This window comes from Archocentrus centrarchus, chromosome 18 (assembly GCF_007364275.1).
Source record: "Archocentrus centrarchus isolate MPI-CPG fArcCen1 chromosome 18, fArcCen1, whole genome shotgun sequence".
NCBI lineage: Eukaryota > Metazoa > Chordata > Actinopteri > Cichliformes > Cichlidae > Archocentrus > Archocentrus centrarchus.
The window spans coordinates 11141911-11213661 of NC_044363.1; the positions used below are offsets into that span (position 1 = coordinate 11141911).

A 71751-nucleotide genomic window follows, 5' to 3' on the forward strand; every position below is an offset into this window, starting at 1 on the left:
CTGGAAAATAAAAAGGCAATTAAAACTTTGGACAATTTTCATGTAAATCAGTGTCTCTGAATTATATTCATATTGTTATTCTGTTATTATTATAATTTTTTTATTCCTCCAATTTTATTTCCTATCATGTGATGTCCTGTATGTACCTGTAAACTGTTAATAAAGTTTGTTTAAAAAAAAAAAGCTTCCTTGTCTGCAGGAATTTGAGGCTGTATCCTTCAATGGGTCAACCAAAATGGTGGTGGGTCAGTCAAAGATTTGTTGCACACCCTCTTAAAAAGATAAAGAATATTTTTGAGATGGCAACTAAGTTCACTTGGTGTTTCAGCAAAGTTTCTACTTTCTAAGCATTTATAAGGAAAGAGAGCCAAACTAAAAGAAACTAGCTAGCTAACTACAATACATAATGCTAATAATGATGGTGCAAATGGAGGATCAGTCTCTGCAGCTGGAAAATATGGAAGCAAAAATAGTTAAAAAAAACAAAAAATTAAGGAGATTCACTCCTATGGTTGTCAGGCAGAAGATGGTGAAGAATGAATCTTTCCCCTTAACACACCAGTGAAACAACCAATGAAAAAGGCATGAGGCAACTCCAAAACTAAAATATGACACAGCAAATCTCTGTTTAAGGAGCCAACACTGACACAACTACAAAACACCACAATCACTGCAGTCACACCAAAAACTGCAGAAACAATGCTCACTTCTTGAAAAAAGTTAATAAGCTGGAGCTTAAAGTTAGTGACAGAGACCACAACAGAGACCACAACAGCCAATGATTCAACCTCAGACTCTATGGTTTTTCCAAAAAGGGAAAGACAAGGACATCATACCAGACACAGAGGCTGGGATGGTTGTTCTGGGAATAGACATTATCCGCCGCACAGAAGAGGATCCAGCCAACCAGTGTGCAATAATCAGATTCCTGTCCAGAACAGCACAGGATATGGAGAGGATCAAAAAGTGCTGCTACTTGAAGAACAACTGGCTCAACTTTAAGGAGGACCTGACAGCAGCAGATTGAGAAGCCAGCTTTGGAGGAAGCAAGCAAAACAGGACACAAGGCCTATTATGTCAGGAATAGAAAGAGATCAAAAATGTGATGAAGAGATACTGTATTATAAATAATCCAGCATCTGCCCTATCACAAACATGGAGACGTCTACTGGCAGCAAAGCCACCGATTTTACAAAGGAAGATGAAACCAAAAAATTGTAAAAAATATGAAGAGGTAACACAGACAGACAAAGCAGCAGCATGTTAGTGTGTCAGAGGAAAAGTATAGTATTAAAATCTCTGTATGAATGTATGTGAGCTTTAAGCTCTTTGCTCAGTAAGACTGGAAAAATGCTACTATATTAATAAAGTTTAGCCTGTTTAAAGCCAGGAAAGAAATGCGGCAAAAATACAGACTGAGTAAGTTAACAGACTTCTCATTATCACAACTCTGTCATTAAGACAAATGAGGATCTGATGGATTACAGTTGTTAACCACTGAATTCATGTTTAATGGACAGTTTTTGTTTTCATTCTCGCTGCTGCAACCTCAGATGGGTTTAATGGTTTAAGAATAAAGATTTATTATAAAAATAGAGTTCAAACACAGGCTAATTTAATATGCAAATGTGATAGACAGGGCCAGTAATGTAATGTATAACTATGGATGAGTATGGATTTGACTCCTGGCTTTCTTGATCCTTTTAGTTGGATGAGGTGGTAGAGATGAGGGAAAAAGTTGTGAGCTGAGCATAAAGTCTTTACTTTTGTGGAATAGTAACATCTGTCCTGCTGCATTTCTCTCTTTTGGACCATATTTACCCATTACCTCTGTTCTCTTCACCTAGATATCCATGTTGAAGTCTCAACTTCCTCTGCCCTGGGGACACTCTGTATCACATCATCCAGCTGGTGTTTGAAATGAGGAAACATACAGAGGGAAACGTGCAGCAAACATGTGACACAATTATACACTGGAATAAGCTCATTATAAAAGGCCCAAAAAGCTTCATCTTACAAACAACGAGTTGACCAGAACGTCCTGAAACTGACAAACTGGACTTCAGTCGAGCATCAGAGGACTCTCTACCTGTGCTCAGAAGGCCAACCAGCCACCAGTTTGAAGAACAGCAGAATTTGGGAGCTCTGCAGGATGCCCACAGTTTTAATTCCAAATCTACTTGCTTTATGTCAGACAAATATTGTTCTTTTAAAGTGAATAAATGAATTATATTATATATGAAGGAGACAAATATCCTTCTTTTAATGTATTGCAGCTCTACATTTGTCTGAAAGCTTAAGCTACTTGTATAGTTAGTATATGGAAAGCAAAATAATCAAATCACAAGCTGTGACCATTTTGGATGCTTGTGATAAAAATGAAGGGTAAACTGATGTAAATCTTCTTTTATTGGTGAAGAAAATCATGCCATATCAAAATTCTGACTAAGATCTCAGAGCTGTAAACAGGTTATTTTTAGATAAGTGGGTCTAACAGGACAGAAATCCTACAAACACACTTACAAAATATTACCATCTTTTGATTGGCCTTTATACTTTTGATTCAAAGGACCTGAGTGCTTTTGCTACCACTGAAAACAGCCACCATCCCACTTTGATGACTAAATAACTAGTTATTTTAAACTTTTACACCAGTCCCTCAAAAAGAGAGAGAGCAGCCTGTCTGTTCTCCCCCTGGTTCTCATCTACATCTCTCAAGCCCCTTTTATCCTAGATACATTATTTTAAAATCAAGAGGAATGGGAGTTTTGAAACTGAGTTGCATTGCTCTATTAACCTCCTTCCAGTAATTCAAAACCTTAGGATAAACCTAAAAAAACGTGATAATGACTGCTGGAGAAAATGTGGCTGCCAGAATGCCAATCAGCAGTGCCTCCTGAATAATGTGCACTTTGAGAGGGGGTGTAATGTAACATAAGATAAATTTCCAGCAATATTATTTCAAGGTGTGAGATTTTGTACTCATCCACTGTGATATACAAATCTGCTCCCATTCCTCATCTGTTATGACTAAAGTTCCCTCTCTCCCATTCATCTTTAAAGTATTTTGTTGACCAGCTATTCAGATTACAAATACTTTTATACAGTTGTGAAATTAAAACCCTGGTAAGTTCTGATTTATATCCCTTTATAAGAAGTTGAATTAGGGGGTTCTATTCATCTCCATCACTTCCTTTAAATTCATGGTTATAATTTCTTAATTTTAAGTATCCATCAAAATCTTGCTTGCAAAGTGATTTGCAAGCACAATTTTCATGTAAAATACTGTGGAATAAAACTACTTAAAATCATCAGTGCATTTAAAGCTCTTCAGTAAAATACTTTGAGTACAAAAATATACTAAGTTAGTTCTCCCACTGTTCCTATCCATACTCTGATTCAGTAGTGCTGATTGATAGCACTGAAGCACAGTGACACTGAATAGGGGCTAATCATACTTTTTTTTTTTTTAAATACGTTATATGAGATGAAAAACAAAGAATTTTGTGCTTTTAAACATTTATTTTTTTCCATTTAATCCTAGAAGGTATTATTTAAGTCCATGATATCCAACAGTTCTGTCATGAGTTGGCTGTGTGGCAGGCAGAGTGAGGACATAAAGGTGGAACTCCCAGCTGACATAGGGCGAGAGGCAGGGTACGCCCTGTACAAGTCTCCAGCCTGCCACAGAAAGATAGACAACATCCACACTCATGCTCTCATTCACATCTATGGCCAATTAACCTAACCCCAGTAAGTGCATGTCTTTGGAATGTGGGAGGAAACCGGAGTACCCAGAGAAAAACCACGCAGACACGGGGAGAACATGCCAAGGAATCAAAATCGAACCCAGGCCTTCCAGATGATATTCTAACTGTAAGGCAGCGGTGCTAACCACTGGGCCACCGTACTGCTAAAGAGACATTAAATATAATAAGAAAAACTCCCCAAAACATCAGTTACTGTGAGAAACCACCACAGTGGTTAGCACTGCTGCCTCACACTGAGAAGGTCCTGGTTTGAATCCAGGCTGGGACCTTTCTCTTGCTACTTTTCCACTCCACGGGTGCCGGTGCTTGTGCCAGTGCTGGTGTTGGTGTCAATGAACTGGCGAAATGCTTAAGAATGGGCCTGCATTTCCACCGCGTTTCTTTTACGTATGAATGTGGGCGAGTCCTTGACACGGAAGCCGAAAAGCACAAATGTGGGAGAACACGCTCCCCTTTCTTGTTCTGCAAACTCATTTTACGGACCAAGCAAAACTACTGCAGCTATGTGTAGCCCGGAGTTAAACACAGACAGCGATTACGAGCAAGACGACAAGTACGCACTTTGCGTCATTTTATCCGTGATATGAACTGTTACAAAGCAGCAAATTCAGCCTGAGGGTCCAACCTAATTCACATCCGTGAAAATCGCATCGCTTTTCTCCTGTAATACACACCATGCGGTAAAATAGCGGTAGAAAACTTCACGTTCAGATGGCAAAGTCACGCCCTTCTGCCGCTTTTGTCATCTGTTCTTGGTTTGAGACCAGCTAGCTTGGGGGGCCCGAGTTGAATCTGTTTTTTGTCCGAGCACCGATTGCGTTCACGGTGGGAAAACCACTGAACAGTTCAAATACTGGCACTGGCACCAGAACCCCGTGGGTGGAAAAGCGGCCTCTGTGGAATTTAGTGATGTCAGTGGGTCACAGACTTGATGCAGTTATTGTAAGCAAAGGTTTTTCAACTAAATACTAAGTCTTATACACTTTAATTTATTTTATCTATCTAATACTTTTTCCTCAAAAGAAAAATGGGTGGGTTCCGACAAAAGGCTATCTGGCGAACCTTGTATCAGATCCAGATGTAAAAAAAAGCATCTGGAAAACGTGGAAATAAAAGCTGAGATATTGTTCAGTTTACAGCAAAAATAAAAGGACTGGCCTCACTGTTCCAATACTTTGGGAATGGAGCATAATGGTTATTTTTGTGCTGGACAAAATTAAAATATACTCTGAAAATTCTCAGCCCACCACAGTACCAGACATATAAACTGCTGGCTGAAACACTGAATGCTGGAAGTTCTTTACTGCTCTAGACAGAAAAAACTCTGACTTGAATATGGGTCATCTTTTCACTCTCGTGTTGCTCAGTGTGAGCTCTACCACCAATACAATACTACGACTCACAGTGGTGCCATATTTTCTAAACATTACACTTTAAACCAGTATGAATTTTCATGTGTGTCTTTAAATTTGTCCTCTGAATGAATCTTTTCCCACAGATACTACAAGAATGTGGTTTCTCATCTGTGTGAATTTTTATATGAGCTTTCAATATAGAATGTTGACTGAATCTTCTTCCACATATTCCACAAGAATGCGGCTTCTCACCTGTGTGAATTCTTACATGGGTTTTCAATATAGACTTCTGACTGAAGTTTTTCCCACATGTGCTACAAGAATATGGTTTCTCCCTTGTGTGAATTCTCACATGCCTCTGTAAGTGTGTGTTCTGACTGAATCTTTTCCCACATGTACTACAAGGATATGGTTTCTCACCTGTGTGAATTCTCAGGTGAGTCTTTAATGCTGACAAGATACTAAATTTTTTCCCACAGCTGCTACAAGAATACGGTTTCTCCCCAGTGTGCACTCTCAGATGCCTGGTCAGGTTGGATTTTTTGTGAAAAGTTTTTCCACAGGTGTCACATAGTAAAGACTTTTTCCTTTTGTCAGTGTGACTCTGACGCTCTGACACAGGAGTGTTGTCTACTCTCTGACTGTAACTTCTCTTCCTGTAAGGTTTCCTCTTTTTCTGCTCTGCATTTTTATTTGACACAGAGTCCACATGCTGGCTTTCTTCCTCATCTTGGCTCTCTGTTTCAGGAGAGCTGTGAGAATGGAGCTTCCCGCTGTTTGGTTCTGCTTCACTGTGGTCACTTTGTTCATGAGTAGGAGTCGCCATGAAGGCATCAGCCTCCTGCTTCAGTCCAAGCTGCTCTACCTCCTGAATGCTGTAGAGTTCCTCCTGTTCCTCTTTAATCTGTGGCGGTTCTGAGTCCTTCTGGTCCCGACTGGAGTTCCTCTCCTGGTTACATACCTGCTGTTCTGTGGGAACCTCCTCCTCCTCACAGACATGTCGTTGCTGGAGGTCTAAAGAGACAAATGGAGACAAAAAATATAGAAAAACTAGGTTTGAGCAAATATATTCAAATCTGAACCATTAGCAGGTCTCTACATAGTGAATATGTGTCTCCTTTCACTTCCTGGTCAGTCTGTGAAAGTCATTAAATGGTGCTGGAGAATGGCTTCATGTAGCAGCATCAGTGTGTATGGGTATGTGAGCAGTAGTTATGGGCACAGCTGATTTTTAACATGATTTTTAACTTATTTTTTTATCATGACTTTAAATTTTAATGTGTGGGAATTTTTTTTTGAGTCAGTATGGCTCATTTTAGGCCGATAGCCCTCCTTCTCATCTTGACGATGACCTGTCACTTTTTAGAGGTCTCTGTGGACATTCTTAGTTTCTCCAGTGTAGTCGAGAGTGCCTTTTGTTTTTTTGGAACCCCAATTTTGGAGATGTTAAGCTCATGGCAGCCTTACCTGCCGAAATTCTTCGCATTGATTTCACCACGGTGAACAAGAATTGGAGAATTTAACCAACGTGGTGAAGAAAAGGGGCAGGCGCGGAGGAGTTCGACAGAGACTGAGAAATCAAGGCCATCGGAGGATTTCTGCTCCTACAATCATCCTTGCCAACATGCAGTCTCTGCAAAATAAAGTTGACATTCTTCAACGTAACATCAACTTCTAACATCAGAATACAAGAATGCTTGTCTCATTGCTCTGACGGAGACGTGGCTCAAGCAGCGGGACTTACAATTGGAGCTGGAAATCAGTGGATTTGGAGAACCTCTGAAGCTTAACACAGACCTGACTGTGACTGGTAAGGCCCTGGGCGGGGGTCTCTGTCTTTATGTTAATAAGAACTGGTGTCGTAACACAGTGGTGAGGGAATCAGTGTGTTTTCTTAATGTTGAACTTTTATCTGTCTCCCTGCGGCCCTTTGATTTACCAAAAGAATTCCCACAGATATTTGTTACTCTTGTTTACATTCACCTGAGAGCTAATGTGGAAGTCACCACTAGGAACATAGTGGAGACGGTACACAGACTGCAGTCCATCACACCAGATGCCTCCAATTTTGTAATGGGTGGCTTTAATCAATATAAAATTGGGAGGCCACTCACTAACCCGCATCACTATCTAAATTGCTCCACAAGGAATATGAAGACTCTGGATCTTTGTTATGGCCCCATTAAGGGAGCTTATAAATCTTTTAGCAGAGCTGCTCTTGGCATGTCTGACCACAATGTTGTTTATTTGGTTCCCACCTATAAATCTGTCCTGAAGGGAACAAAACCCCAGCATCGTTTGATTCCAGTGTGGTCACTGGAGTCCATCCAGACTCTTGAAGACTGTTTCTCTTGTACCGATTGGGACTTATTCAAAAGAACTTGCTATGACCAAGATTAAATTACAGAGACTGTCACAACATACATTAATTTTTGTGAAGACTTGATAATCCCAAAGAAGGAAATTTGAATATTTCCAAACAAACCATGGGTATCCAAAGCTTTGAAAAGTATTATTAAGAGGAACATTGCATTAAAACGTGGTGATGTTGTTCATAGCAGAGAGTTGCAATAGCAAGTGAAACAAGAACTGAAGCTTGCCAAAAGATAAACTGCAGTTACTGCTGGGCATTGGATCCTTACGCTCTGCTTGGAATGGGGTTAAGGGCGAGTCCTATGGCTTTTGGAGGTATTTCTGATTTAGACCTGGCAAGTGATTTGAATATTTTTTTACAATCATTTTAACATTCACAATGTTAAAATATCACTGTGTATGGGATGTTTCACCAAAACAGTCAGTTATTAATATTGAGAGATTATTAGTGCTCAAAATATTTAAGGGGGTAAAAGAGCGGAAAAGTCCAGGCCCAGATAAAATAAACAGGTGTCTCCTTAAAAAATGTGCAGAGCAATTGGCTGGAATTTTTTTCAATTCTTTTCTCAAAACTCTCTTGAGTTTCATAAAGGTCCACATATTTGGAAGAACTCTATTATTGTACTGGTGTCGAAGGTTAAAGCACCTAAATCCTTAAATGATTAGCATCCTGTAGCTTTAACTTAACTTGTAATGAAAATATTTGAGAAACTTGTGAGAAATGGAATTTTTTGTGCCACTGAGACAAAAATTAGACCCCCTACAATTTGCCTATAGAACAGGTAAGGGTGTGGAGGATGCTGTGTGCATCTGGATGGTGCACAAAATTTTTCCCGTTTTTTTTTTCTATAGATTTTTCATCTGCTTTTAATTGCATTCAGCCCCATATCTTAGCAAGACATCTTATTAATACATACAATCTTGATTCTGGTCTGGTTTCTTGGCTCATGGATTTTTTTAACAGATAGACCACAAAGAGTGCGAGTCAACAGCATTTTATCAGATTTGTTTTCATCCTCCACTGGTTTCCCTCAGGGATGTGTCCTTTCTCCACTTTTATTTGTTCTCTACACAAATGAGTGTCAGAGCAACTATCAGAACTTTATACATAATTAAATATGCAGACAACTCAGTGATTATTTCTCTGCTCCATGATGCAGATCCTGACCATGGCCAAGTTGTAGATGATTTTGTAACATGGTGTGGGAATTCCTTCCTGGACATAAATGCATCAAAAAACAAAGGAAATGATCATAGACTTTCATCGGAAAACCTCATCATTCCCTGCTGTTCATATTCATGGCCAGGAAATAGAGGTAGTGGAGAAATACAAATATTTGGGAACTATACTGTTTAACAAGCTGTCATTTGATGCAAATACAGATGCCATTTGTGCAAAGGCTCATCAGCGTATGTATTTGTAACGGAAACTTAAGGGTTTTAACATGAATATTCTTATGAAAATGTTTTATTGTTGTTTTATTGAGTCTGTTAATTTTTTCTTTAATCTGTTGGTTCGGTTCTAAGCCTCAAGAACAAAAGAAGGTTAGAGAATGTTGTGAAACTGTGTAGCAAAGTGGCAGGTATAAGGCTTAATGATCTTGCCTTCCAGTACAGGGTTAGAGCCACCCAAAAGGCAGAAAGGATTCGAGGTGATAGCAGTCACCTCCAGTTATTGCCTTCAGGAAGGAGGTACTCTCTGCCACATTGCAGAACAAACATATTTAAAATTCTCATTTATGCCCAATACTATTAACTTTTTGAATAATTTTAGATGATTGTGTCCCAGGTTGCATGTGTTGTATGTTTGATTGTTTTATAGATTTATTTATTCTTGCTGTTGGATGAAAAACAAATTGCCCCTCTGGGATAATAAAATATTTGATTGATTGATTGATTGACATATATCAGTGAAATTTAAAGTGTTCAAATGTGACAAATTATTTGGGCTCTGATGCAAATGACAGTTTAGTTCTGACACTCTTATTAGCAAATTAGCAAAATGTACATGTATGAAATGTAAAGATTTGGTATGTTTTCTGTTAAATGAATGCAGACGTCTGGATTGGGTACAGTTGCAAGTAGGACTGGGCGATATGGACTAAAAATAATATTTTTTAGCTGGATGGCAATATACGATATATATCTTGATGCTTATCTTCCTAATGATATAGACAAAAAGGCACTTCTGAGTCAAAGCTACATGTCCCAAATGTCAGATTGAGACTTTTATTTACATCCAACTGTAGATGTACGTGAGAAATTGCAGTTATAAAGCATGATATTTCTGCACGTTCCAAAAACGTTTCTCTCTCTTTTCAATGACTTTTAGGAACATTGTACATCTTAACTCACAGTTTTACATACCTATTCCTTCTAACTTTATCTCAGGTTTCCAGATGGTCTCCAGTAGTCTGAGCTGCTCCTCATCAGTCCAGATACATTCAGCCTCCTGCTTCATTCCAAGCTGCTTTCCCTCCTGACTGCTGCAGACTTCCTCCTGTTCCTCTTTAATCTGTGGAGGCTCTGGGTCCTCCTGGTCCAGACTGGATTTCTTGTCCTGGTTACAGACCTGCTGCTCATCCAGAACCTCCTCTTCTTTACAGTCATGTTGTGGGAGGTCTTGAGAAACAATGAAACACAAAAACAAGGTTATTAATGTGATGCACATAGAACCACCAGGTTATCTGATAATGTCTCTGATCAGAGTAGGCATTCCTCAGTTGCTCCATGATGGGAGAAAGAAGGCATCAATAACCACGTCACAACAGAGCTCAATAGTCAGGCTCACAAAGTCAAAATCCCATTTAGGGATTCTGATTATGAGCCATAATGTTGTGACCATCTAAACTAGAATTACTACGAGCTATGTCACTGTGAAATGATAGCATGTGCTCCTGTAGAAACCACAAATCTGTGTGAACAAAAACACCCTTTATTAATGATGTTTGTGAAAAGAACTACTCTACTCACAATCCTATACTGAAACACCAACATTTCTGATGGGTGGTGGTAAATTTGGGAATGTGAGCCTGCAAACTAGAGATGCCTTATTTGACTGGCTGGGGTCCAGAATCAACCTGTCATGTGAACTATTATAAGCTGGTCGATTTCACACATGCGCAGCACACACTTATCTTAATGGAGGTGGCACAGCTCATGACTGAGCTGATCAGCATTACTAACAGGTGACATTCAAACCTTTTTCTCTCTCTGATAATGTCTCTGCTTCTACCCAGGACCTAACCTAGCAGTAACCATGGACCTGCATCAGTCCAGCATAGTCCATCACTGGAAACTTAACCACAGCACTGCTAAATACCCAGTTTAGCATCTTCTATTAAGAAATAGAAATATGAACAAAGTATATGTTTGTATATCTTTTGAGAGTGTTCAGCTGTGATCATGTGTGTTATGTTAATAAAAATAAACAACTGTTGCCAGGCACAACAAGCCCCAACCTCGGCAGACATTTTAGTTGATTTGAATGTTACCAAAATTATCTTAATGGGGTGTATATGAGCTTTAGTCACTTAGAAATGGCTAAATAAGAACCAGAAATATGGTTATGGTATTTTCTGGTTTTTAAGTGGGCCACAGCACTGTTGATTTTGGGAATGGCTGATCTATGGCATGAATTTGAACATCCTACCTATGTAGTTATCATGTTCACAAGATTTTCAGAAAACTATGAGCTCTGACATTGACCCAAGTATGGGAAAAATTTAAACAGGTAATCAAGGAGTCACTGGCTATCTTGCGTGCAAATTTGGTATGAATCAAACTGGTAATTTTTGCTGTAATATTGTTAATTAAACAGACAAACAATACCCCCTTTCCCCCTCCAGAGGTGGGGTAAACATAACTCACTGGTAAACTTAAGTTAGTATGTATGACCAAAATTTTATTCTCCATCCTTTATATTCCCAGGAACATGGCAGTGGTTTGTGATGCATCTCTGGACACATGCGGAGTGGCTGAGCCAGAAGAGGAACCCACTGACAGTTACAGAAAATGTTTTTAATGAACGTTTGCTATGATGGTATCATATTGCATTAACATTTTGGCATTTAAAAATAATTGTCCTTTATTTTCTCTGGAATATTGCAGTGTTTTGAGCTAAAACTTTGCTGACATATAGAGTAGCTGAGACAGAAGAGCAAGCCACAGAGAATTTCGTGTCAACTATCATGGCAGATTTTTATTTATGAATATTTGATATATCGTCATATTGGATTGACTTTATTCAGTAGGATCAGAACGGTCATTTATTTTTACAATTGTATAGTCCAAGAAATCATGCTTGATTTTTTTTCTCCCATTTTTTTCCTGCATGAATGTCATCCAGTGAAAAATCACCAGGAACGCAGTGCAGGTCATAGTGAAGAACTGAATACATTTTAATCCATGTGACTCAAGAATGAAGAAGTAGATTACCAGCAAAATTCAGAAGAATAAAGAAACACACCTTGATTGAAAAAAAAATATATTACTAGAGCTTTATCTCCACCCACCCGCAAGCGTGCACACATACGCCCACGCACGCACACACACTAACCTTGTCTTAAAAAGGACAAAAATAATAAATATAAATGTGATGTGTCGTAGTGCTTTACATAACTATAACATATATGAAAATAAAATTATTACAGGCTCTTTTTAACGTTAATCTGCGACAAAGGAGAAGCACTACCATAAAACTTTGGGTAGAAGCGCAAGAAAATTTAAGCGGCTGCTTGACCGCTGTAGCAGCACCGAGTGATTCACACTGGCTTCCATACCTGTGATGTGTGAGTTTGTGTCGGGTGTCCGGCTAATATCCAGCAGTCTGCGCTGACGGCTGATCTCCTCCTCATACTGGACGATGGTTTTCTGAACCTCTGAGAAGATTTCTTCACAAACAGCAGTGAGTCTCTCCTTGATGAACTCTCTCAGATACTGAACTGAACACATCGCTGCTCCAGCTGGGGCTGAGCGCATCGATCCAAACAGCGATAGAAGTGATACCGACGTTGGTATTGATATCTTATTGACACTAACGTGAGAGGATCAACGCTTCAGTTTGCGTCTCTCCTCTAAGTTTTGTCTGCTGCTCCAGCTTCATCACACAGCAGCCATGTCTGCACTCCTCTCAAGCTACACTTTGCTCTCTCCCCCCGCCCCCCTCTGCTCTGCTGTGGTTTGCTGTCGCTGTCACATGACTCAGATAAACATTTTTTCCCCTCAACTTTATTTCTCAAGGTGGATCGTTCAAAGAACATAAATAGCATATAACATCATCACATATCAATATATAATAATTCTGCATTTCGTTAGCCTAATAGCATAATTGCCTAAGTCATATTTTGGCCAAAATTGAGATACCTATCTAAATGAATCTACACTGTTAGCAGAGTAGAATTAGGTAGGTATCTCAAAATATGCCAAAATATGACCTAGGCAATTATGCTATTAGGCTAACGATATAATAGTTATACTATACAGTGTGAATAAATAGCTGCTTTGGGTAAAGAAAAGAAAAGAAAATGCGGGTGGGGTGATAGGAATACATTCAAAGCCATACATTTCTCAATAGTTTTAAGTGCCTTTTGTTTATCAGAGTCTTTAATTGTCCTAAGGCATTGTTCGACCTCATTATGAAAAGCAGTAAAGCATGGTTTCCTTCCAGAGTATTTAAAACAATGAATATAACATTTTGTTATTAACAATAGAAAGTGTATCACGTAGCCAGTTGAAGATGCTAAACTGGGTATTTAGCTGTGCTGTGTTTTGCAAAAAAGTGATTTCCAGTGTTTGTGTGTGTGTGTGTGTGTGTGTGTGTGTGTGTGTGTACAGGTTTTAAAGAGGCCAAACAACACATTCTTCCATGATAAGATAAAGTGTTTTTCAATGTCATTGTGAATAAAGTCACACAGTTCCTGCCAAAATACATTAACAAATGGACAATACCAAAAACAGGCGAATAACAGTTTCAGGACATATGTCACAAAAGCTACAGTTAATATCTATATCTTTCTTGAATTTGCTTTTAATTTAGATCTTAGTTTGATAGATTTCATGTTATTTTTTGTTTTTTATTTATTTATTTATTTTTTATTTTCATTATTTATTATTTACATCAGTATCTCATTTTTTCCTCACTTGTCTATAAGCTGCCAGTTGGTAATGTCTGAATGTTTGTAAATTCTTTGCATTGATAGAAAATGAATAAAGATTACAAAAAAAACCACATAAACAAAAATCCAGCTCTGAACTGCCGGTGATGGCACAACTCTTGCAGTTAATGAATCGGCATGTGTTTCTCAGTCACGTGAACGCAGACTTGCTTCTAGAGCAGGGGTCTCAAACCTGCAGATCCTTTGCCCACCTCCACTGGCTCCATAAGATAAGATAAGATAAGATAGTGTTTATTTGTCACATGCACAGTTATACACAGTACAATGCACAGTGAAATGTATTTTGTACCTGCAACCATATATACACACACATATAAATAAGAAGAATAAAAATAAAAAAAAGTAATTCACACTATACACTATACTCTATATACTATACACTATACACACTTTTATAAATTATAATATTTACATTGTGCAATAATGGTCCAGTTAGGGCTCAGAGTTGAGCAGACGGATGGCTTGTGGGTAAAAACTCTTCTTCAACCTTTCAGTCTTAGCCCTCAGGCAGCGGTAACGCCGGCCTGATGGGAGCAGGGAGAAGAGAGAGTGTCCGGGGTGGCTGGGCTGTTTTAGGATCTTCATGGCCCTCAGCCTGCACTGCTTGGTGTAAATGTCCTGCAGGTTGGGGAGGGTGGTTCTGATGGTCAGTTCAGCTGAACGAACCACCCTTTTTAGGGCCATGAAGTCCTGCTTGGTGCAGTTTCCTATCCAGGTGGTGATGCTCCCACGCATGATGCTCTCGATGGTGCAGGTGTAAAAGTTCCTGAGCACCTTGAGTGGGAGCTTGAAGTCTCTCAGCCGCCTGAGGAGATAGAGACGCTGTCTGGCCTTCTTCACAGTGATGTTTATGTGATGAGTCCAGGACAGGTCCTGTGAGATGGTCACTCCCAGGTATTTGAAAGTGTCCACTCTTTCCACCTCAGCACCACTGATGACAAGTGGATGGTAGTCCCTCTGCTGCTTCCTGCTGAAGTCCACGATCAGTTCCTTCGTTTTGCTGACGTTGAGCAGGAGGTGGTTCTCCTGGCACCAGTTCTCCAGGCGGGAGACCTCTCTCCTGTAGGCTGTCTCCTCATTGTGAGAGATTAGTCCCACAACAGCAGTGTCGTCAGCAAACTTGATGATGACGTTGGACTCTGACGTGGCCTCGCAGTCATGGGTGTACAGTGAGTACAGCAGAGGGCTGAGCACACAGCCTTGGGGGGATCCAGTGTTGAGGGTGAGGGAGGATGAGGTGAGGTGACCCACTCGTACCACCTGTGGTCTGCTGGTCAGGAAGCTGTGAACCCACCTGCACAGGGATGGGCCCAGGCCCAGGTCCAGCAGCTTAGAGACCAGCCTGGAGGGAACTATGGTGTTGAATGCTGAGCTGTAATCTACAAACAGCACTCTCACATAGTTCCCCTTACCAGTGTCTATGTGTGAAAGGGTCTTGTGGAGGAGGAAGGATATGGCGTCATCTGTGGATCTGTCTGGCCGGTATGCAAACTGTAGTGGGTCGAGGGTGGTGGGCAGTGAGGAGGTGATGAATGTCTTGATGAGTCTCTCAAAACACTTCATCACCACAGAGGTGAGTGCTATGGGCCTGAAGTCATTGGGGCTGCTGGGGTGTGTTTTCTTTGGGACAGGGACTATGATGGACTTTTTAAAGCAGGTGGGAATCACACACAGTTTCAGTGAGAGGTTGAATATCAGTGTAAACACAGGTGCCAGCTGGTCAGCGCAGGTCTTAAGGACACGTCCACTAATACCGTCTGGTCCAGCCGCTTTCCTGGTGTGACTCTGACAAAAAAATTAGATCATTACGAAAGCTCTCCTGTTAATCTCTCTGAGCCTCGGTGGCCAGCATGGATGTGTACACATAAATTTGTCATCAGCTGTTCTCTTAGCCTCCCTAAGCACCGCATCAAGAAACCTCTCGCACCTCTCTGCTCTCCCTGGATCTGTCCTTTTCTCTCTATTCTAGTCTTTTATGGTGCAATGGTTGGTTTCTCATTCTCTCACACACACAAACCTACTGTATTCTCTGCATCACTACTAAGATAAAATGAAAGAATAGCAAGTAACCATGCCATCGTTTCACAGTGTTGTATCTCACAGCAAGTTTACTTTAGATGGCCACAACATTAGAGCTCAGAAAGTCAAAATCCCTTCCAGGAATTCTGACTTTGTAAGCCTCACTGTTGAGCTCCGTTATGACGGTGTTATTAACTTTCCCTGTTCAGCCAGTCTTTCTGCTTCAGGCTCTGTGTGCGCTCACATAAAATGGACTGTTTGATGCCTTCTTTCTCTCTTCTTCATCACAAAATGGACCAGCTGAGTGACACCTACTCTGATCAGCGATATTATCAGATGACCTGCCGAAGAAGCCCTGCAGGGAACATAAAAATATAACACCAAAATGCAACACTGTTGCTGCACATGTGACAAGAGAACACTGCTGGCAGAAAATGATCAATCTTGTAAATTCACAAATTAATATTCCGCTGCTCAGTGCTGCCTTTATTTCTAATCTGACAGTTGCACATTGGAGCTCTGCTTTAAACTTGATCATTTTAAACATGGAAAACATTCATTCATTTTCTGCATCACCAATACCTGTAAATTCCACCTCAAACATCTGCAGTACCTCATGGAATCTGAGGGTACCACCAGGGGGCGCCTCAGCTGATGAAAACTTTGTTCATATTCATAGATTTTATTAAACCTGATCAAAAGCTCACTGTGGCACCAGTCATGCCTCTCTAAGCATTTGTGTGCAAATGATCACCATTTATTCAGGTAAAATGGACCTGAATTAAAAAAATAATATCTAAAATAAATGCTTTTGTAAAGCAGTTTTATGTGTGTTTTTTGTATCATCAAATTAGTGACCTTTGATCTTGTGGTTCTTTGTTCATCAAGGCAGGTCTGTAACCAGGGGGACCCAGAGCCTCCACAGATTACAGAGGAACAGGAGGAACTTGAAGAAACCTGCTGCCAGCTTATTCCTTCCAGGTTTCGGCATGTTCGTTTATCGGACAGGAATTACACAACACAATGGAATAAGGAGTCAATTATTAAATTTAATTATCCGTTTTCACACAGTTCACAGATTAATCCAGGTCAGAACTGCATACATGTCCAGTGTATTGGACATGAAATAACCATTTTATTTTATATCTGAACAGACATCTTAAACACAGAAATGTAAGAGCAAAGATTTTAACACATATATATGTTGCTGTTTTCATAAAATGACCTCCAACAAACGCTACAGCAGTCAGGAGGCAGAGCAGCTTGGAGTGAAGCAGGAGGCTGATACCTTTATGGTGACTTCTACTTATGAGGAATTGACCACAGTGAAGAAGAACCAAATAGTGAGCAACTACTTTGTCACAGCTCTCTGGAAGCCAGCATGTGGACTCAGGATCAACTAGAAATGCAGAGCTGGCGAGGAGGAGGCATTACAGAAATTGAAGCAACATTCAGAGAATAGAAAACACGCCTGTCAGAGAGTCAGAGTAAAACTGACAGAAGGAAAAAGTCTCTACAATGTGACACCTGTGGGAAAAATTTTCAAAGTGAAAGTAAATCCCACCTGGTTAGACATCTGAGGATTCATTCAGGTGAGAAGATGCAATGAGAAGTGGGCTTTGGAGAAGCCATATTCTTCTGGAAGCTGTGGGAAAGGATTCAGTTGGCAAACAGGATTCAAAATTCATTTAAGAAGTCACACTCGGTGAGAAGACACTTTCTTGTAATACCTGTGTGAAATATCTAGGGACTTATCAGCATTCAAAGCAGACAAGAGGATGCACACAGGTGAGAAGCCATATCTTTGTAGCACCTGTGACAAAAAAAAAATCACTGGGAAGATACAGTTAAAGAGATACATGAGAATTCATGCTGATTAAAAATTTCATGCTCAGAAAACATTCAACAGCTGTAAGTCGCAGCAGTTTGTTGGTGGTAGAGCTCACACTGGGCAGATGTCAAATCACTGCAACGCCTGAGTGAAAAGATGACCCATATTCAAGTCAGTATTGTCAGTGCAGAGTAGTAAAGCTGATGAGCAAGCTGCGTGACACCAAAGGGAAAGTGTGAAGAGCAGGGAGACACATGGTTAGTACCAACTTCTTCTCCATTCTAATGCTAAGTTTGAACTTCAGCAAGTTGTCCTGACCATGTCTGCATGCCTAAATGCACTTAGCTGGTACCATGTGATTGTCTGATCAGACATTTGTGTTAACAAGCAGCTGAACAGCTATACATGCATATGAACATAGAAAAAAATGTATTGACTATGGATAAACATGCTTCAGTCTTTATTATACACTTTATTGCTAAAAGTATTTGCTTGGGTCTCTCCACCATTTGGTTGAGAACTGAAGAAGCCTTTCGGATGAGAGGTGAAACGTCTTCAAGAAACAAAAAGAAGTCCAGTCGCCTTTTTTCAAGCTCCAGAGACTACTATGACCTGGATAACTGAGAATCTACACAGACATATTGCCTTGCACTTTGGGAGGAACACCCTTCAATTGGTGCGGGAGTATGAAAGGGACTCAAGAAAGCTAGCGGACTACAGGAACCACCTTCGTTTCAACTTGAGATGCAGACAGTCCAGACTGGTTCCCAAGAGTTTGCACCTTGGGTCCACAGTAAAAGGACATAGAGCTGACCAAATTCTATGGAGAGCACAGAACCACCTTTTAAGTGAAAGGATAAGACAGGTCCATTTCACCATAGATGCACTCCAGAACAAAATCCACCAGACTCAGCAGAAACTCTCATCACTCTTACCTCACACCATCGCAGAAGAAGTTTCTACATTTGTGGACAAAGCCCAGCTCGCACAACACATCAAAGGCAAGGAAAGACAACTACGTAAATTTCAAACTCTGCAAACCAAGGCATACCATTCATCTGTTAACAAACAGGACGACACGATAAGCAATGGAAACCAAGGAAAGTGGGTGAAGAACCTACCAAACCAGAAGAAAATGTGCTAGCCAAAGGACCCAACTTTGCCATAGCCCCACAACAGCTTCCTATAGTAGACCTCATCACAGCAACAGAAACCGCTATAAGAAATAACAAACTTTCTCATCCTGTAGCAGAACAGATCAGGATGAAAGTTTCAGCCACTCTCGCCAGTGCAAGACTTCCTCCATCCAACCTCACCATTCAGGAGAAGAAGGCCATCACAGCCCTAAGCAAGGATCAAAACATCACCATACTGCCAGCCGACAAGGGGAGGTGCACGGTTGTGCTGAATTCATCGGATTACCACAACAAAATTACTACACTCCTCAGTGACAACAATACTTATGAGGTCTTGAGACGTGATCCCACAAGCAACTACAAGAAAAAAGTTGTTTGCTGCCTGCAACAACTTGAAAAGGAAAAAGCCATTGACCGCCCCACTTACTACCGCCTGTACCCTGGAGAAGCCACTCCATGCATTTATGGACTCCCAAAGATCCACAAAGAAGGAGTCCCACTTCGACCCATTATCAGCAGTATAAACTCGGTCACCTACAACATTTCCAAACACCTCGCCACCATCTTATCACCGCTTGTTGGCATCACACCCCACCACATTGAAAACTCTACAGATTTTACTAACAAGGTCCAGAATCTTGTACTGGATCCAGATGAAACCACGGTGTCCTTTGATGTGGTTTCACTTTTCACTTGCATACCTACAACTGAGGCAGTGGAGACCGTCAGAAGACGACTACAGGAAGACGATTCCTTACTGAACAGAACCAGCTTCACCCCAGATCAGATTTGTGCACTTTTAGATCTCTGCCTTACCACAACATATTTTAAATACAATGATGGATTCTACAGACAGAAGCATGGATGTGCCATGGGCTCCCCAGTGTCTCCCATTGTAGCCAACCTTTACATGGAGGAAGTGGAAAGTAAAGCTCTTGGTTCTTTCAAAGGGACGGCACCTAGCCACTGGTACAGATATGTAGATGACACCTGGGTCAAAATCAAAACCCGAGAAGTAGAAGCCTTCACTCGTCACATTAACTCAGTGGATAAATACATACGTTTTACCAGGGAGGACACCAGAGATAACAAGTTACCATTCCTGGACTGTGCGGTGCTTATCGAGGAAGATGGAAGCCTCAACATTGAAGTTTACCGGAAGCCCACACACACAGACCAGTATCTCCTCTTTGACTCCCACCACCCTCTGGAACACAAACTTGGGGTGATCAGGACCCTACAACACCGTGCGGAAAGTGTTCCCTCTAAGGCAGAAGGGAAGCATAAGGAACACACACACATTAAGAAAGCCCTCAAAACATGCGGTTACCCCAACTGGGCCTTCATCAAATCAGCTAAGATGCACAGGAATGAAGGCCAAACACAAACTACAGAGAATGGGAAGGACAAGAGGAACAACATTGTCATCCCATATGTGTCAGGCTTGTCAGAGAAACTCAGAAGAATTTTCTCCAAGCATGACATCTCAGTATACTTCAAACCAAGTCACACCCTAAGACAAAAACTGGTTCATCCCAAGGACAAACCCGCCAAACACAAGATCAGCGATGTAGTGTATGCTGTTCAGTGCAGTGAAGAGTGCTCGGACCTCTACATTGGTGAAACCAAACAGCCTCTTCACAAACGAATGGCACAACATAGAAGAGCCACCTCGACAGGACAAGATTCAGCAGTACATCTGCATCTGAAGGAAAAAGGGCACTCTTTTGAGGATGCCAATGTCCACATTTTGGACAGGGAAAACAGATGGTTTGAAAGAGGAGTGAAAGAAGCCATCTATGTCCACTGTGAACAACCATCATTGAACAGAGGAGGTGGATTACGTCACCAACTTTCCCCCGCTTACAGTGCTGTCCTGAGCTCCCTTCCCAGACGTCTCAACCCCCATTCACACCTTTGTTCCAGTGACCTCAATAGGCCACAGGAAACAATGGAGCGGAATCCTAAGTTGGTTTCAACTGAAACCACTGATTAAATATGACCCACGCCCCCTTCACACCTGGGCACATGTGTTCAAGCACATGATCAATAGAGGGTCATAACCACCTCCAGGGGACTACGCCCACAGGGGTTTAAATACCTGGGTCTCTCCACCATTTGGTTGAGAACTGAAGAAGCCTTTCGGATGAGAGGTGAAACGTCTTCAAGAAACAAAAAGAAGTCCAGTCGCCTTTTTTCAAGCTCCAGAGACTACTATGACCTGGATAACTGAGAATCTACACAGACATATTTGCTTGTCTGCCTTCACATGCATATAAACTTGAGTGACAACCCATTCCTAATCCATAGGGTTTAGTATGACGTTGGCCCACTCTTTGCAGTTATAACAGCTTCTAGAAGCTTTTATGAAAGTGCATTTGTAAAGTCAGACAGTGATGTTGGTTGAGGAGGTCTGGGTCAAAGTCAGACGTGTCCTCTCGGGTTGAGGTCAGGACTCTGTGCAGGTCAGTCAAATTCTTCCACACCAAACTTGGTCATCCATGTTTTTATTGTACTTGCCTTAAGCACTGGTGTCAAGAGTAATTTCTACTCTTGGCTTATAGCAGGTGATGCTGTTGTTGATCAGCCTGTCCAACACCTCATTCACCACGTCAAACTTGTCACTTGTCAGTCGGTAGCACTTTTTCTCTTATCTGTCAAATTGCAGGTAGCACATTATTTCTCTGTATCTGTTTTGTGGCACAATGGTGCTGAAAAGGGGGAGTCCCCATTCTTTTGAGCACAGGACCTCCACAACAATGTTCCTTCCAATATGCCCTCAATTGGATAAAATAAATACCTGGAAGTCTGTAAGGTTCAGCTCCCACCCCTCTGCTCCAAATCAGTCTTCCTCTTCTATAGTACACTAACATATGTCCTGTAGAGTCACACAATTGACCAGGCACATGAACACACTCAGAGGATCTTCAGTGTTTCGCCATGCATGTGCAGTAGGGTCAGCTGTTTCAGGATGTTTTGTCACTGCACTCTTGGCTCTCATCATTTGTGGAGGTGTTAATGTGGATCAAATGCAGACTTGAAAAGCAGAGTGGAATAAATGAAAACTGATCTTTATTTCGGTGTTTGCAGAAGTCCAACGGAAAATAGCAGTCCATAAATCCAAACTGGGGATTTGCAGGAAAACTCACGAGCAGACCAGCAGAACAAACAGAGGAAGATTCACAGACCTTGCGACAACGAACACACATAAACAAAACACTGTCATGGGTGGTTTGTGTGACCCTGTGTGTTTTGGCTTTATTTTGTCTGTTTTTCTTTTGTTGTGGGGTTTTGGTTATGTTTTGATTTTCTAGTTCCTTGCGTTTCCCAGTGTTTAGTGTCAGGTCTGCGTCTCTGTTCCCTTGAGTCACTTCCTGTTTTATTTTGACAGTCTCGTGTTCCCTGTGCTTTGTGTTTAGTTTTGCTTCCCCTATGTTATTAGTTTCATTTGTTTCAACTGTTGCTCCCTGTTGTTTCCACGCTCCCCGACTTCCTTGTGTGTATTTAAGCCCTTAGTTTTTCTCTGTTCCTTGTTGTGGTGTCGCTGTGTGTTCCCTGTCCAGTGTTTTGTCCCTTTTAGTATGTCTCCCAGGCTTTGTTTCTAATCCTGATTTGTTTGAGATTTCGGGTTTTGTATTTTGTGTTTGTTCTATTATCTAATTCTCCTGCAAATAAAGTAGTTTTTAGTTTAAGTCTGTCTCCCACGTCCTGCTTTTTTGGTCCACCCCTTCCTACACACAGCCCCAACTGTGACAAACACAATACCATGAAATAGCAAAACAACCAGAGGTCACATAGAAAATACATTCAATAATGATAACTTGGAAGTCTGTAACTTAAAACTCTGGGTCCAAGACCCAGGACTATGACATGGGCTGTGTAACTCTCTGTGTAGTTCCACCTTACCCAGCTGAACCTCACAGACTGAGGCTGAGCCAACGCTAAAGAGAATATATATTTGTAATTAGTTTAGGTTTACTTCTGTAACCTAAATATTAAGTAACCATTTTTAACTGTGGTTAGTTTTTGACTAGAAACCACCAAATTTTACAAATCTAAAACTGGCTAAAATAATAACCTTCACTCAGCACCTATCACAGCGTCTGAAGGTGGCTGTGATGATGTAGGTGAGGCGGGTGGTCCATCTCCAGTGACCACTAGCCTGGCTCCTCAGATGTAGCTTCCTTGCCAGGGAAAAATGATGGGTTGCTGACCAGTCCACCATCTGATTCTCCCTCACTCTCCTCCTGACTCATGTCAGACATTACCTCTCCTCAATGGGAGTCTTGCTCAATTGTGGACTACACCATTGCCATAGCTTCTTGGACATTCATCAGTGTTCATGGCTCTCCACCATAGGCTGGGCTTTCTACAGGATTTCTCAATTAGTCTCTCTTTCCTGCCCACTAATATATCTTCATCTGTCTATCTTTGTCCTTCTATCTTTCTGTCAAAAGACAGAGTGACACACATCTCTTGCACAAGACAGGTGAGAGCAATACTCAGAAAAATACTCACCCCAACCTCCTCCAGCTCATTCCCAGACCAGCCAAGAGATATAATTTCCCCACCATGTCCTGGGTCTGCCCCGGGATCTCCTCCTGGTAGGACATGCCCGGAACATCTCATCCAAGAGGCACCCAGGAGGCATTCTTGTCAGATGCCCGAGCCGCCTCATCTGGCTCCTTTCGATGTGGAGGAGCAGCAGCTCTACTTTGAGCCCCTTCCCAAATGGCTGCACTCCTCACCCTATCTCTAAGGCAGAGACCAGCCACCCTTTAGAGGAAGCTCATTTCTGCTGCTTGTATTCGTGATCTTGTTCTTCTCGACACTACAGAAAGCTCGTGACCATTGGTGAGGGTAGGAGCATAGTTCGATCAGTAAATTGACAGTTTCCATTTCACTCTTAGTTTCCTCTTTACCAAGACAGACCAGTGCAGCATCCACATCACTGCAGACACAGCCCCAATCTGCCTGTCAATTTCCCGCTCCCTTTTCCCGTCACTCTTCAACAATTCAGTTCAATTCAATTCAATTTTATTTTACATAGCACCAAATCACAACAAATAGTTGCTTCAAGACTCTAAGATACTTTAACTCCTCCACCTGGGGCAGCATCTCATCCCTTAGCTGGAGTGGGCACTCCACTCTTTTCTGGCTGATGACCATGGCCTCAGACTTAGAGGCGCTAATTCTCAATCCTGCCACTTCACACTTGGCTGTGAACCATTCCACTGCAAGTTGGAGGCCACCACCAGATGAAGCCAGCAGGACTGCATCATCCACAAAGAGCAGAGATGAAATTCTTAAGCCACCAAGGCATTTAATCAAAAAAGAGAGAAAAAAAAGGCCTAAACTGTCATACACACATATAAACAGGAATTTAATGGAATAACAAATATAATCCATCAGATCCTTCCGTGCCTTAATGACAGAGTGGTGATACTGAGAAATAGCCATTGGGTTATTCAGTCTGTATTTTTGCCACCTTCCTTTCCTGGCTTCAAACAGGCTAAACTTTATTAATATAGTAGCATCTTCCCAACAAAGAGCTGAAAGCTCACAGACATTCATACAGTGTTTAATACTTGCTGCTTGTCTCGTGCACACTCACACTCTGCTTTGTCTGCAGCTGCCAAGTTGCTTTAAGTCTCTATTCTGTGTTTAACCTCTTCATATTTTTCTAATATTGTAGTTTTAACTTCCTGTGTAGAAATAGTCGCTCTGCTGCCGGGAAACTTCTCCATTCTCATGACTGTTTTCTGCAACATTTCTATAGTGAAGGTTATTTATATAAAAGAAAGGATTAACAAGCTTAAAAGTCAAAGTGAACCATAAATAAAAATAGTTAAACACAGTATCGCTCTCAAACCGCTCCCCTTCCTGGAATGAAGCACAGCTTGATAATCCTCCCTCTTCTTCCTGCTCTTAAACACAGCACCTCCTCTCTCTCCACGTTTCCTCGTTCCCTCCCCATTCAGATCTGCAGTTTGAAGATGAGTGTAACCAACATGTGGTGATATGTAAGAGCTGACAGGCTTCATTCACTGCAGAAACACGTATTGTTGAGATCAGAGCTCAGACTAGTTTCAGTTATACGGCAGAAAAACACAGTCACTGACACTGAGAGGAGAAATGGCGCAGAAAGGAGTTCAGCTGGACCGAGAAACCTTCTCTTGTTCCATCTGTTTGGATCTACTGAAGGATCCGGTGGCTATTCCCTGTGGACACAGCTACTGCATGAACTGTATTAAAGGTTTCTGGGATGAAGAAGACAGGAAGAAAATCAACAGCTGCCCTCAGTGCAAGAAGACTTTCATACCGAGGCCTGTCCTGGAGAAAAACGCTATATTAGCAGTTTTGGTGGAGCAGCTGAAGAAGACTGGACTCCAAGCTGCTCCAGCTGATCACTGCTATGCTGGACCTGAAGATGTGGCCTGTGATGTCTGCACTGGGAGGAAGCTGAAAGCCACCAAGTCCTGTCTGTTCTGTTTAGTTTCTTTCTGTGAGAAACACCTCCAATCTCACTATGATGTACCTCAATTAAAGAAACACAGGCTGGTGGCCCCCTCCAAGAAGCTCCAGGAGAACATCTGCCCTTATCATGATGAGGTGATGAAGATTTTCTGTCGTACTGATCAGCAGAGTATCTGTTATCTCTGTGCAATGGATGAACATAAAGGCCATGAAACAGTCCCAGCTGCAGCAGAAAGGACTGAGAAGCAGAAGGAGCTCGAGGTGAGACGACTAAACATCCAGCAGAGAATCCAGGACCGAGAGAAAGATGTGAAGCTGCTTCAACAGGAGGTGGAGGCCATCAATGGCTCTGCTGATAAAGCAGTGGAGGACAGTGAGAAGATGCTGACTGAGCTGATCCGTCTGATCCAGAAAAGAAGCTCTGATGTGAAGCAGCAGGTCAGATCCCAGCAGGAAACTGAAGTGAGTCGAGTCAAAGAGCTTCAGGAGAAGCTGGAACAGGAGATCGCTGAGCTGAAGAGGAAAGACGCCGAGCTGGAGCAGCTCTCACACACAGAGGATCACAACCAGTTTCTACACAACTACCCCTCACTGTCAGCACTCAGTGAGTCTACACACTCATCCAGCATCAATATTGGTCCTCTGAGGTACTTTGAGGATGTGACAGCAGCTGTGTCAGAGACCAGAGATAAACTACAGGACATCCTGAGAGAGGAATGGACAAACATCTCACTGACAGTCACTGAAGTGGATGTTTTACTGTCACCATCAGAGCCAAAGACCAGAGCTGAATTCTTAAAATATTCACTTGAAATCACACTGGATCCAAACACAGCACACAGAAAGCTGTTATTATCTGAGGGAAACAGAGAAGTAACATTTATGAAACAACAACAGTCTTATTCTGATCATCCAGACAGATTCACTGGATGTTATCAGGTGCTTAGCAGAGAGAGTCTGACTGGGCGTTGTTACTGGGAGGTGGAGTGGAGAGGGAGAGGAGTTAATGTAGCAGTCACATACAAGGATATCAGCAGAGCAGGGAAGGGTAATGAATGTGTACTTGGATGGAATGACAAATCTTGGGCGTTGTATTGTGATGCAAACAGTTATATATTTCGGTACAAGAAGGTTAGAACTGACCTCTCAGGTCCTCAGTGCTCCAGAGTAGGAGTGTACCTGGATCACAGAGCAGGTATTCTGTCTTTCTACAGCATCTCTGAAACCATGATTCAGCTTCACAGAGTCCAGACCACATTCAACCAGCCGCTCTATGCTGGACTTCGGCTCTTGGATGATGGAGACACTGCAGAGTTGATTAAAGTCAAATCGACAGAGAAGGTAGGTTCATGTTGATCCTGACCATTATATGTACTTATGTAGTTTCTAAATGAGGCTTTACATTTTAGAAGCTGAGAAGTTCAGTGGTCCATTGATGTCTGAAAATAATATTGCACTGATTCAAACTGTACTTACATTTATATACCTTACATCAATATAAATCAGGATCTGTTCTTATGGCTGATAATCATGTGAGTTTAAATTATACTACTCTTCATATTCAGCATGTTTTCAATCTTGAATCAGTCTGGTTAGTGGTTTTATTCTGTAGTTGCTGTAGTGGGTTGTCAAATGCAAAGAATCCATTGGAGCTGCAGTGATTCATCAGTTAGTCAATGATGAGATAATTGATTGTTTTATAATTATGTTAGCGATATTTAAAGCTGCTTCCATGTTCTGAAATGTGAAGAATGTTGATTTTCTTGATCATATATGACCATAAACTTAATGTCTTTGAGGTTTCTTGCACCCCTTTTTGTGTATTCTTACTTAGGTTTCCCAGTATTTTTAAAGCTTAGTTTTCTTTAGTCTCTCCTTGTGGTGTCAAGTCTGCACTCAGTTGTTTCCTGTTTTCCCTAGTCAGTCATTGTTGCTTGTGCTCTGTTTAGTTTTACTTCCTTGTCTTTTATGTTGTAATTACTTGGAGCTGTGCTCCCCACCTGTTCCCTTATTATCCCTCTCTGTGTATATTGTCTCAATATTCCTCTTGTCATTTGTCAGTTTCATTGTTGTATGTGGCAGTATTAGATAGTGGACTTAATCATCTTCTCACTATATTTCTCTCTTTGGAGCTGCTATCCGAGAATACTCACCTTCCTCACCAATCAGCTGTTACATGGTTGCTGCTGATCAGCTGACTGTCTGCCAAATAGCTGGTAGCCTAGCCAAGCTAGCTGTGGATTTTATGCGTTCAGTATTGGCAGCACAGTGTTTAGCACCACTGCCTAACAGCATGAATGACACCTAGAAGGCCTTTGTTTGATTCCACCTTGGCCTAAACCTCTTGCTGTGTGGAGGTTGCATGTTCTCCCAGTTCTGTTAAGGGGGCCTCTACCTCAAGTTTTTTTTACCCACTCTCCTAAACATCTTCTAACGTGTTCATGTGTTCTTTTTTTTCAGTTAAAAACTTTTAACACAAGGGGACTTAAAGACTCACTTAAAAGAAAAGCTGCTTTTCTGTTTTGTAAAGGACAACAAGCACACTGCACCTTTTCACAAGAAAGCCATACTGAGGCATCTGATGTAAAGCTCTGGTCACAACAATGGGGAGAAAAAAGTCTCTTCAGTCATGATACAAATCATTTGGCTGGAGTTGCCATCTATTTTTACAGATGTCCAGGTAAAAATTTGAGTATAAAAGCAGATGAGAACGGACATTGGGTGGCTTGTGTTTTGGACATTGATAATGTTCCAATAACTTAGATAAACATTTATGGGTATATAAACAATCTATACAATAGAAATCTATTACGTAGGATTACAATAGTTATCACAGAGTTCCCTGCTAATTTCCCTATGGATTATATTATAGTTGTAGGGGATTTCAATGGATGAATGGATGGCCTTCACAGCTGCGTAAACTCAGTGGCTCTGCTGCCAGTAGGCTTATCCATGCTTGTGAATATAATGAAGGATTCACCTGGTACAGGTGTGAATGACTTAAAGAAAGTGAAAGGTTTATGGACTTTGTGGTTATATTTAAGATACTCAGAAGAAGTTTGAAAATATCTTTATTTACACCTCGAAAACATATAACCAACACTAACAAACAGCAGAACTAAACAATGAACCTACAAAACAGAACCCTATTCCATGTTCAAGAAAGTTTAAAAACAAACTCTGATCAACTCTGAGTTTCCTGCTCCAGAACTGCTGTCAGTTCAATCAACTGTAAGTATGTTCACCCTGAGTTAAATGCCTGAGTGAGTAGAGAAAGAAAGCCATCATCAATGGAGATCTGATACCATGGTTCACCATGGCAACAGGTAAATAAATTAAAAACAAAGCCTCCATTTTAATCCAGTGGACTGAGGAATATGCACATGTCAGTGCTGAACCATGATATTTATCTTAAAAAGACGTGATTTTAGAAAAGAAAATTTCAATAAGTTTGGTCCATTCTGTCATCATCACAGACAGAATAAAAGTTTGATAGAAAATATAATTTTGTATATTGTCTTCATTATCATTTGCCCAACTTGAATTTTGATTAAGCTGGAATCCTAATTTTATGTTTGACAAGGATAACAAGTCAGTGACAGAGTTTACTAATGGACCTGTGAGATTAGACAGCAACAGACCCCGGGGGCAGATCTGCCCCAAATCCATAAACAATAGTTTACTACAGCATATGGCCATTTCATATTTTCAATAATTCTCCAGTAAACTTTTAATGTATATCTTTAATATACATCTTATACTGGTCGGCAATATTTTAGATGTTTCTAAATAATTTTGAAATGATGAGACATTTTACATAAAGAATACAGATCGTGTTGGTCCAAAATAAGATGCTATGAATGGATCAAAAGTGGATCCAGACAGGATGAACTGCAAAGTGACCTGAGCCAAATGGAATCCAGGTCTGAATCTGTGATCCTTATCCATTAACTGTCCAGTAACTGACTCAGAGTTGAAGTTAACTCTTTTTCTGAAACAGAAAACGTGGAGTTTCTTTTATCCTATGGTTAACAAACTCAGAGTTATTTGCTAAACCTGTTTCCTGGAATAGGGCCCAGGAGCATACTGAACTTTGACCTTTATAAAATGTAAGATCAGAGTTCCCTTGATACAATTATACGAATAAGGCAATAAACTGAATAAACAATGCTGAGAGGTGTTTACTGCTCTGCGCAGAAAATACTGACTTGAATATGGGTCATCTTTTCACTCAGGTGTTGCAGTGATTTGACTTCTGCTCAGTGTGAGCTCTACCACTAACTCACTGCTACAACTCACAGCTGTCCCTCATTTTCTAAGCATGACACTTTGAACCAGCATGAATTCTCATGTGTTTCTTTAAGTGTGTGCTCTGACTGAATCTTTTCCCACAAGTGCTACAAAGATATGGCTTCTCATCTGTGTGAATTCTTACATGAGTTTTCAATACAGACCTCTGCTTGAATCTTTTCCCACAGATTTTACAAGAAAGCGGCCTCTCCATGGTGTGAGTTCTTATATGACGCTCCAAATCTGAATTCCAACTGAATCTTTTCCCACAGGTGGTACAAGAATATGGCTTCTCACCAGTGTGAACTCTCATGTGTTTTATGACTCCTGATGAGTCAGCAAATCTTTTTCCACAGGTGCTACAAAAGTATGGCTTCTCGCCTGTGTGAATTCTCAGATGTCTGGTCAGGTTAAATCGATTATGTAAAATTTTCCCACAGATGTTACATTGTAGAGAGTTTTTCTTTGTGTCAGTTTCACTCTCTGACAAAGGACTGTTGTCTACTCTCTGACTGTGACTTCTCTTCAGCTCTGCATTTCTAGTTGATCCTGACTCCACATGCTGGCTTTCTTCCTGATCTTGGCTCTCTGCTTCAGTAGAGCTGTGAGAAAGGAGCTGCTCACTGTTTGGATTTTGTTCACTGTGGTTACTTTCCTCATAAATAGTAGTCACCAAGAAGGTATCAACCTCCTGCTTCAGTCCAACTTGCTCTCCCTCCTGACTGCTGCAGAGTTCCACCTGTTTCTCTTTAATCTGTGGCGGCTCTGGGTCCTCCTTACAGATGTGTTTTTGTTGGCGGTCTGAAAAGACAAATCGAGAATAAAGCATAGAAAACAAATATTTGAGCAATTTGTAATCCGAGCCATTAGCAGGTCTCTACAGAGCGAGCATGTGGCTCACATATACCAGTGAAATTTAATGCACATAACTGTTCAGTTCTGACACTCTTGTTAGCAAAGTTCAGCTTCATATGTGGATGTCTGTAATGCTGTATATGTATGAAATGTAAAGACGGTGTGTTTTCTCTTAAATGAATGTGTATGTCTGGATTGTGTACAGTTATAAGGCATATTTTTCTAATTTAGTATCCCTGCTAAGCCAACACATGCTCCTCTTTGTTTCTGTGACGTCAGGTGACTTTTGCCTCATGAAACTTAAGCATGAGTTCACATGAGAGTACTCTTGTGTTGGTTCAAATCCCGGAGAGTTGTTTCAAGAAAGGGCATCTCTGCTGAATCAGACATGCATCAAGATCATCAAGAATGTGATTTCCATACCGGGGGTGGGGTGGGGTGGGGGGTTAGGAGGCACAGAGAGAGAAGAAAAGGCAGGAACGTGGAGGTGACTGGTAAAGAGAAAGAGCTGGCTAATATGACGAGAAGGAAGACAGATATATAATGTATGTTGAGGAGACAAGTGGAAGTGAAGCAAGGCCAGAAGTACTGAAGATTCTACCATGGTCTAGGTAGGAATGAAAATGGAGTAGGGGTAATCTTGAAGTAAGAGTGTGTGAATAGTGTTGTGGAGGTGAAGACAGTGTCAGACAGGATCATAAGCTTGAAGCTGGAAATCGAAGGTGTGATGCTGAATATTGTTACTGTATATGCTCCACAGCTTGAATGTCAGAAGAGAAAGAGGAATTTTGGAGTAAACTGGAAGAAGTGATTCCCAGGGGGGAAAGGGTGGTGATTAGAACAGACTTCATTGGGTATGTAGGTGAAGGGAACAGCAGCGATGAGGTGGTGTTGGGTAGGTGTGGTGTTAAGAAGAGAAAGGCAGAAGGACAGAAGGTGGTGGATTTTGCAAAAAGGGTGGAAATGACTGTGTTGAAAAAGTATTTCAAGAAGAGGGAGGAACACAGAGTGAGGTATAAGAATGGAAGAAGATGCACACAGTTGGGACTACATTATATGCAGATAGAGATAGGAGACTGCAAGGTGGTGTCAGGGGAAAATTGTAGCTAGACAGCATTGGATGATAGTCTGTGTCTTCAAGAAGACAAAGGGAATGAAGGTTGAACCAAAGATTAAACGATGGAAGTTGCAGAATGAGGAATGTTGGACAGAATTCAAGGAGGAGTTGAGACAGCCTCTGAGTGGTAGGGAAGAGTTAGCAGATGATTGGTAGAGTACAGCTGCAGTTCTCAGAGAAACTGCCAAGAAGATGTTTGGTCTAATCCTCTGGAAGAGGAAAGAAGACACGGAGACTTTTGAGGAATAAGGAAGTACAGGGAAGTACTCAAAGGAAGAGGGAGTACTTCCAGGAAGAATTGCTGATGTGATGTGGAAATGTGAAGTTGGACCTTCAATTTTTCCTATGCCTCTAAAAATAAATCTAACTTTGAGCTCTGATTAGGATCCTACATGAGTCATATTCCTATTTATTAAAACCATAAGAGTTTTGCATACCTATTCTGTCTAACTTTTTCTCAGGTTTCCAGATGGTCTCCAGCAGTCTGAGCTGCCCTTCATCAGTCCAGATGATAAGGCCTTCAGCCTCCTGCTTCAGTCCAAGCTGCTCTCCCTCCTGACTGCTGCAGACTTCCTCCTGTTCCTCTTTAATCTGTGGAGGCTCTGGGTCCTCCTGGTCCAGACTGGAGTTCCTCTCCTGGTTACAGACCTGCTGCTCATCCAGACCCTCCTCTTCCTCACAGTCATGTTGTTTTGGAAGGTCTTGAGGAAGAAAGACATGAACAAGGTCACTAATGTGATGATACAAAAACACATATAGCTATGTATCAAAACCTGAATAAATAATGATAATTTACACACAAATGTTTAGAGAGACAGTGAGCTCAGATTGTGGTGTGACTGGTACCACAATCAGGTTTAATAAATTATAAGAATATACAATGTTTTCATCAGCTGAGGCGCCCTCTGGTGGCACCCTCAGATGGCATGAGGTACTGCAGCTGTTTGAGGTGGAATTTACAGGTACTGGTGATGCAGAAAATGAATGAATGTTTTCCATGTTTGAATCAATCAAGTTTAAAGTTTCAGAGCTCAAATGTGCAACTTTCAGGTTAGAAATAAAGGCAGCACAGAGCAGAGAAATAAATTCATTTCTGAATTTACAAGATTAATCATTTTCTGCCAGCAATGCTCTCTTGTCACATTTTGCAGCAACAGTGTTGCATTGTGGTGTTATATTTTTATGTTCCCTGTAGATCTTCATCCGCCGGTCATCTGATAAATCAAACAGTCCATTTTATGTGAGCGCACACAGAGCCTGAAGCAGAAAGACTGCTACAACACTGTGAAACAATGGTATGTGCTCCTGTAGAAACCACGTCTGTGTGATATCGAGCTTGTCTGAACAAAGTGGAGTAGTGATATACACGTGATATCGTGGAAAAGAACTACTCCACCCACAATCCTACACTGAAACAGCGACATCTCTAATTGGTGGAGGTCACGATTACAATGGAAGTGTTTGAACCCGCAAACTAGAGATGCACTGATTGGCCGGTCAGGGACCAGAATTGGCTGGCCATCCTTTTATGTGACCGATTATGAGCCAGTCAGTTTCATGCATGCACAGCACGCATACACACATATCTTATCTTGTTTGGAGGTGGCACAGCCTGCCCGGCTGCCTCCTTAAACACCTGCAGAGCAGTGAAAGAGGCAAAACATCACTATGGCTGTAGACGAAAACAACAGTTGCAAAAGTCTGACTCCAGGGACTGTGGCAGGAATTACACGCTGTCACAGACTACAAAGCACCACACACAGCCCTGGTGAATATGCTGCTCTTGCTGATGAACTGAACAACTTCTTTGCACTCTTTGAGTCAAGAAGCTGACAGCCCGCTGCACTCCGAGCCAGGGGGAAGGTGACACTCTCTGTGACAGACTACGATGTGAGGAGGGTGTTCAAAAGTGTAAACTATGACCTCAATGCTCTGCTGTACACTCATGACTTCAAGACCACGTCATGGTCCAATTTCATCATAAAGTTTGTTGACGACACCACTGTTGTTGGACTAATCTCCCACAATAAAGAAACAGCCTATAGGAGGGAGGTCTCCCACCTGGAGAACTGGTGGCAAGCGCCTCAAGCCAAGCACCTTGAGGCAACTGTTTGTTGTGATTTGGCACTATACAAATAAAATTGAACTGAATTGAATTGGTGCTGGGAGAACCACCTTCTGCTTAATGTAAGCAAAACAAAGGAACTGATTAAGGACTTCAGCAGGAAGCACCAGAGGGACTCAGGACCTGTCCTGGACTCATCACATCAACAACAGTGTGATGAAGACTTGAAAGCATCTCTACCTCCTCAGGTGGCCGAGAGACTTTAAGTTCCCTCTCAAGGTGCTCAGGAACTTTTACACCTGCACCACTGAGAGCATCTTGCACGGGAGCATCACCACCTAGACGGGAAACTGCACCACCCTTTTAAGGACCATGAAGTCCTGTTTGGTGCAGTTTCCCATCCAGGTGGTGATGCTCCCACGCATGATGCTCTCGATGGTGCAGGTGTAAAAGTTCCCTCTCAAGGTGCTCAGGAACTTTTACACCTGCACCACTGAGAGCATCTTGCACGGGAGCATCACCACCTAGACGGGAAACTGCACCAAACAGGACTTCATGGTCCTTAAAAGGGTGGTGCATCCACATATTTGGACCAGAACCACCATCCACAACGTAGTAAATACCAACAACTAGAATTTTATATATTTACCTTAGATATTTAAATATTTTTATCTTGTGTGCCATGGCGTGTGAATCCCTTATTTTAATATTTTTACTACCAGTCATGTTTTAATTGAAACTATTGGAATTTGCTTAGTATAGTCACGTGGAGCTCCTAATGAGCTTTCTAATGGTACCAGAATCATTAAAATTGAATTAGAGATGAGAAAGTTACAGCAAGTACAGTGACTCATACTAGACATCACGTTTACTGTTTTACCAGTGTAATTAGCGGCCAAAGAAGCCGCACTTTTTGCGTAACTTAAAATGTGATAACTTCCTTATTTATTGTCCTATGAAGTTGATCTTGGTGCCATCGAAAATGTCTTCTCACGAGCTTTCCAGTGGTTCAACTTTCATAACAATCCATTCAGTTTATTTATTTATTTATTTGTCACACACCCACAGATAAAAACATTTCCATACCTATGGTGCGTGAGTTTGTGTCGGGTGTCCGGCTGATATCCAGCAGTTTGCGCTGGCGGTCGATCTCCTCCTCATACTGGAGGATGGTTTTTTGAACCTCTGAGAAGATTTCTTCACAAGCAGCAGTGAGTCGCTCCTTGATGAACTCTCTCAGATACTGAACTGAACACATCGCTGCTTCAACTCGGATCAATACTTAAGTTTGTGTCTCTCCTCTAAGTTCGGTCGGCAGCTCCAGCTTCATCACACAGCAGCCATGTTCGCGCACGCACCGCAAACACACTTTGCTCCTCCTTTTCCTCCCCTGCTCTGCTGTGGTTTGCGGTCCTGCGGTCACGTGACTTTTGTTTTTACTCTAAAATTTTATTCATATCTCATAAAGACAGCACGCACAGGTACAGATATCAAATGTGCAACATCTTAAAGACACTTTTTTAAACATTGATACAGTATTGATCACAAGTCCTCCATGCATTCTCCTGCTGTGTAGCATTAAATAAGGAAGAGCAGGCGCTTTTAGAAGGGCAAAAAAAAATGGCATTGTATTCCTAAAATTCTTTCAGAAGTCCTCTCAAGTCTATTCACCAGGATGGCCGAGTGGTTAAGGTGTTGGGCTTAAGATCCAATGGACAAAAGTCCTCGTGGGTTCCAACCCCACTCCTGGTAAAATTGTGATGAGTTCCCCTGAGTACCGCTGACCTGTCCAGGGTGCATCACACCATGTGGCAACTGAGACGGGTTCCTGCTTTTCACATTGAATCATCTATCAGTAAAAATCTTATTCAGTTCCAAGGAAATTCAACATTGTGTCTGTGAAAGTTTTCTCTGGGTACACTGTTTTCATCCCACAATCCAAAGACATGCAATTAGTGGGATGATTCTAAATTGCATGTGAATGGTTGTCTGTCTCTGGTGACCTATCCAGCATATAACTTGCCTTTCACCCTATGACAGCTAGGATAAGCTCCAGCCCCCCTGTGACCCTGAAAAGGATAAGTGGAAAACAACTGGATGGGTGGTTGGATACAGACTTTCTAATCTGACATCAGAAAGGTGTGAGCCAGTGACATGCACTCATCATGACAAGTAAAATTCTATAAGAGAAAATACATTTGACTGCTTTATAAATTCCATCCATCCATTCTCTTCCACTCATCCTGTTCAGGGTCACGGGGAGGGCTGGAGCCTATCCCAGCTGACATAGGGCGAGAGGCAGGGTACACCCTGTACAGGTCGCCAGCCTGTCGCAGGGCCAACACAGAGAGACAAACAACATCCACACTCACATTCACACCTATGGGCAATTTAGAGTAGCCACTTAACCTAACCCCAGTAAGTGCATGTCTGTGGGAGGAAACTGGAGTATGCTGGAGGAAACCCACGCAGACACAGGGAGAACATGCAAACTCCACAGAGAGAGAGGCCCGGGCCAAGGTGGAATGGAACCCAGGCCTTCCAGATGGTAGTCTAACTGTGAGGCAGCAGTGCTAACCACCGCACCACCGCGCTGCCCTGTTATATAAATTATTAATTAATAATTAATTAATTAAAAATTATTTCAACATTTTAATGTTCAAAATCTCGGAATTTACCCATCGCCTGTTCAAACACATGGAAGAAATGCTGGGTGAGCCAGTGCAGTGCTGTGGCTCACCTTTGGTGGCGCTGTGCCACATACAATAAATGAAGCAGGTGGTTGGCGCATGCCCATTGTTGTCTCTCTTTATATCGCCAATATACACATTTGATTACACATGTGCTGCACATGCTGATGTTCCACAGTCTGTCTAATATATTGAATGAATGTGTGTGACATGTTTATTCTTTGTGCTCAGTCATAAATGCACGGTGAAAATACACAGGGGGAGGCAGAAAGTTCATATGTGAACATCCGACGGGTGAGGCATCCGACGAGTAAGATGCCTCACCCGTCACAAACCTCTCCGCACATCACTGGTGTGAGCAGTTTCTGAAGTGCATAAATGCTCCATGGTTTTCATTTCTGTCCATCATCTTGAACACTGGCTATAAATGGGTTAACTTCATGCCTGTGTGGTTTGGTTTCTTCATTCTGTCTTTCAGTGCAAATAAAGGGCTGTTAGAGTGTGTGCTGTGTGTGTTTCTGAAGCATCATAATCCTTTCATATTTATGATAAACCATGTTGTTTTCTGATACTGTGTTGCTGCTACTTGTTCTCATTTCACATGGCAGAATGTAAAACATGTGGACAAACTGAGCTGAGCTGCTTTAACCTCCACTACATCCCTGATAGCAGGGTGGAGGTGCCCTCTTGTGTTGTACATCAGTTTTCAGGTTCATCATGACTTGCTTCTTTTATCTGGAAATATACAATCTGACCCCAGCCCAGATTGCTTCAGTCCAAGCTGCTCTCCCTCCTGACTGCTGCAGAGTTCCTCCCGTTCCTCTTTAATCAGTGGAGGCTGTGGGTCCACCTGGTCCAGCTTGGAGTTCCTCTCCTTTTCTATGAGGACCTCCTCTTCCTCACCGACATGTTGGTGGAGGTCTGAAGAGACAAAGAGATAAAAAAAAAATTATTAAAAGATATCTGAGTAAATATATTCTGATCTGAACAATTAACAGTTCAGTTAAATGTAAATTTCTGTCTATGTAGACAGCAACAGATATGTGTTTTTTGACAGTTTATTACAGTTAATTGCTGAATTATCAGAAACAGACTGCATGTAACTGTCAGTGTGACCTCATTCAATCACGGACTGATATCAGACTGACTGTCTTATGTCAACATTTACGGTAGGTGCTCATAAGCTTGAAAATGCCATTTTGCAAAAACAACAACAAAAAACAAACAACAAACAAATGAACTGAAGGGAGATAACGTTATCTCATTGGCTAAAATGGATTTTTAACAAAGTTTTAACTTTGAAGACATAATTTGGAGTTGAAACAGGGTGCTAAATCGCAGTATGTGTTACTGCAATACTCAGCATATTGCAAAATGTTAAAAATATGGTAAGGCCATACAACATACAGAAGATGTCAAATTATTTGGATTTTTATATCTTATATTGGCAACTGAACTTAAAGATGATTGGGGGCCTGGCATTGTACACAAGTTGTGCTAGAAAAAATCTGTGACTAATTTAAAAAGAAGCAATTTTTCACACATGTAACTGTTTTCTATGGTATAGGAGGGTTAACAGTGTAATACAAGCTTTTAGAAATAAGTAATGGCCCATTTTTACACAAAATACATTCAGTTCTGTGATAGGGACCCAAATACTAGGAATGACCCAAGGAAAAACAAACATTTGAGCAAATATATTCTGCTCTGTAGTGAACATGTGGCTCACTATATAAAAAGTGTACAAATGTGACAAATTATTTGGTCTCTGATACAAATGACTGTTTAGTTCTGACACTCTTATTAGCAAAGTTCAGCTTCATATGTTGGCGTGTTGTCTTTTCAGTGAATGTGGATGTCTGGATGTTGGGGCAGAGCTGCGTTGCTACATATGGCGCACTTACACAGTGAGAAACATTTTGGCTGTGCTTCAGACACCACGGTACACCCTGTACATGTCGCCAGCCTGTCGCAGGGCCAACACGGAGAGACAAACAACCTTTCACACTCACATTCACACCTATGGGAAATTTAGAGTGACCAATTAACCTAACCCCAGTAACTGCATGTCTTTGGACTGTGGGAGAAAACTGGAGTACTCTGGAGAAAACCCACGCAGACAAAGGGATAACATGCAAACTCCACATAGAGAGGCCCAGCCCAAGGCAAACCCAGACCTTCTTGATGTCATTCTTGCTGTGAGCCAGTAGTGCTAACCACCACACCACTGTGCTTCCTTAGAGGAAGCACAGTGGTGTGGTGGTTAGCACTGTGCTCCCTTAGAGGAAACCTGTAATTCTTTAACTTAAATTGTTGACACAACAAAATGAAAACTATGTTTTTGGCTTTGCGTCTCTGTAGGGGTGTAGAGTTTGTCTGAGCAGTGGGTGGAAATTTCAAACACAGACGCTTCACTTCTTTCATTCTGTCAACTTTTTTTTCATTCAATTTTCACCTTTTTGTGTCAGTTAATGATTGAAATGTGTTTATGTAAATGAAAACACAAAATCAGGCCAAAGAAATGCATTCATGCTGGTTATTGCAGTTGGACCTTCAATTCTTCCTGTGCCTCTAAAAATAAATGTAACTTTGAGCTTTGATTAGGATCCTACATGAGTCATACTTATTTCTACTAAGACCATCACAGTTTTACATACCTAGTCTATGTAACATTATGTCAGGTTTCCAGATGGTCTCCAGCAGTCTGAACTGCTCATCAGTCCAGACGATAATGCCTTTAGCCTCCTGCTTCAGTCCAAGCCGCTCTCCCTCCTGACTTCTGCAGAGTTCCTCCTGTTCCTCTTTAACTCGTGGAGGCTCTGAGTCCTGCTGGTCCAAAATGGAGTTCCTCTCCTGGTTACAAATCGGCTGCTCATCCAGACCCTCCTCTTCCTCACAGTCAAGTTGCTGTGGGAGGTCTTTCAAAGAAATACAAGGTGACTGTTGTGATGATACATAAAACTGTGTAACAAATTTGTGTATCTAAACCTGAATAAATGCCGATCATTTACACATAAATCTTCAGAGAGACAGCAAGCTCAGATTGTGCCCTGAGTGGTGCTACAGGGAGGTGTCAGTCAGGTTCAATAAATGTATAAATATGCAGAAAAATATAGACTTTGATTTCTAGTCAGTCTGATGTCAAGCTTGATTTAACAAAAAAGCCTTTTATTCATGACATTGTGAAAAGGAACTGCTCTACCCACAATCCTAAAGTGTAACAGTGACGTCTCTGAATGGTGGAGGTCGCTGTTACCATGGAAGTGTTTGAACCCATGAAGGTGAGCACGAGAGTGGTGACTGTAGTCAGTAACAAAGCACTGTACAATATGAATAACTGGGCTCTACTTTACTACACACACAATACAAACTGCAAAATATATTCAGACTGTTATTATACAACACTACGATAATGAAAAGGACTCAATCCCAGAAGTCTGGAAGTCGTTTGCTGTGGAATCTTGTATTTGCAGTGCATTGTGGGATGAGTAGTTCACTGTTAAACGTGAGGTTTTGTGAGGATTTTGTGATATGGATAAAATGAATCTCCCACCTCCGGCAGAACTTCGACAGCATTCCGAGGGAGGCTGAGGACATTGAGTCCGAATGGACCATGTTCCGCACCTCCATTGTTGAGGCGGCTGCTCAGAGCTGTGGCTGCAAGGTGGTTGGTGCCTGTCGTGGTGGTAACCCCCGAACCAGATGGTGGTCACCGGAGGTGAAGGGAGCCATCAAGCTGAAGAAAGAGTCCTATCGGGCTTGGTTAGCCTGTGGGACTCCGGAGGCAGCTGACAGGTATCGACAGGCCAAGCGGAATGCAGCTCGGGCAGTGGCCGAAGCAAAAACTCGGGTGTGGGAGGAGTTCGGTGAGGCTATGGAAAAAGACTTTCGGACGGCATCGAAGCGATTCTGGCAAACCGTCAGGCGACTCAGGAGGGGAAAGCAGTGCTTCACTCACACTGTTTATAGTGCGGGGGGGGTGCTGCTGACTTCAACTGAGGCTATAGTCGGACGGTGGAAGGAATACTTCGAGGACCTTCTGAATCCCACTGACACGCCTTCTGTAGTGGAAGCAGAGTCTGGGGATGAGGGGGATGACTTGACCATCACTGGGGGTGAGGTCACTGAGGTAGTTAAACAACTCCTTGGTGGCAGAGCCCCTGGGGTGGACGAGATTCGCCCTGAGTTCCTGAAGGCTCTGGATGTTGTAGGGCTGTCTTGGTTGATACGCCTCTGCAACATCGCGTGGAGATCTGGGGCAGTGCCATTGGATTGGCAGACCGGGGTGGTGGTCCCCATCTTTAAGAAGGGAGACCGGAGGGTGTGCTCCAACTTTCGGGGGATCACACTCCTCAGCCTCCCCGGTAAGGTCTATGCCAGGGTGCTGGAAAGGAGGGTGCGTCCGTTAGTCGAACCTCGGATTCAGGAGGAACAATGCGGTTTTCGTCCTGGTCGTGGAACGCTGGACCAGCTCTTTACCCTCTCAAGGATATTCGAGTGTGCGTGGGAGTTTGCCCAACCAGTCTACATGTGCTTTGTGGACTTGGAGAAGGCATTCGACCGTGTTCCTCGGGGTGTTCTTTGGGAGGTTCTGCGGGAGTATGGGGTGTCTGGCCCGTTGTTGCGGGCCATTCAGTCCTTGTACAACCACAGTGAGAGCTTGGTCCGTATAGCCGGTAATAAGTCGGATTTGTTTCCTGTGGGTGTTGGACTCCGTCAGGGCTGCCCTTTGTCACCGATTCTGTTCATAATTTTTATGGACAGAATTTCTAGGCGTAGCCAGGTGGCGGAAGGCTTCTTCCTTGGTGGCCTCAGAGTCTCATCTCTGCTTTTTGCAGATGATGCGGTTCTGTTGGCTTCATCAGGGGGGGGCCTCCAGCTCGCAGTGGAACGGTTCGCAGCCGAGTGTGAAGCGGCTGGCATGAGAATCAGCACCTCTAAGTCTGAGGCCATGGTCCTCAGCCGGAAAAGGGTGGAGTGCCATCTCCGGCTCAGGAACGAGTTCTTGCCTCAAGTGGAGGAGTTTAAGTATCTCGGGGTCTTGTTCACGAGTGATGGGAGAAGGGAACGGGAGATCGACAGGCGGATCGGGGCTGCTTCTGCAGTGATGCGGACGCTGCACCGGTCCGTCGTGGTGAAGAGGGAGCTTAGCGTAAAAGCGAAGCTCTCGATTTACCGGTCGATCTACGTTCCTACCCTCACCTATGGTCACGAGCTTTGGGTAGTTACCGAAAGAATAAGATCGCGAATACAAGCGGCAGAAATGAGTTTCCTTCGAAGGGTGGCTGGCCTCTCCCTTAGAGATAGGGTGAGGAGTGCGGCCATCCGGGAGGGGCTCGGAGTAGAGCCGCTGCTCCTCCACATCGAAAGGAGCCAGTTGAGGTGGCTCGGGCATCTGATTAGGATGCCTCCTGGCCGCCTCCTGGGTGAGGTGTTCCGGGCATGTCCCACCGGGAGGAGGCCCCGTGGTAGACCCAGGACATGCTGGAGAGATTGTGTATCTCGGCTGGCCTGGGAACGCCTTGGGGTCCCTCCGGATGAGCTGGAGGAGGTGGCTGGGGAGAGGGAAGCTTGGGCTTCTCTGCTTAGGCTTCTGCCCCCGCGACCCGGCCCCGGATAAGCGGAAGAAAATGGATGGATGGATGGATGGATGGATGGATAAAATGAATCTGACTGTGCCGATCAACATTACTAACAGGTGTCATTCAAACCTTCTTGTCTCTCTGATAAGGTTGAGCAGGACCTATCCTAGTAGCAACCATAGACCTGCACCAGTCCAGCATAGTCCATCACTGGGCACTGAACCACAGCACTGATAAATACCCTGTTTCGCATATTCTAGTAAAGTCACAGACACTGAAGAATTTGAGCTTCAACAGCACAGAGTGGACCTTACATCAGCATACTGAATCATATATATCGATGTAGATGCGCAAATTATTTTCAACGGCTTCTCTATGACATACCTGTGATGTGTGAGTTTGTGTCGGGTTTCCGACTGATATCCAGCAGTCTGCGCTGACGGTTGATCTCCTCCTCATACTGGACGATGGCTTTTTGAACCTCTGAGAAGATTTCTTGACAAACTGCAGTGAGTCTCTCCTTGATGAACTCTTTCAGATACAGAACTGAACACATTGCTGCTCCAGCTGGGGATGGGTGGGTCGATCCAAACATCAATAACACTGATATTCAGTGTATCTTGTCATATGGTAGACATGTCTGAGTACGAAATCCGGACACACTTTGCTTCGCCCCCACCTCCTGCCCCTCACTACTGTGGATTGTTTTCGTGGAGTCATGTGACTCAGAGGCATGCGCCGATTCGTTAAATGTAAAAATTATCTCCAGCGTATCAGCGTATGTTCTTCTTTTTTTTTTTTTTAATAACTTAATATACATTTGAACAAAGAAAAACAAAATCAGCCAGGCGGTTTACAAATATATATCAAATAAAGAACGGATTATATGTTTTAATGACTTTCTTATTAACTGAATCAGAAATGTTTTTTGATATACTGCTCAGTTTCATTTTGAAATGTTAAAAAAGAGGGATTCAAGTGACCAAATTTATCTTTCTGTATGTGGTATTTACTTAAAATTACCAGATTTATAACTTATAGTTCTTTCCTTTTTTACTTTTGACTAGTTCTGTCCAGAAAGTGGCAGTAGAGTAACAGTGACAAAACAGGTGTGTTGCTGTTTCAGGTTCAGACTCACACAGAGAACCGTTCACACATAAACCGTTCTTAAAATTTAACTTATAATGCTTGGCAAGGTAATGTCTTTGACCCCCACTGATGTTAGTGTGGGGTACAAGGAAGGCACATAAACTGGTTTTTCAGCACCTCAGTAAAATTAGAATACCCGAAGGAACGGCATCCATTAAAACAGCAAATTCTTTTTAGGTAGCAGGAATGCTATGTGTCTGAAGAAACTCAGTGTAATTTAGAAGATTTCCATTTTCATTTAGTAACCAATATTATGTTATTATCAAACCACACATTAAAAAAAGAAAATTGTATCTGATATGCTGATTGTTCCAAATGAAGCATCTATGTGGAGTCAAGAACGTTTATGCCATCAGAATCATAAGTGTTCACAATTGCATATTTTTTTATATAATGTGTCTTGCTTATCCAAATAAAATTAAGCAGTAATTTATCAATGGTATTGCAGAGCCATTTGTCAACAGACAGAGGAATATCTGCATATGTATGATGAGACAATCCTTCTGCCTTTGTCAGCAGAATTAGTCCTTTTAGTGATAAATCTCTTTGAAGCCATTGATTAAATGTTTCATTGTCTTGTCAATAATCATTAAAAATGTCAGAACATCAATCTATTTGATTTTTCATGATAGTGATCCCAAGATAAGTGGTCTTGGTTTTGATTGTGTGTTGTGTACATGAGTGGCATCACAGTTTTTGTAAGGAAATAGCTCACATTTCTTCAGGTTTAAACAGAGTCCGGAAGCTGCAGAGAATAGATCAATTATCTGGATAGCAACAGGAACTTGGTTAATGTTTTTTAAGAATAATGTGGAATCATCAGTCAGCTGACTCATTAAAATTTCTCTGTCTGCTGAAGATACCTTTAAATGGATTATTTTTAAATGAGTGGAAAGTAATATGTGTGAAGAGTGTGAAGCGGCTGGCATTAGAATTAGCACCTCTAAGTCTAAGGCCATGGTCCTCAGATGGAAATGGGTGAAGTATCCACACTGGTTGAGGGATGAGTTGCTGCCCCAGGTGGAGGCATTTAAGTATCCCTGGGTCGTGTTCACGAGTAAAGAGTGGGAGATTGACAGACAGATTGGACCTGGGGCTGCAGTGATACAGATGCTGCACCTGGTAAAGAGAGAGCTGAGCTTAAGAGTATAGCTGTCAATTTACCTTTCGATCCCTACCTTCTCCTATGGTCACAAGCTGCTAGTGACCAAAAGAATGAGGTTGAGGCTAGAAGTATGTCTGTGTAGGTTCTCAGTCATCCAGGTCATAGTAATCTCTGGAGCTTGAAAAAAGGTGACTGGACTTCTTTTGGTTTCTTGAAGATGTTTCACCTCTCATCCGAAAGGCTTCTTCTTGGGCACCCTTGTCATATTATTGATTTGAATACCTTTAGCACTAATTATTGGAACACAAAATTTGTTTTGTAAGCTCATTGACCCTTGACCTAAATACACAGATGAGTCCAATTATCGGAAAGGGTTAAGGTGGCCAACTGCAAGTGTTTCTCCTCTTTGCATCTTCTCTGAAGAGTGGCAACATGGGAGCCTCAAAACAACTCTCAAATGAGGTGAAAACAAAGATTATTCAACATCATGGTTTAGGGGAAGGATCCAAAAAGCTCTGTGAGATTTCAGCTGTCAGTTTCCACTGTGAGGAACATAGTGAGGAAATAGACGTCCACAGGCACAGTTCTAGTTAAGGCCCGAAGTGGCAGGCCAAGAAAAATCTCAGATAGGCAGAGGTGGAGGATGGTGAGAACAGTCATAGTCAACCCGCAGAGCAGCTCCAAAGACCTACAACATCATCTTGCTGCAGATGGTGTCACTGTGCATTGTTCAACTATTCAGCGCACTTTGCACAAGGAGAGGCTGTATGGGAGAGTAATGCAGAAGAAGCCTTTTCTCCGCACACACAACAAGCTTGAGGTATGCCAAAGCACATTTGGACAAGCCAGCTTCATTTTGGAATAAGGTGCTGTGGACTGATGAAATTAAAATTTAGTTATTTGGATGTAACAAGGGGCGGTATGCAAGGTGAAAAAAAGAACACAGCATTCCAAAACAAAAACTTGCTACCCACAGTAAAATTTGGTGGTAGTTCCATCATGCTGTGGGGCTGTGTGGCCAGTGCAGGTACTGGGAATCTTGTTAAAATTGAATCCGAAAGATTCTGAATTTCGTGTTGTTTTCACACAATTCATCTGGTGTGAAACGGCCTTAAGTCTCCAAAAACAAACCCAGCCATTAAGCAGTTCTGATAAAAGCTGATTCTCCACATGATCCCTCACCATTCTCTCCCTCAGGTTACTCACAAACATGAGCTCTGGTTCACCTGCGCAGAAGGGAACAGAGATTCAGTAGAATGAACTACACACACAGATACAAATGTGAGCATGTGTTTGTGCTTTATCTGTATATTTAGGATAATTGTCTTCCTGCATTGATTAATTCGTCCATTTTTATGCTCTTCAATGCCATATGCCAACACAGTGCAGAGCAGCTACCTAAACTCTGCTCCCAGAGTGGTGGATTATAGTTCTACATCTGCACTGCATATGACTTTGGATACTGTGGCTCCTCTGAAAAGGAAAGCCTCAAATCAGAAGTGCCTGACTCCGTGTTATAATTCACAAACACATAGCTTAAAGCAGATAACCTGTAAGCTGGAGAGGGAATGGTGTCTCAATAACTTAAAAGATGGTCATTTAGCCTGGAAAAAGAGTTTGTTGCTCTATAAAAGAAAAGTCCCTCCGTAAAGCTAGGGCATCTTACTATTTATCACTAATGGAAAAATTAAGAACAACCCTGGGTTTCTTCTCAACACTGAAGCCAGGCTGACTAAGAGTCAGAGCTCTGTTGAGTCAAGTATTCTTTTAACTTTAACTAGTATTGACTTCATGAATTTCTTCACAAATAAAATTTTAACCATTTGAAAAAAAAAAAAAATCTTCAGAACCATCTCAAAGACTTATCTTCATGTTTGGCTGCTTACAGCACTGCTGGTATTTGTTATCAATCTTAAATATGATCAATCTGTCTTTATTAGTTGACTATGTACCACAGGCTTTTAAGATAGCAGTAATTAAACCATTACTTAAAAAGCCATCACTTGACCCAGCTGTCTTAACTAATTATAAGGCAATCTACAACATCCCTTTTCTATTGAAATTCATGAAAGAGTAGTTGTAAAACAGCTAACTGATCATCTGCAGAGTTGAAGAGTTTGTCAGGTTTCTGAATTCATCACAGTACAGAAATGGCATTAGAGAAGGTTGCGAATAATCTACTGTTGGAGATGCTTCGTAATTGTTATCATTATTTTGCGCTGTCACATTGAGCAGCCAATTAAGGTAAAAATAGTTTTTATAATGCTTTATCATGCTTCCAGTAGAAACTTTTAGTCATGTGTTGTGTCAGGTTGTTTGTCTGAAAGAATGCAACTCTCTCCTGTGTCCTGACCTCGATGGAAGGAACACAGTATTGTGGGAGATAGCAACAGGCCCGAAAAGATAATCATTTAGGGCATGTTTGTTTCCTTTCTGTCTTGCTTTTGCTTTTCATAGAAGTGATCAGCGTGTGGCAATAAGTCATAGCAAAGGAATGTACTTTAACCTTGAACATTTTGTTTGCTGCTAAGAAGTGAAGTCAGAAATGCAGTGTTATCACATTCCAGAGCCAAGAGAACCTGCATCTTATCTCATAGTATGTTGTTTGAAATACACCTATGAAAAGACGGCTCAAGGGAGTGTCCCAACCAGCCTTTTGCATGATGTCTCACTGAAGTGTAAGAGCTCCCTTGCAAGTAATAAATCCTTCATAATCTTTGTTCTGTGTGCTTTGTGTTTCTTGGACTTTCATAATTTTCCTAACATCTTCTTATTGGCTCTGAGAGTGGACTCTGTGATTGTCCAGTTCAACTTCGGTGCAGCTTTTGATACTGTTGACCATAGCATTTTCTTACAGAGATTAGAGCACGCCATGGGTATCAAAGGCACTGCACTGCAGTGGTTTGAATCATATTTATTTAATAGACCCCATTATGTTCATGTAAATGGGGAGTCACACACTGGAGTTTAACAGAGTTCTGTGCTAGGACCAATTTTATTTACACTATACATGCTGCCTTACTGCTTCGGCAGTATTATTAGAAAGCATTGCATACATTTTCATTGTTATGCAGATGATACCCAGATTTATCTATCCATGAAGCCTGATGACACACATCAAATAGTTAAACTGCAGGAATGTCTTCAAGACATAAAGGCCTGGATGACCTCTAGTTTCTTGCTTCTAAATTCAGATAAAATTGAAGTTCTTGTACTCGGCCATACAAATCTTAGAAACATGGTGCCAAACCAGATACTTACTCTGGATGGCATTACTTTGGCCTCCAGTAACACTGTGAGAAATCTTGAACAACAAACATCCTCTCTATTTTTAAGATTAGGCTTAAAACGTTCCTGTTTGATTAAGTTTATAGTTAGGGCTGGATGAGGTGATGACAAACCATCCCTTAGTTATGCTGCAATAGGCCTAGGTTGCAGGGGGGTTCCCATGATGCATTGAATAGTTCTTTCCATTTATCTCTTTTCACTCTGTTTATACCCCACTCCACATTTAATCATTAGTTTTTATTAATCTCCATGCTGCACAGTATGTCTTTTGACCTGGCTCTCTCCCCTCAGCCCCAACTGGTTGCTGCAGATGACTGCCCCCTCCCTGAGCCTGGTTCTGCCGGAGATTTCTTCCTGTTAAAGGGAGTTTTTCCTTCCCACTGTCGCCAAGTACTTGCTCTTAGGGGGTCGTCACTCATCCAGCATTCAGTTCAATTCAATTCAATTCAATTCAATTCAATTCAATTCAATTCAATTCAATTCAATTCAATTCAATTCAATTCAATTCAATTCAATTCAATTGAAAGGGCTGAAGGGCTGCTTTTTAATCTCAGTGAGCTGAGGAGTAAGTAAAAAGGGTTAAACAGCATTGCTTTCAAAGCTCTCCTCTTCCTGGAATGAAGCACAGCCTGATAAAGCTCTGTTTCTTCCTACTCTCAAACACAGAACGTGCTCTCTCTCCATGTTTCCTCATTCTTTCCCCATCAGATCTGCGATTTGAAGATGGGTGTAACCAAAATATGGTGATGTATGAGAGCTGACAGACTCCATTCACTGCAGAAACACATGCTGAGATTAGAGCTCAGACTAGTTTCAGTTATAAGGAAATACACACAGTCACAGACACTGAGAGGAGAAATGTCGCAGGAAGGAGTTCAGCGGCACCGAGAAATCTTCTCTTGTTCCATCTGTTTGGACTTACTGAAGGATCCAGTGGCTATTCCCTGTGGACACAGCTACTGCATGAACTGTATTAAAGGTTTCTGGGATGAAGAGGACAGGAAGGGAATCCACAGCTGCCCTCAGTGCAGGAAGACTTTCTTACCGAGGCCTGTCCTGGAGAAAAACATCGTGTTAGCAGAGTTGATGGAGAAGCTGAAGAAGACTGGACTTCGAGCTGCTCCAGCCAATCACGGCTATGCAGATGTCTGCACTGGGAGGAATTTGAAGGCCATTAACTCTTGCTTATCTTATCCAGCATCTTTCTGTGAGAAACATCTCCAACCTCATCATGATGCAGCTCAATTAAAGAAAGACAAACTGGTGGCCCCCTCCAAGAAGCTCCAGGAGAACATCTGCTCTTGTCATGATGCAGTAATACATTTTTTCTGTCGTACTGATCAGCAGAGTATCTGTTATCTCTGCACAATGGATGAACATAAAGGCCATGAAACAGTCCCAGCTGCAGCAGAAAGGACTGAGAAGCAGAAGGAGCTCGAGGTGAGACGACTAAACATCCAGCAGAGAATCCAGGACCGAGAGAAAGATGTGAAGCTGCTTCAACAGGAGGTGGAGGCCATCAATGGCTCTGCTGATAAAGCAGTGGAGGACAGTGAGAAGATGTTGACTGAGCTGATCCATCTGATCCAGAAAAGAAGCTCTGATGTGAAGCAGCAGGTCAGATCCCAGCAGGAAACTGAAGTGAGTCGAGTCAAAGAGCTTCAGGAGAAGCTGGAGCAGGAGATCGCTGAGCTGAAGAGGAAAGACGCCGAGCTGGAGCAGCTCTCACACACAGAGGATCACAACCAGTTTCTACACAACTACCCCTCACTGTCAGCACTCAGTGAGTCTACACACTCATCCAGCATCAATATTGGTCCTCTGAGGTACTTTGAGGATGTGACAGCAGCTGTGTCACAGACCAGAGATAAACTACAGGACATCCTGAGAGAGGAATGGACAAACATCTCACTGACAGTCACTGAAGAGGATGTTTTACTGTCACCATCAGAGCCAAAGACCAGAGCTGGATTCTTAAAATATTCACACGAAATCACACTGGATCCAAACACAGCAAACAGAAAGCTGGTATTGTCTCAGAAGAACAGAAAAGCAACGGGGGTGAAAAAGTCACTGTCTCATTTTGATCATCCAGACAGATTCATTTTTTACCGACAGGTCTTGAGTAGAGAGAGTTTGACTGGACGTTGTTACTGGGAGGTGGAGTGGAGAGGACAAGCAGTTGATGTTGCAGTTGCATACAAGTATACAACTAGGCCTGGGTCGTCAGATGAATGTTTATTTGGAAACAGTGAGAAATCTTGGGCACTGTATTGTGATGCACACAATTATATATTTCGGTATAACAAGATTAGAACTCCCCTCTCAGGTCCTCGGTCCTCCAGAGTAGGAGTGTACCTGGATCACAGAGCAGGTATTCTGTCTTTCTACAGCGTCTCTGAAACCATGACTCTCCTCCACAGAGTCCAGACCACATTCACTCAGCCGCTCTATGCTGGACTTTGGCTTGCAGATGGAGCCACTGCAGAGCTGATTCAAGTCAAATAGACAGAGAAAATAGGTTATTGCTGATTCCCGACTATTATATGTACTTGGAGGTTTCTAGCCAGTGGTTGCTCACCTGGTGCTGTGCCATGCTGAGGTTGTCTGGCGCCATGCTGAGAATTTCACTGGTTTGCTAGGTTGGTGCACAACCCACACACTCCACCTCGTCACTGACACCAGACTGATTTTTTTCTCTTGTTAGAGCGCTGCACTATAGTATTATTTCACTGCAATTTGCAATCTACCACCAGGCACAGCCAGTTTTGTTCACAATGTGCACGTGCGAGTTCCCAATGGTCCTGTTCACACTTGAATTTGCAGGGCTACAGAAAGTGAAGCACTGTGAACACAAGGGGGGAAGAAGAAGAAAAAGTGAGCTCAAAGTAGAATTTTATTAAAGAAGAATTTCTATTAAACATAAAATCCCAGGAGCTCTGAGAGGCCTTGGAGAAAAATCTAAACCTCCCAGCAAAATGATGTTACTTACCATTGTTGTAGTTAGTGGCTTGCATTAAATACGAGACAGTTCATGCTGACAGTGTGATGATGGATATTTGAATGTAGGAAGTGCTGTTAGCAGCTGATCAGATGGACATTACGGATTATAATGTTTTTGATGTGTACACTTTTTTACGTGATTTCCGAAAATCCATTAGTGGAAGGAAATGGCACTCTGGGACATGTTGAATGCATGATATGAAAATGTAACTCTTCTGGTTTATATGCAAAAAGAATTATTGCTCTATCAATCTGATAAGGCCTGAATTAGAGTTCTGCATCTTTCCCATGTATGATACATGAAATCCCTTCTGAACCCTGTGCTCTAACATACGACATAACCTGACGTGAACCTCTGGAGAAATTCAACTACCTGTCTGTTACAGCCCACAAGGATTGTTATAACCATGAAAGCTTCAGAGGTGATTTACGGTTACATACGTAGGCCACGCAAAGACCCCGGGCTAACATGTTCACATCGAGGCCTGGAGTTGGCCACCCCTGATCTACATATTTCAACTTCCATACTGCAGTTTTTTTGCTGTGTGAAACAAACAGCGGTGGATGGAGCAGCTACAAAGTTCTCTTTTCTTCACGTTGGCACTTGGTGATCAGCTGGTTGATGAAGGACCTCCAGCTGTTTCAAAGTAAAGGTTTTAACGGTTGGCTACAGGAAAAAGCGCTGCTTTGGATGCTAGAAAAATGTTTCCTTTTGTTCCATCCAAGCTCACCGTCTCAGTAACGGCTCTGCCTTTTGTGCTTGCTGCATGTGCACAGACTGCATGTCAAACAGATGCCGCTGTTGCTGAAACACTCTAAACATGATTTTGTAATGATTTTTATCTTGATGCTTCTGTCTTGATGCTGTTGGATATATTCCAAACCAAATAAGGCCCTTATGTGATGTTATCACGTAAATGCGTCCTCACATCAATGGAATCGATAAGCGGAATTGTTAAGCAAACAGACTAACAATTCCAAGGAATTGAATTACTGAGAACCGGTTCTTGTAGAGAACCGGTTCTTGATTCCCATCCCTAATAGGCACTCCATCCTTTTCTAGCCTCAAATGTGAAGGTGCTAATTCTCATACCTGCTGCTTCACACCTTACTCACATTTACAGTGTATATCTTACATCAATAATCATGTCAGTTTAAATTATTCTCTCTTATAATTATTACTCTTCATGTTCAGCATGTTTTCAATCTTGAATCAGTCTAGTTAGTGGTTTTATTCTGTAGTTGCTGTAGTGGGTTGTCAAATGCAAAGAATCCATTGAAGCTGGAATCATTCATCAGTTAGTCGATGATTAGAGAACTGATGGTTTTATAATTATTTTAGTCATATTAAAAACTGCTTCCAGTTTCTGAAATGAAGATTGTCGATTTTCTTGATCATATATGACCATGAACTTAATTTATTTGAGGTTTGAACTTTGAAAATGGAACAAAACTTTGAATCTTTGAGCTGTGTGAGATTATAATGGACAATTTTAAATATTATCTGATGCTTATACTAAAAATCAATGATTGATCTAGAGTGATATCATTAATGTCATTTTTCAGATGAAAAGTTTGATCACACTCGATCATTTATACATTAAAATCTAAAAACTAATCAGGGCTCTTCAACTCCAGGCCTCGAGAGCCCCTGTCCTGCAGGTTTTAGATGTGTCTCTGCTTTAACACACCTGAGTCAAATGTAGATGTCATTAGCAGGACTCTGGAGAACTTGACTGCATACTGAGGAGGTAATTCAGCCATTTGATTCAGGTGTGTTGGATCAGGGACACATCTAAAACCTGCAGGACACTGGCTCTTGAGGCCTGGAGTTGAAGAGCCCTGAACTAAATGATACAGGCCTGTATGTTATGGAGGAGAGACATGTTTATTTGCCCTGAGCTGCATCTGGCAGGCAGAGCATCGCCACAATCCACCAATCTAATGGTTCTGTTTTGGTTTATCTGCTGGATGTTTCTGGAAGTTTAATGTCCTTTACACACTGTTTCTGTTCAGCGGCCGCTCATTCAGTCAGAGTGGGTGGAGTTTGAACAGCCTCCTCACCTGCTGTAAATGGCTCGTGTCGGATGTGCTACAATTAAACTGCATGTTAAAAAGAAATAAAGTAAAAACTATAAGAATGAGTGAAATGTGTTTAAGTTTTATTTGGATTAAAAATGTGAATGTTTGGCTCTACGTGAAAATATCTGTTACACTCTCACATGAGTACGACTCTCTTTCCACATGGAAATATGAGCTTCTGATATTGTGGTGTTTGAAATGAGGAAACATACTGAGGAAAATGTGCAGCAAACATGTGACAGAATTATACACTGGAATGAGCTCATTAGAAAAGGCCCAAACAGTTTCATCTTACAAACAAAGAATCGATAAGAACATCCTAAAACTGACTTCCACTGTAAAATTGACAAACTGGACTTCAGCCGAGCATCAGAGGAATCTCTACCTGTGCTCAGAAAGTCGACCAAACACCAGTTTGAAGAACAGCAGAATTTGGGAGCTCTGCACAACAAGAAAGTTCAACAATGAAACTCAGTTTAATTCCAATTCTACTCGTTTCATCTCAGACAAATATTGTGAATATATGAATATTTAAATCTGAAGGAGACAAATATCCTTCTTTTAATGTATTGCATCTCTACATTTGTCTGAAAGCATTAGTTACTCATATTATAATGTTAATACATGGGAAAAAAAAGATCAGATCACACAATGTGACCATTTTGGATGATCATAAAAATGAAGGGTAAATTGATATAAATCTTCTTTTATTGGTTGAAAAAATCATACTGTATCATAACTCTCTTAATATGATGGAAATGATCTCAGAGCTGTAAAGTATTTTTGGATAATTGGGTCTAAAAGGACAGAGATGCTACAAACATAACATACTTTTATATGATTTCATGACATAGATTAACTTACTTCAAATATATAAGGTATATAAACATCTACAGCAGTAATATGTAACAGATACACATGTAGCAGTAATATTCATCCAAAAACACCATATATCTCTCAGCACTGAGAAAAATACTGGTACTTTGCTTCACATTTATTTTCAAGTCCATTTTGTTGCTGATACTTACACACTTTAAGTGGCTGAATTTACAAATTTTCAAAGGCCTTTGTACTGAGTGCTTTTTCTACTGAAATCAGCCACAATCCCACTTTGATGACTCTGCAGTAATTAAACCATTACCCAGCTTGACCCAGCTGTCTTAGCTAATTATAAAGTTTAGTCAATTTATTTTACTTGCAGTGATAAGGTTATTATTTAGAAAACAAATTACTTTGCACTGTACAAAACATTAAACCATTAAAACATTAATTTTCTTGCAAAATTAATTAACACTTTCTTCAAGACAAAAGTGTCAATTAATTTTGTCATCGTTTTTATCCTTCTAGGTGGTTTTAATTTAGTTATCGTCTCGTTTTCGCCATGGAAAAAAGGGTAGTTGGCGAAACCTATGACGAAAATATTTCGTCAACGAAATTAACACTGGTCAGAAGTTGCTATATGATATCACTAAATTTGCATAATTGGTCATTTGCATGTAGTTGTAATAAAGGCTGTAGCAAGAGGAACAATATCAATGAGGAGACCAAAAGTGAGTAAAAATAAATGTTTAGAACTAAAAAGAACTTTATGAAAGGACTTCCTGGCTTCCAGGTTGAGGGTGGAGCCTATCCCAGATACCCTAGGGCAGGGGAGGGGTACACCCTGGACAGGTCACCACTCTGTTAGAGAGCCAACACTGAGAGACAGATAACCCTTCACACTCATATTCATGCCTATGGGCAATTTAAAATCACCAATTAACCTAAACCCACAAACTGCATGTCTTTGGACTTTAGGAGAAAGCCGAAGTACCTGGAGAGAACCCACACAGACACAAGGAGAACATGCAAACTCCACATAGAAAGGCCCTGGCCAGACGGACCAAAGATTCAATGTTCTGTCTCTCATGCTTTATATTGTGTTTGGCCTGATGACCCTGCTCATAGTGGAGATGCAGACATGTGGGACCTCCCTAACAGAGGGAGTCCTGGTTTCTGTCTTGGTACCTTTGTCTCCAACACAGATAAGACCTGTGTGCCCAAACTGCTATATGTATATGTCGCTGAACTGTATGTGACCAAGATGACTGGAACGGGCTGAACAACGTAACGTGATAATCTAAGGTTTTGTATAAGTAAAGTCTGTCTCCTTTGTCTCTTTGAATTCCTCATTGCATTGCTGCATGCTCTGTTTTTTTCTAAAGACAACCCTGGCAGTAGACTTTTAAATGCAATAAAAATTTCCACAACAATGTCCAGCCACTTACAGATGAAGCCACTTAAAATGGCCGGCTGATCCGTGACGGGACCTTGCCCGGTCCGTGGCCGCAATGAGATCCCCCACGCATGACGTAGCAGCGCAGCCATGGGTAGGAACGTCCCTAAGCAGAATTTGGGAAAACTGGTGGTAATATCTTGTGTATCCACCAGGAGGAGCAGTGATAGTGGAAGTGCTTTCAGTTACAGCCCGATATGATGTATATAATTTATACATATTGTATTTGCTCAGGGGTTCTATGATTCTAACAGAATCATAATGTTGAACCTTTCAAGAAACACTGATATAAATATTTGCTTGATGGCAGTAAAGTAGAGGATGTACACACTGAACAAGCTGACTAATGAATGTGACCGCATGAAACAATTATTTAACTGCACTGCTAATGTTTGTAAACAAAAAGTAAATTCGAAATGTAAACATGAATTGATTATTGCTGAGTTCTCTGTGAACGGCGCGTTTATAGGATACAGAGGAGCGGGACTGCGCAACAATGATGTATGTACGTGTGTAGTCTGCTCTAAAGAAATATGGCAGAAACATGTGGAGCTCTGTTCAAAACATTAAGGGTGAAGACTGAGTGAAAAGCTACTTTAGTAGAGGGACCCAAAGATTTGGCTCTTACATGTACGGGAAGTAATCACGTGTCGCTGACGTGCCGGGGTTGTGTCGTAAAGTGATTGTCTGCCACAAAGCGATTTCTGGTATTTGCCAGAAAATGATTACTTGTATTTAAACGACTGTAAATGACTCATTGACCTATAATCTGCTTTCCAAATTAACAGTCACAGCGGCAATGATCGCAGTTATGCCGCTGTGAAAGCGACCAAATTGAACAACAGCCACATGTCCAGCCGAATACTGCAGTATTTATTTATTTATTCATGTATATGATGTTCTATCACCAGATTTACAAGTAATTTATAGACTGCATCATTTTAAAATGTAGTAGACTGCCTGCCACAAACCACTTTGTCTTTTTCTGTAAATTAAAATCTCTCGCTCAAAAAAGTGTCCGCACCTTTGGATAAAATAAATTAATATTGCGTATCTCTGGTAAATAACTACACTAATTTTAAGGGCAGAAACAACTTTGCAGACAAGTAAGAGAGCCCAGACTATCATTAGCATTACAGAGGATTCTTCTGTGGAAGGAATTCTGAGCGAACATGACTTTTAAAACCCACTCAGAAAACTTTTGGATGCATTCAGGAAAACTCTGACACTTTGACACTCAGACCATTCTTGTTAACTTGGGGCAATAATGAGAGCATGGACTCTACTCGGGAGAGGTTTCAACAGCAAAAAATAAACCACCAAAAAATGAATGTCAAATTGGAAAACCTTAAATTTACAGAATTCACAAAGTGTGGTCTAAGCTGGCATTTTATTGGTGGTCTTTAAACGTCTTGTTTTGGGGAAAGCACCATGAGCTTTGCTCTCAGTCACATCACCCAAACCGTTTCCCAGCCCCCACGTCCATAAAGTTAGCACTGGTCTAATTCAGTTTAATTTGGTGGCTCAGTAAAATCTCTAATTTCTTTATATTTTACAGGAAATAGGTGCAGCCATTTATTGAAACATACACAAATGCAGTTTATAAGGTCCAAAATAGAGCCTGAAAGCCAGAATTTGGTATGACCTCCTTTATTCTTCAGCACAGTCTGATCTCACTGAGGCAGCTCTCTGTTATTTCTGAAGTAGTCTTCAGGAAACGTTCTCCAGGCTTCTTGAAGGTCATTCAAAACTCTTCTTTGAATGTTTCTGCCTTTTGTTCCATTCACTGTCAGGATGATCCCACGCTGCTTCAGTAATACTGAAGTCTGGGCTCTGGGAAGGCCAATCCATGACTGTTAGTGTTCCATTGTGTGTTTTTCTATCCAGGCATGCTTTTATTGCATTGCCAGCATGTTTGGGACTTTTCTGTGCTGATAAATGATTTATGAAAAAATCTCCAGCACCACTGGCTGAAATGCAGCCCCAAACCATGACAGAACCTGCACTGTGTTTTAAAGACAGCTGTAGACACTCACTTTTGCACTCCTCCATACATATCGATTATAATTTGAACAAAAATTTCCAATTTGTGCACATCACTCTATAAAACCCATTGTTAGGTGCCCCTTTGAGTAATTCATAGTTTATTTTTAAGTGGCTTTAAAAAAAAAATCCAAAAAGCAGGATTCATGCTTTTTGCAGCTGCTCACTGATTCTGGTTCACTGTGGTCTCTTTCCTCATATGTAAGAGTCACCATGACGGTATCAATCTTCTTTGCAAAACAGCTCAAGCTCAGTCAGATTAGATGGAGAGCGTTTGTGAACAGCAGTTTTCAGATCTTGCTACAAACTCTCGATTGGGTCTAGGTCTGGACTTTGACTGGGCCGTTCTAACACATGAATATGTTTGGTTTTAAACCATTCCATTGTAGCCCTGGCTTTATGTTTAGGGTCTTTGTCCTGCTGGAAGGTGAACCTCTGCCCCAGTCTCAAGTCTTTTGCAGACTCCAACAGGTTTTCCTCTAAGATTGCTCTGTATTTGGCTCCATCCATCTTCCCATCAACTCTGACCAACTTCCCTGTCCCTGCTGAAGAGAAGCAGCCCCAGAGCATGATGCTGCCACCACCATATTTGACAGTGGGGATGGTGTGTTCAGAGTGATGTGCAATGTTAATTCTCCGCCACACATAGCGTTTTGCATTTTGGCCAAAAGGTTCAATTTTGGTCTCATCTGACCAAAGCACCTTGTTCCACATGTTTGCTGTGTCCCCAACATGGCTTCTGGCAAACTGCAAACGGGACTTTTTATGTTTTCTTTTAACAGTGGCTTTCTTCTTGCCACTTTTCCATAAAGACCACATTTGTGCAGTGCACGACTAATAGTTGTCCTGTGGACAGATTCCCCCACCTGAGCTGTGGATCTCTGCATTTCGTCCAGAGTCACCATGGGCCTCTTGGCTGCATCTCTGATCAGTGCTCTCCTTGTTCGGCCTGTAAGTTTAGGTGGACGGCCTTGTCTTGGTAGGTTTACAGTTGTGTCATACTTTTTCCATTTCCAGATAATGGATTGAACGGTGCTCCGTGAGATGTTCAAAGCTTGGAAAATCTTTTTATAGCCTAAGCCTGCTTTAAACTTCTCCACAACCTTATTCCTGACCTGTCTGCTGTGTTCTTTGGACTTCATGATGCTGTTTACTCCCCAATATTCTCTTCACCAACCTCTGAGGCATCACGGAGCAGCTGTATTTGTACTGAGATTAGATTACACACAGGTGGACTCTTTTTAGTCATTAGCAGTCATCAGGCAACTTCTGAGTGCAATTAGTTGCACTCAGAGAAAAGGGGCCTGAATACTTTTGCACACCGCTCTTTCACATTAAATTCCAGTGAAATATATTTGTTTGTGGTTGTAATGTGACAAAATATGGAAAAGTTCAAGGGGTATGAATACTTTTGCAAGCCACTGTATCAGAAACAAAGAAAAATTGTGAAATAAGGCCGAACACTCTGTTATGCTGCTTTCATATATTAGAGATTACACCTCAGAAAAAAATATTCAAAAGAAGTTTGAATAAAGTCTTTATTTAAACAGTTTTATTGATAAAACACTAATAAAACTACAGAACTAAACAATGAGCCAGCAGAACAGGAGCATACTGAACTTTAACCATCATGAACTATAAGATCAGGGTTTCCCTGCTACAATTATAAGAATAAGGTAATAACTTGAATAAACAATGCTGAAAGTTCTTTACTGCTCTGCACACAAAGTACTAACTTGAATACGGGTCATCTTAAGGCTGGGCAATATATCAAGTTTTTAAGAGATATCAATATATTTTCATACATGATATGAGACAATATTGCTTATATTAATATAGTCTATGTCGCATTACAATCATACTTGTAGATCCACCATTTCATGTTTCTCTTCTCCCAATTTGTCTCTGCACAACTTCACACTACCCCGGCTCTCTCCCTCACCACTTCACCTGTAAATCATGCAGGAAGCATGGCAGTGTTGCCAACTTAGCAACTTGATTTAGCAGCTTTTCAGATGCTTTTTCCGGTGATATATTTTTTATCGTTTATCATTGTTCAGCTAAAAAATATCAAGATATTATTTTTGGTCCATATCGCCCAGCCCTAGGACATCTTTTCACTCTGGTGTTGCAGTGATTTGACTTCGGCTCAGTGTGCGCTCTACCACAAACACACTACTACAACTCACCACTGTCCTACATTTTCTAAACATCAAACGTTTACTCGGTATGAATTCTCATGTGTGTCTTAAACTGTATTAGCCAAGTGAATCTTTTCCCACAGGTGCTACAAAGATATGGCTTCTCACCTGTGTGAATTCTTACATGACGGTCCAAACCTGATTTCTCAATGAATCTTTTCCCACAGGCACTACAAGAAAACGGCTTCTCACCGGTGTGAATTCTTGCATGACGCTCCAGGTCTGATTTCTGACCAAATCTTTTCCCACAAGTGATACAACAATGTGGTTTCTCCCCTGTGTGAACTCTGAGGTGTGTCACCAGGTGGGACTTATAGATGAAAGCTTTTCCACAGGTGTCACATTTTAGAGACTTTTTCCTTGCATCAGTTTGTCTCTGACACTCTGACACAGGAGTGCTGTTTACTCTCTGACTGTGACTTCTCTTTCTATGATGTCTCCTCTTCTTTAGCTCTGTTTCATGAGAGCTGTGAGAAATAAGCTGCTCACTGTTTGATTCTGGTTCACTGTGGTCACTTTCCTCATATGTAAGAGTCACCATGAAGGTATCAGTCTCTTGCTTCAGTCCAAGCTGCTCTCCCTCCTGACTATTGCAGAGTTCCTCCTCTTCTTCTTTAATCTGTGGAGGCTCTGGGTCCTCCTGTTCATCTTTAATCTGTGGAGGCTCTGGGTCCTCTTGGTCCAGACTGGAGTTCCTCTCTTGGTTACAGACCGGTAGGTCTGTGAGACCCTCCTCTTCCTCACCTTCATGCTGTTGTGAAAATTCTTGAATAAAGAAACACAAAAACAAGGTTAGTAATGTCACAACACAAAAAAACACAAACACATAAAACTATTTTACAAAAGCATATCGCAAAACCTGAATAAATGGTAATCATTTACACACAGCAAGGTGACTCAGGGTACAATGCTAGGGGAGGCTGTGTGGAACACCTAGAATGCATTGTCTGATCAGTAGGGCTGCAATGATGCGTCAACTTAATCAATGACGTCAACTACAAAAATTAGTCGACGTGGAATTTTAATGTCAACGTGTCATATTCACACACACACACACACACACACACAAAAAATATATATATATATATTTTTTTTTTATTTATTTATTTATTTACAAACCAGATTCCAAAAAAAGTTGGGACAAGGCCATTTTTACCACTGTGTGGCATCCCCCCTTCTTCTTACAACACTCAACAGCGTCTGGGGACAGAGGAGACCAGTTTCTCAAGTTTAGAAATAGGAATGCTCTCCCATTCATGTCTAATACAGGCCTCTAAGTGTTCAATCGTCTTGGGCCTTCTTTGTCGCACCTTCCTCTTTATGATGCGCTAAATGTTCTCTATAGGTGAAAGATCTGGACTGCAGGCTGGCCATTTCAGTACCCGGATCCTTCTCCTACGTAGCCATGATGTTGTGATTGCTGCAGAATGTGGTCTGGCATTATCTTGCTGAAAAATGCAGGGTCTTCCCTGAAAGAGATGACGTCTAGATGGGAGCATATGTTGTTCTAGAACCTGAACATAGTTCTCTGCATTAATGGTGCCTTTCCAGACATGCAAGCTGCCCATGCCACAAGCACTCATGCAACCCCATACCATCAGTGATGCAGGCTTCTGAACGGAGTGTTGATAACAGCTTGGGTTATCCTTGTCCTCTCTGGTCCAGATGACATGGCGTCCCAGTGTTCCATAAAGAACTTCAAATCGTGACTCATCTGACCCGGAGATCACGAGCATCCAGTAGAGTTTTACGGCCTTGACCCTTACGCACAGCGATTGTTCCAGATTCTCTGAATCTTTTGATGATGTTATGCACGGTTGATGATGATAACTTGAAAGTCTTTGCTATTTTACGCTGGGTAACACCATTCTGGTATTGCTGCACTATCTTTCTGCGCAACAACGGTGGAATTGGTGATCCTCTTACCATCTTGGCTTCAGAGAGACACTGACACTCTGAGAAGCTCTTTTTTATACCCAATCATGTTGTCAATTGACCTAATTAGTGTTCATTGGTCTTCCAGCTGTTCGTTATATGCTCAATTTCCTTTTTCCAGCCACTTATTGCTACTTGTCCCAACTTTTTTGGGATTTGTTGATGACATGTACTTTTGAAACAACATATTTTTCCCTTAAAATGACACATTCTCTCAGTTTAAACTTTTGATCTGTGATTTGTGTTCTATTCTCAATAAAATATTAGAAGATGTTGTTTTTATTCACAATTTGATTAGTGTCCCAACTTTTGTGGAATAAGGTTTGTATTTTAGGGATGCGAAAATCAATTATTTTAGTAATGGAGTATTCTATCGATTATTCCATCAATTAATCGAGTAATCGGATAAGAAATACTTTTTTTATTAACAGTTTATCTGCATATTTTAACTTTAGTACTGCAGTTTTTCGCCGTGTGAACAAACAGCGGTGGATGGAGCAGCTACAAAGTTCTCTTTTCTTCACCTTAACACTTGCTGATCAGGTGGTTGATGAAGGACCTCCAGCTGTTTCCCAGTAAAGATTTTAATGGTGGTTACTAAAAGAAAAAGCTGCTGTTTTGGATGCTGGAAAAATGTTTCCTTTTGCACTACTTGAGCTCACATAACAGCTTCGCCTCTTTGCGCTTGCGCAGTTAAAACCGCTGCTCGCTACTCACACAAAAAATATTTTGACGGAGCCCCTCGGTCCTGGGGGGCGGGCCTTCTGGTACCGAACCATCGCTAGTGCTAATGGCCCGCTCTCGCTAGCAAACCAGTTCTGGTAGCTACAGCAGAAGGAAAGACAAAAATAACAGCTGAAATTCTCAGCGAGCACAACACACACAGACTCACAGAGAGCAGTGAAGGTGTGGAAATGCATGTCAGCGATAGTTGCCACCCGTCCCGTAAAGTACGGAACCCCGCATGTTACGGAGCCGTATTCCACGGAGTCCTGTAACATACGGGGCTCTGTATTGTACGAGACAGATGGCAACTCTAGCGATGATCCACTCTGTGTTAAAGGAAATCCATCACAGCGACGGAGAGCTTTTTAGAATCTGTGTGTGAGTGTGTGTGTGTGTGTGTGTGTGCGCGTGCCTGATTCACACTCCAGTACAGTAGGTGGCGGTAATGCAGTTCTATGTTGGTTTGCCAGCCACCAATAAACCCACAAAAAGTTGGCAAGGTGGGAGGTTTGCTCAAGGGCCCACAGTGCAGCCAATCCAAGGATTTGATCCAGCATCCTCTCAGTGATAACCTCTCTTCTTCTCCTCTAGGCCACCACTCCCCACAAAGTGATGACATTGTGATTTTCAAAGCTAATAATTTCAAAATGCTGCAGCTCTAAAACTTGAAAATAATCTCAGATGCACTTGAAGACAGGTTGAACAGGAATATCTAGTTAACTGCTGATAACAGTTTGGACTGGCAAGAGTCAGGGTATACCCTGGACAGGTCACTAGCCTGTTGTAGGGCTAACACAGAGACAGAGAACCGCTCAAACTTATGGGCAATTTACTTTGTGTTATTAACAGTTTATCTGCATATTTTAACTTCCATAGCTTAACTGTAGATTTTTCGCTGTGAAAAAAACAGCGGTGGATGGAGCAGCTACAAAGTTCTCTTTTCTTCACATTAACACTTGCTGGTTGATGAAGGGTTTGGCTCCTCCAGCAGTTTCCTAGTTACAGGAAAATGTGCTGCTGCTTTGGAGTCTAGAAAAATGTTTCATTTCGCTCCACCTGAGCCCACCGGTTCAATAATGGCTCTGTGCTTGCCACTTGTGTGCAGACAGACTGCACATAAAGCAACTGCTGCTGTTGTGTTATCAGTGTTTTTGTTGAAAAACTGGGAGCTGCATGAGCTTAATATTGTGATGCTTTGTAGTTGCTAATCTGGGATTAAAGCATAAAAATATTTTGGCGGAGTCCCTTTTTTTGTGTTCAGTATTTTTCATAATCAAATTATTCGAATTACTCGAGTAATCCGAGCCCTAAAGTTAACTTAACCCTACTACCTGCATGTCTTTGGACTGTGGGAGGACACCGGAGTACCTGGAGAGAACCCCGGCGAGATGGTGGATTCAAACCCAGACCTTCTTACTGTGAGACAACAGTGCTAACCACCACGCTACCATGCTGCCCTATAATAGTCTTAAACACATAAATCTGCCTGTATAACTCTGTATATGTTGTGTATCACTTTAGTTTTTTTTTTTTTATATAAAAACAGGAAGACTGTCACAAAGGGTCCTTGTTCTGTGGGACATTCGCTAACTGACTGAGTTCAGCTGTAGAGGTGGCCACTGAGGGGCATCGATTAGAATGCACAGTCCAGAGCTTTGTCACTGAAGATTTATTGTGGGATTGATGGAATGATACAACAGGATATTTGCTATGAGTGTGTGGGTATGTGTGTGGTTCTGAAAGAAACAGAAATATAAACATAACTAGCCATGGACTGATGAGTTCTCATCACCACAATACATAAGCTCACACATGCAGCTTAGCTTGTAACATAATTCAGCCTAGTCATGGTTAGCATGGTGTAGCTTAAATGAATTAACAGCTTTAGCCTCCATACATGTAATTAGAACAGCTGGAACAAGGCCATCTCTATACATTGCAACAAACAAAGACACAGGAATAATAATAATAGTACTGACAAATATACAAATATTCACATGACTTGTGATCGCTATCTGGACAGCTAGGTCCGCCATTACACAAACTACGTTGCACTCGCGGTAAAAAATGCAGCCGCGATAAGGCGATTATTAACTAATTACAAATGCGAACACTTACTACAGCTACACAGAGTACTTGGATGAATACTCACTTGTTATTGAACGCACACAGGGATTAATGTCAAGCCAGAAACTACCTACAATCACACAGGTCCAAACAATAGCGATCACAATACTAGCACTCTCCAGCCACTCTTCTTCTCCTCCCGACAATGCTACAGCTCACACAATGCTGCGCAGCGCAGCGCTCCCTCATCAGCTGGGTTCCGGTGCACTTGAAGGCTGATCTAGGGTCAGCCCTTTGTTACAGCCGCCCCAAATTTGTACTATCAAATTTGTCACTTGACAAAGGGCTGATCGGGTCCATGTCTGGGATGTCTGGGAGGGCGATGAGGCGCGCCACAGGCCTCGTATAGGTCTTGTCCTTGACCTGGACCACAGCTGTCCTGACTCTTCCATCTGTCCCTGGGATGACCTCTGTGACCCGGCCAAGTGGCCACAGGGCCCGAGGGAGCTGGGGATCCACTACCATCACGATGGTTCCTAGTTTCAGTTGGGAGGTATCTTTGTGCCACTTGGAGCGTGGCTGAAGAGTAGAAAGGTAGTGGCGGATGAAATGGGTCCAGAACTGGTCTGCCAACACCTGGGTGTGTCTCCAGCGGCGGCGGCTAAGCATTTCTGTGTCAGTGTAGACTGCCTGTGGCAGTGATGGGTCCGGCCGCCCCATGAGGAGGAGATTGGGGGTCACAGGATCCACATCAGCCACATCTGTGGAGACATAGCCGAGAGGTTTGGAGTTTAAAATCCCCTCAATCTCAATTAGCACTGTCCGGAGGACTTCCTCTGGGATAGGCTGAGGCCGGATGGTGGCGTACAAGGCAGCCTTCACCGACCTTACTTCTCTTTCCCATATGCCCCCGAAGTGTGGTGCATTTGGTGGGTTGAACTGGAACTGGATCTGGTATTTGGCCAGATGATCCTGGAGGGTGGGGTGCATTGCCTTGAAAGCATCTTTCAGCTCTCGTTCCCCTCCGCGAAAATTTGTCCCCTGGTCCGACAAGAGCTCAGCCGGTTTTCCTCTTCGGGCAATGAATCTGCGAAGAGCCATAAGGAAGGAGTCGGTGTCGAGTCCAGACAGGACATCTAAGTGCACGGCTCGTGTTGTTAGGCACTTAAACAGAATGCCCCATCTTTTCTCATGACGACGGCCCACCTGCACTGTCAAGGGCCCAAAACAGTCCACACCTGTGGAGAAGAAGGGGGGTTTCATTAGCCGCAGTCTCGCCGGTGGCAGGTCGGCCATTCTTGGCACAGATGGATTAGCTCTCCACCTCTGACAGTCAGGGCAGGAACGCTGATGCCGCTTGACTGCTTCGCGACCCTGCAGAATCCAATATTTGCGACGTAGCTCTGCAAACAACCGTTCTGCTCCAGGATGGTGCAGGCTCCTGTCGGTATCATGGATGAGGAGCTGAGACACTCTGTGCCGGGGGTCTAGGACCACTGGGTGGATGGCATCTAGGTCCAGCTGGTCACTGCGGCGAAGACGCCCTCCAACACGAATCAGCTGCACTGTCTCATCAGACTCTGGGGCAAGACAGCGGAGCCTACTGGTGGCTGGCACTGGCTTGCCAGCCCTCAGTAGGTCCAGTTCCTCAGGGAAACTGTCCTGCTGGGCCCTTCTAAGCACCTCTCTCTCAGCTTCCCTGTAGTCTTCGGCAGACAGACATGCCTGGTCTGCAGCTGCCCCATGCAGGGCTCGAGCTACAGCCTCAGTCAATTCCCCAAAGGAGGAGCACTGATCAGTATCAGGCCCCAGTGAGGTTGTTACTGATGTAGTGAGGCAGCAGACAGTTGGCCTTCGCAGCTCCGCCACATCCTCGGCCTCTCCTACTACAGCCGCAGGCTGTGCCGGCCAAAGGTTTGTTACCTGTTGCAGGAAGGCTGGCCCATGCCTCCACCTGCTGTCACTGGCCAGCTCTAGTAGCGTCTTCCCCCGAGTGATGTCGTCAGCTGGGTTGTTGGCTGAGTCCACATACCTCCAGGCCTGGGCATCAGTAAGCTCCTGGATTTCGGCAACCCGGGTGCCGATAAATACCTTGTATCGACAGGAGTCAGACTTGAGCCATGTGAGGACTGTAGTGGAGTCAGTCCATAGAATGATGTTGCGGATGGGCCCAGTCAGCTCTCTCTGCAGCAGTGAGGCTAACTGAGCAGCAGTTAGTGCGGCACACAGTTCAAGTCTCGGCATTGACAGCTGTTTCTTTGGCGCAACTCTAGACCTCGCTGACAGGAAAGCCACTTCCACATAGCCATCTAGGCTCTCTGCTCGCAAATAAGCTACTGAGCCATAGGCTTTCTCTGAAGCATCTGCGAAGATGTGCAGGTCTCGATGACAGCGGGGGCTGTCCATTCCTGGGCTGACGTAACAGCGGGGCAGTGAAATCTGGGAGAGATCCTGCAATTCCTCCTCCCATGCCAACCAGGGTTGCAGCACATCATCAGGTAGGGAGGGGTCATCCCAGTCTCTGTGTTTGTCCCACAACCGCTGTACTAAGACTTTGGCCCGTGTCGTGAAAGGGACAATAAAGCCCAGAGGGTCATACAGACGGGCAAGGACTCTATAGATGTTCCGCAGAGTAGGTGTGGGGTGATCCAGTATCCGGTACTTGTACCCCATGGTGTCCGAGCTACAGAGCCAGCGAAGCCCCAGGGCCAGTTCTTGAGGGTCGGTGTCGGACTCCGTGAGCCACAGCTCATTGCTCTCCGATCTGGCTTCCTTTGGGAGGTGACTGATGACCGCAGGCATGTTGCTGGCCCACTGGCGCAGCACAAATCCACCCATCGCTAGCAATGCCTTGAGCTTGTCAACCAGGTGTTGGGCTTCTTCAACAGAGCAGAAGCTCTGCAGGCAGTTGTCTACATAGAATGACCGCTCTATGGATACGCGGACATCCTCGCCTGGCTGGCTGTGGTCGAACACGTGCTTCTGCAGTGCAAATGTGGCACAACAGGGGCTGCAGGTTGTGCCAAATGGAAGGACTTGCCATACATACATGCTGGGTGGTTTCTCTGTCTTCAGGTTTCGCCACAAGAAGCGGAGCAATGGCTTGTCCTCAGGGAGCAACCTCACCTGATGAAACATACCTTGGATATCGCTGCTGACCGCGACTGTGTGTTCCCTGAAGCGCAGGAGGACTCCTAATAAGCTTGCACTCAGCGGGGGGCCTGGCAACAGCAGCTCATTAAGATTGTCTCCCTTGTACACATAGGAGCAGTTAAACACGATCCGGTTCTTCCCGTTATGGGTTACCATGTGGTGTGGGATGAACCAGGATTCAGCTGCCCCTTCCAGCTCCTCTTCTGGCACCTTCACGGCATAACCGGCTTTCTCCAGCTTGTCTATCTCCGCACAATATGCCGCGGCTTTGTCAGGGTCTCTCCGCAGGCGTCTCTCTGTGCTGCGGAGACTGGCTAGTACTGCCTCCTTAGGTGCTTTAAGTTGTGGCATGTCCTTCACTCTGAGAAGGGGAGTGGCATAGCGCTGGATACCGTCGACATTGACGCGAACAGTCTTTGTCTCTAGCAGGTGGACAGCGTCCTGGTCCTGCCTGGAACGTGTGACTAGCCGCTCATTCTTGTAGGGAAGGACATCTAATTGCCACAGTCTCTCCACACTGTGAAGGAGCTCAGCCGTCGGGGAGAGAGTGGAGAGCTGCAGACACTGCTGTGTGATGGACTGCTGCTTGATGTGCTTGGTTGGCCCCTGCAGGGTCCAGCCAAGCTGTGTCTTCACTGCAGCTGGAGCTCCTGGAGGACCCAGGCGCACCTGCTCCACAGGTGTGATGAGATGAGTGTAGTCAGATCCGATTAGCAGTAGAGGGCGCACCCTGTTCAATGCTTGGAGGGGAAGGCCTCGTAAGTGTTTATGCCTTCTCTGAAGGGCTTTCACAGGGTGGGTGTGCTCCGCCAGTCCCAGTTGGTCCGCTGTGAATGCTCTGTTTATCTTGAAGGACCTTTTTGGCTGATCAGTGGGTGAGAGGGAGAACGACACTGCGGCGCCGTGTATCACTTGAAGGTCCTGCCGCACGGTCCGAAGAGCCAGGTCTTCGGCTTCACCTCTCAGTTTGAGCCTTTGTGTTGCCTCCGGGAGGATTATGGTCCGCTCGGATCCATCGTCAAGGATGGCATAGGTCTCAATGGCCAGGGGACCGTTGCGTAGCAGCACCTTGCTGACCTTCAGCAGTACTTGGCTGCATCCTGATCGCCGATCAAGGTATAGGATTTCATTGGTTGTGCTAACAAGGCACGCAGTGTTCTCCGTTTGAGGCTTGGCATTCACCTCATGCAATGCTTGCAGGTGTCTCCCTTTGCATTTCTCACACAGCATCTTCAGACGGCACTGAGCAGCTTGGTGCAGGCGACCGCATCGCCAGCATCTCCTGTTCGTCTTGATCCACGCTGTTCTCTGGTCCACTGTGAGCTGTGAAAAGTTAGCACATTGGTCAAGAAAGTGCTGATTATTGTTGCAATAGGGGCAGTACGCCGTTCTATTGGCTCGCTGGGCTCCAGCAGGTAGCTTTGCTGCCGTGGGGGTACTCTCGGGCTGATCAGCAGCAAGCAGAACACTGATGCTCTTTCCCCCTTTGCTATCACGACGTCGCTCGGGCTTGGACCCCGCGCTGTTCTTGTCCTCGCGATGCAGGGACTCATACACTGTCTCCTGGATCTTCAGCTCGTAGTTGAGCCAATCAGAGAAGTGCAGGAGGCTGGGGATGGTGATGCGCATGGGATACAAGAACCTCTTGAATTCTGCCCGCATGTCTGGAGACAGCTTGGAGAGGAGTCGGGTGACGTGGGATCCGCAGCGGAGCTCTGTCTGTCCACTGTCCCCCAGCTGATCCAGCATGCCCACTAATGCTCTGACTTTCAGTGCAAACCGCTTGAAGCCACTGACATCACCCCGTGCCACACTTGGGGCTTCCATCAGGTCTGCAATCCTTTTGAGAGCAAGTTGGTGTGGCTGCCCGTAATGCTCAATAAGGCTTGCCATTGTCTCTGTGTAAGGATAGGAGGAGCTTGTGTACGAATCTGCGATGAGAAGGGCCTCCTCATACTTCAAGTGGTCGACAAGAATCTGGTACTTGAAGCGCTCTGTGGCGTCCTCTGGCAACAGATTCTCCAAGGCAACCTTGAGCCTGGCAAATTCCCTCGGGTCCCCTTTAGTAAATAAAGGGATAGTGGGTTTTGGACCACGGTAGACTAACTCACGCTGATGGATGCCGAAGTCTGACTCCCTCTCTGCTGGTACGTGAGGCTGGCAGTAGTCGGGGGTTCGTGGCTTTGGTACGGGGTGTGGCTCTGGGTGTGGCACCTGTTGCTTTGTCTTTAAGTCCCTCAGCAGCTCTGTGAGTTCTGTAATCACATCTTGCCCCAGAGGTGGCAGTGGGTCATCTGTTACTGGAGGTGGTGGCTTTGGCCAGATGCCGTCACCTCCCGGAGGTGGCATATCTCCAGCTGTTGCTGGTGGAGGTGGAGGCAGTGGTGGGATCTGGTCCATGCCATCATGCTGCTGCAATGGGTGTAGCAGGGAAGCTGCCTGCTCTATTTGCTGAGAATAGGTAAGCGAGACCATGTGTGGTTGCGGGACCGGTGATGCTCTCTCGTCAAGTCGCCGCTGCAGTTGCAGCATCTGCCTTTGCATTCTCTGATTCTCCTCCATCAGTTGGTGAAGAGCATTAAGGACTTCTGGTGTAGCTCCTGAATCCTGCTTTGGCCGTGGTGTAATAGGCGTGCTCTGAAAAAGGGGGTCTGCCTCATCCGACACATGCCAATGGTTTGTGACTGCTCCAAGCTTAGCATCCGAATCAGCATACTCGACTGGTAAAGAGGCGAGAGGCGTCATCCTGGCGGGTCTCTCCGGTGTTCCTTTCAGGCTACGACAGGGTGGCTGACGCGGGGACAGGTAAGCTGCATCCGGGGGGCTGAAGGCCACTTGTTGTTCTGGGAGGGAGACTACATATTCTTCCATCCAGGCTGGTTGCCGCGTCATGCGTCGTGGGCGGGCACCCGCTGCATAATAATGTGTTTGCTGGTCTTGGGACATCTCTGGCAATCCTCAGTAACCACAATAAAAGGAATCCTCGCTGGGGCCTCCAAATGTTCTGTGGGACATTCGCTAACTGACTGAGTTCAGCTGTAGAGGTGGCCACTGAGGGGCATCGATTAGAATGCACAGTCCAGAGCTTTGTCACTGAAGATTTATTGTGGGATTGATGGAATGATACAACAGGATATTTGCTATGAGTGTGTGGGTATGTGTGTGGTTCTGAAAGAAACAGAAATATAAACATAATTAAAACCGCAAGCGGTGATATCGGGCCCTCGCACTCCCTGCGCGTCGACCCGTGGCGCTCGTCGACCCGTGCCGCACTCGGAGGTCTTGTGATCGTGATGGTGTACAGAAGGTCTGTAGAAAGTTGAATTCTTTTTTAGGAAAAGATATCTTTTGCTCTCGGCATAGACGCAATGGAATATTTGGGGGTGGGGTCACGGCTCCAGCATGCAAAATAGGGCATGGGTCTGATAGACTGTTTTGATCAGGATGATGTCAAGAATGTTGAAACACATTTTCATACATTTCCGAGAAACTAAGTTTGTGGATGCTATAAAAAATTCATTTGCTTCTGTAGGGGGCGCTCTTGCAGCTACGTATAGCCTTGAATCCATAGTTATGGGTTCAGAGTGGCTGTGTACATGAGTGATTACATTTTCAGGCAGATCGGGCAAAGCATGTACGAACACGTGCCCAAACAATTTTGGTCGCCATTGAGAAAAATGAAAGCCAACTTCAATGGCCTGGTGTGACAACACCATTTAATATTTTGTCAAGATTTCCACAATATTTGATGGGCTGTTTGTCTAGATGATCTGGAGCCAATTTGGTCTCACTGGCTGAAATGCCCTAGGAGGAGTTCATTCAAATAGCAGGCCTGAAAATGGCAAAAATTGACAAAAATTGACACTTTCAATTGAAGATGCTGGACTTCCTGTAGGGTTTCCAGTATAGCTCCAAGAGACTTTTTTGTACGTCTTAGGATGTTACATGAGTGTGCAGAATTTCAGAGCTGTAGATATAATGTAGCTCTGGGGCTAGCTAAAAAACATGCTATTTTATGATATTTCAAGCTGCCAGTAGGTGGCGCTGTAACATTTATGGACTTTATGCATATCAATGTGTTCAGGGCAGGAGGCTTATCAAATTGATGAGGATTTCGTAAGGAATGGTGAAAGATAGTTTCATGCATTTCAGAGCAAAACTAATTATGTGGACGTCATACAAATTTTCATTTGCTTCTGTAGGGGGCGCTATTGCGCCTACAGTCTTGAATCTGTAGTTATGGATTCAGCCTGGGTGTGTACATGAGTGATTAAATTTTCAGCCTGATCAGACAAAGCATGTGCGAACAAGTGCACAAACAATTTTGGTGGTGAGGGAGAAAAACGAAGGCCAATTTCAATGGCCTGGTGTGATAAGGCCATTTAATATTTTGTAAAGATTTCCACAATATTTGATGGGCTCCTTGTCTAGATGATGTGGAGCAAATTTGGTCTCACTGGGTCAAATGCCCTAGGACAAGTTCGTTCAAATAGCAGGCGTGGAAATGGCAAAAATTGACACCTTCAATTGAAGATGGCCGACTTCCTGTAGGGTTTGGGGTATGGGTCCAAGAGACTTTTTTGTACGTCTTAGTATGTTACATGAGCCTGTACATTTTCATACATGTAGATAAAACGTAGCTCCGGGGCTACTCAAAAAACTTGCTATTTTAAGATATTCCGAGCTGCCACTAGGCGGCGCTCTAACATTTATGGACTTTATGCATATGAGTGTGTTCAGGGCAGCATGCTTATCACACGACTGAAGTTTGAGCCAGATTGGGCAAGTTGGCTTTGAGTTACAGCCCTTTTTGTGTTCATGGCGAATCATCGAACTTTGCCGTCCCATAAGGGTCACGCCCTTTTGTCAAAAAGTCACAGTTTTGAAAACACAGTAAGTCCAACTTCTTAAGGCTTTCCAGGTGAAATTTGAGATGGTTCTGCTAAACCACCTTGGAGCTGGACCTCCAAGTGTAAAATATGACATTT

The 71751-nt window shown here is 42.9% G+C and overlaps 4 protein-coding genes and 1 non-coding gene across 6 annotated transcripts in view; 2 read left to right on the top strand and 3 right to left on the bottom strand.

Annotated features, from left to right (window-relative positions):
- Window positions 1-3565: 3565 nt before the first annotated feature.
- On the bottom strand, window positions 3566-12618 carry LOC115796900 (zinc finger protein 415-like). Its single transcript, XM_030753384.1, has 3 exons — window positions 12280-12618; window positions 9866-10120; window positions 3566-6139 (listed from the first exon to the last, which is right to left on the bottom strand). Exons 1-3 carry the CDS (start codon window positions 12476-12478, stop codon window positions 5190-5192), a joined length of 1404 nt encoding a protein of 467 aa, XP_030609244.1. The 5' UTR covers window positions 12479-12618; the 3' UTR covers window positions 3566-5189.
- A 12141-nt stretch (window positions 12619-24759) lies between these two features.
- Window positions 24760-26527, top strand: LOC115796996 (tripartite motif-containing protein 16-like). Its single transcript, XM_030753486.1, is given in 2 exon segments — window positions 24760-26466; window positions 26468-26527. Coding segments are annotated over 2 exon segments (1731 nt in total). The 5' UTR covers window positions 24760-24795.
- A 1712-nt stretch (window positions 26528-28239) lies between these two features.
- On the bottom strand, window positions 28240-42292 carry LOC115796911 (zinc finger protein 394-like). Of its 2 annotated transcripts, XM_030753393.1 has the most exons (4): window positions 42121-42292; window positions 38812-39072; window positions 31837-32100; window positions 28240-30228 (listed from the first exon to the last, which is right to left on the bottom strand). In XM_030753393.1, the coding sequence occupies exons 1-4, from the start codon at window positions 42290-42292 to the stop codon at window positions 29453-29455; spliced, it is 1473 nt and encodes a 490-aa protein (XP_030609253.1). In that variant the 3' UTR covers window positions 28240-29452. The 2 variants fall into 2 exon arrangements, with proteins under 2 accessions (XP_030609253.1, XP_030609252.1); XM_030753392.1 differs by lacking the exons at window positions 38812-39072; window positions 42121-42292 and adding an exon at window positions 34551-34768.
- On the top strand, window positions 35134-35216 carry trnal-uaa (transfer RNA leucine (anticodon UAA)). The gene has a single exon. It is a non-coding gene; the product is annotated as a tRNA-Leu (tRNA).
- Window positions 42293-59516: 17224 nt separating the features above from the next.
- The window catches only part of LOC115796997 (uncharacterized), a 13544-nt gene continuing 1309 nt past the window's right edge, over window positions 59517-71751 (bottom strand). The window contains exons 2-3 of the mRNA XM_030753487.1: window positions 63696-69931; window positions 59517-59647 (exon numbers count right to left, since the gene is read on the bottom strand). Of these exons, the coding sequence (XP_030609347.1) occupies window positions 63908-69709 (5802 nt within the window). The 5' untranslated portion in view covers window positions 69710-69931 and the 3' untranslated portion in view covers window positions 59517-59647; window positions 63696-63907. The remainder of the gene's footprint in view (window positions 59648-63695; window positions 69932-71751) is intronic.

Excerpts from the sequence above, each read along its gene's own strand:
- LOC115796900 (XM_030753384.1), bottom strand. The coding sequence starts at position 12,478 with ATGCGCTCAGCCCCAGCTGGAGCAGCGATGTGTTCAGTTCAGTATCTG. Across the intron at positions 10,121-12,279 it reads CACAAACTCACACATCACAG|ACCTCCCACAACATGACTGT; the intron begins GTATGGAAGCCA and ends TTGTTTCTCAAG. Across the intron at positions 6,140-9,865 it reads GATAAAGTTAGAAGGAATAG|ACCTCCAGCAACGACATGTC; the intron begins GTATGTAAAACT and ends TTGTCTCTTTAG.
- LOC115796911 (XM_030753393.1), bottom strand. The coding sequence starts at position 42,292 with ATGTGTTCAGTTCTGTATCTGAAAGAGTTCATCAAGGAGAGACTCACT. Across the intron at positions 32,101-38,811 it reads CATAATGTTACATAGACTAG|ACCTTCCAAAACAACATGAC; the intron begins GTATGTAAAACT and ends TTCTTCCTCAAG. Across the intron at positions 30,229-31,836 it reads GAAAAAGTTAGACAGAATAG|ACCGCCAACAAAAACACATC; the intron begins GTATGCAAAACT and ends TTGTCTTTTCAG.